Source organism: Cervus elaphus, chromosome 15 (assembly GCF_910594005.1).
Source record: "Cervus elaphus chromosome 15, mCerEla1.1, whole genome shotgun sequence".
NCBI lineage: Eukaryota > Metazoa > Chordata > Mammalia > Artiodactyla > Cervidae > Cervus > Cervus elaphus.
Genome location: NC_057829.1, coordinates 87,053,310 through 87,125,398, shown reverse-complemented (window position 1 = coordinate 87,125,398; position 72,089 = coordinate 87,053,310). Strand labels below are relative to the sequence as shown.

General features: G+C 44.9%; 1 long non-coding RNA gene and 1 pseudogene across 1 annotated transcript; one reads left to right on the top strand and one right to left on the bottom strand.

The window, feature by feature from the left end:
* Nucleotides 1-8,775, bottom strand: part of LOC122708564 — an 11,173-nt pseudogene extending 2,398 nt beyond the window's left edge.
* Nucleotides 8,776-18,899: 10,124 nt separating this feature from the next.
* On the top strand, nt 18,900-57,636 carry LOC122709551. The gene is made up of 3 exons (XR_006345570.1): nt 18,900-19,047; nt 51,831-51,949; nt 57,527-57,636. It is a non-coding gene; the product is annotated as an uncharacterized LOC122709551 (long non-coding RNA).
* The last annotated feature ends 14,453 nt before the right edge of the window (nt 57,637-72,089 follow it).

Genomic DNA, 72,089 nt, shown 5'->3' with positions numbered 1-72,089 from the left:
TGTTTACAACTACAAAACTATCTGCTAAGGGCAGAGGACTGGAAATGTGCAATTGTAATCAGACATTTGTGAGGGGGGCAGGGTTCGGGGAGATTTTTCTTTTCTGTTTTCTACGTTTTCTGCTGCTACTTCGGTTTTACGACAACAGAAAAAAATTAGATATCGATCAGTAAAACAATTAGTTAATTGTCTAGCAGCTCCTAGTCCCCAGAACAAAGAGCATCACAGGAGGCTTCCCACGTTAAGCAAATCCATTAAAAACCAAGAAATTCAGCTAAGTGTCAGAGGACCGAGGGTCTCACTTTCATCTGGAGGACTGTTGATTTTTATGGATGTCCCAAGGAGCTCCATTAGTAAAAAATAATCCCTCATCAGGTCTCTCCACTTAGTGAAATCTTTCAAGTCATTAATAATACTTAGGAAACTTTTTCTCCATCAGTATGATATGAAAAATGTGGCAAGGAACCGAGTGTATGATTCCTTTCTCTAGGCATTTCCCATTGTTTTGAATGCAGCTTGAGCGATAGGAGCCGGATTGCTCACAGTGACTGTTTACAGGGAGCAGACTGCAGGAGGGGACAGAACCAGTTCTGACTTGTTGCAGCCCACACGGTCTGGGTGAGCAGGCCAGCGCTGGCTTTCCAACCAGGGACTGTGTCCAAGGGACTCATCGCCGCTGCTCTGTCTGCTGACATGGAAGAACTGGGCGATGCATTTGCTGACTGGATCTCTTTCGTCCTCTCTTCTGCTCCTCGCCAGCACCTTCCCTGGCTTCCCTTTTTTCCCCAACTAATTTCTCCACTGGTGGTCCTCAGAGCCCTGCTCTTCGCCCTCTACCTTCCCCTCCCTCCTCCTTGCATGCATTTTGTTGCTCAGTTACTTACCCAGACAACCACTGATGTAGCAAAACTGGCTGCACCCTCTCCAGGGACACAGGAGATTCAAGATAAAGGAGTGTGTCTTCCCTCTCAGTTCAGTCACTCAGTTGTGTCCGACTCTTTGTGACCCCATGGACAGCAGCACGCCAGGCCTCCCTGTCCATCACCAACTCCCAAAGCTTGCTCAAACTCATGTCCATTGAGCCATCCAGCCATCTCATCCTCTGTCATCCCCTTCTCCTCCTGCCTTCAATCTTTCCCTCTGGGAGGTTACATTCTTGTGGGGAAGAGACATGCAGACAGGCAAAAGTGATTTAACTTTAATGAGATGAATATTCCCCAAGGCAGGCCCAGGTTTGGGCTGTATCCTTATATGTCCCATAAACATGAAAACTCAGCAATTCCACATGTGAGCTCAAGCACTCCTCCCCCTGTAGCCCACATTTTGGTTAAAGACCTCGTTGTCTATATAGTCAGCAAAGCTTGAAGCTAGATGCCTTCCACCCTCCTTCTCACTCTCAGCATCCTGCCATTCCACCTTAGGATCATCTCTTTAATAATTCCCTTCTTTCCATTCCCACCACTGCCCAGTTAATCCTTCCCGTGTAGTCCTCTATTGTCATATGCCTTTGCTCCTCCATGGTCACCTTGCTCAGAGTGAGGAGCCGAAAACACACCCAACTGCCTGGCGCCCTTGCTTAAAAAACACTGGAGGTTCCCATCAGTGAATCGAGTTCACCTCCCTGCCATGGCCTTTAGCATCAACTTCCACATGCAGCTTTAACCACCCGCTTCCTTGGTCATCTTTGGGCGTTGAGCGCCCATCACTTCCCAAGCATATGGTGCTCGTTGACACCACGTTGGGTCATGCTGCTCTCCCCATCTCGAATGCTTTCCCACATCCTATCAGAAAGAGAAGTCCTGGGGAAAATCCTGTTGGTCTGTTGTTCGTGGCCCAAGTCCAGTGGCATCTTCTTGGGATCCCCACACTCCCCAGACTTGCCCCTGGGGCCGCTCCTTTCTAAAAAATAAAAGAAAGCAGAGTGTTTGAGATCAGGAGTGAAATCTCCATCTCACAGTTGTGGTGTGTTCAGTCGCTCAGTTGTGTTCTATTTTTTTGTGGCCCCAGGCTCCTCTGCCCATGGAATTTTCCAGGCAAGGATCCTGGAGTGGATTGCCATTTCCTCCTCCAGGGGATCTTCCTAACCCAGGGATCGAGCCCGTGTCTCTTGTGTATCCTGAATTGTCAGACGGATTCTTTACCACTAGTGCCCCCTGGGAAGCCCTGGTATTTCTAAATACAGACAATTTTTTTTAAGATGAAAAATACTCGTATTCTTAAAAATTAAAAAAAAAAAAACTGAATTAAGACTCGAAATATACTCAGAAAATTATAGACAACAGTAAAATTTCAGATTAAATGAGGTTGCACCCATTGAGAAAGCATGCTGACCACACCTTTCCTGCCTGAAAAAGTCCTTCTGGGGTATCTCATTGTTGCTTCAATGTCTATTTCCGGGGTTACTAATGAAATTGAGGTGTGTGTTTTCATCTGTATTAGTCATTTGCATTTCCCCCAGAGACCTTGATGAAATCCTCTTAAAGTGCAGGTGGAGGTGAGGGTAGAGAGTTGGGACAGGGGTGAGAGCCCCTCCCCTGCCCTCCCTATTTTCCTTCCAGAACTAAATTCTCTATGATTTCACTTCTTCCCTGGGATGACTTACTCTGGTTGGGACTTCTCCCTCGGTCCTTCTCCTAGAGGAACAGGGGCCTTCAGTCTTAAATGCTGACCCACAGCTAGCTGGAGAGCACGCTAGGACCATGGGCAGCAGATGAAGGCAGTCATATCCCACATACCGCTAAAATACAATGCTGGTTCGTTGTTGAAATATATGCAGTCAGTCTTCAAGATAGTCCCCAAAGATCCATGCATCACTATTTTCATGCCCATTCAGGGGACAATATGCTGTCCCTTCTCATATTGAATCAGGGCTGGCTCCTGGTGACAGATAGAATGAGAGGACGTGGCTACACCTGACCTCTGAAGCTAGGTCATAAGAATGAGCTTCTGCTGACATTCTCTCTCTGCCTCCCTCAGGACACTCTCTGATGCTCTGCGATTGTTACTGCTCACTCGCTCAGTCGTGTCTGACTCTTTGTGACCCCATGGACTACAGCACGCCAGGCCTCCCTGTCCATCACCAACTCCCGGAGTTCACTCAAACTACGTCCATTGTGTCAGTGATGCCATCCAACCGTCTCATCCTCTGTCGTCCCCTTCTCCTTCTGCCTTCAATCTTTCCTAACATCAAGTTCTTTTCCAATGAGTCAGCTCTTTGCATCTGATAGCCAAAGTACTGGAGCTCCAGCTTCAGCATCAGTCCTTCCAATAAATGAACATTGGATTGATTTCTATGCTCTGAAGAAGCCCAAACTGGACCTCGTGAAGAGCCCAGTGTGGAAGAACCTGAGACTCCAGCCTACAGCCAGCCTCCACCCCCAGATCCGAGTGGAGACACCTTCAGATGGTCCCAGCTCTAAGTCTTTGTCTCCTACACGAGGCCCTAGAGAAACCATCCCCCCAGATCCGAGTGGAGACACCTTCAGATGGTCCCAGCTCTAAGTCTTTGTCTCCTACACGAGGCCCTAGAGAAACCATCCCCTTCCTGAATTCCTGACTCACTGAATGGCTTGTTTATATTTTGGGGTAAATTTTTATGCAGTCTTAGCAGCTGGACCAAGGAGCAAAAATGCCAGTTAATTAGAATTTTTCCTAAGTATTATGTTCACCAAATGTGAGCATGCCCTGCAGTCTCTAAGGTCGGGCAGATAAACGCCTGTGGGAAAGAATAACTATTCCAGGATGAGGCTCTGTAGTTAGGTGTGTTGATAGACAGCTATGTAGGATATTGGTTAAAATAATCCATGTTCAAAGTCTTCAAAATGCATGGTAGGCGACCATACAGATGAATGCCACAAGAGGGCAGGTGTACATATGGAAATAGGGCTTTCGTGGACTTAACCTTAGTCTTTCTATTGACTTTTTTTTTTTTCATTTCACTGATGATTTTGTTAGATATTGATCACTGCCTACAGATGGGCTTCATTTTGAAGACGTGAGTCTACATTTCAAAATGCGACCATCTAGGAAAGGTCCCCTAACAGTTCATTTAATAAAGCCATATTTGTATTTCTTATAAAATATATTTTTGTAATGAAAACACCTACAGTTTCATTACTGAGAAAAATGGAGCCGATACTTTCAAGTGTCAGTGGGACAAACATTTCCTGACTTTCTATCACGGCATGAATGCAGATGTGTTGTTTACTCAATCTCATTTATTTCTTAATGGGATTAAATAATGCTTCATTATTTCATAATGAACAAAGTAATATGTGATTTTGAAAAAAAGAAGCAATTACACTTATTTTTCTTTCACCTCAGACCCCCCCTCCCCCTAATACATTCTGACATTAAAATGAACTAATTTGTTGGGTAATTTAAAGCTGCCTCAATCTCTCCAAGAAAGATGAAGAAATAGGCTTCTCAGACCCTGGGGTTTTACTGCTTACAGATTGTTTTACTCAAAATGTTTTTCGCAAACTTCAGGCAGTCTTGTTCCTGGAGTGCCTCTTACATACCACACATTCAGTATTTTTCAGCGGCTGGTCAGTGCCCATGGTTTAATTGCACTTACGGGTGTGACATGTCCGGGAGATGGTGATGGACAGGGAAGCCTGGCGTGCTGCAGTCCATGGGGTCGCAAAGAGTCGGACATGGCTGAGAGACTGAACAACATCTGTGGGTCTGACAGCACTGGGACTTCCGAGGCTTTAGTGGGCAGCTCCCTTGCAGTTTGCGGCTTCCCCGGTGGCGCAGTGGTAAAGAATCCAAGTGCCCACGCAGGAGACACAGGAGACAGGGCTCGATTCCTGGGTGGGGAAGATCCCCTGGAGAAGGAAATGACAAGCCACGCCAGTATTCTTGCCTAGGAAATCCTATGAACAGAGGAGCCTGGCAGACTACAGTCCATGGGGTCGCACAGTCAGAAACGACCGAGCTACCGAGCACACACTTGCAGTTTGCTAGGACTTCCCAGGTGGCGCTAGTGGTAGAAAACCTGCTGGCCAATGCAGGAGATCCAAGAGACGGGGGTTCTTCCCTGGGTCAGGGAGATCCCTTAGAGCAGGAAGTGGCAATCCACTCCAGGATTCTTGCCTGGAAAATTCCATGGACAGAGGAACCTAGCGGGCTACAGTCCAAGGGGTCGCAAAGAGCTGGACACGACTGAGCCACTGAGCATGTGGCATGGCCCAGAGCTGCCAAGCAGAGGCTATGGAGCTCGGCAGTAGAGAACTGGCCTGTAGAAGTCATCCTGAACAACTCAGGAGCCTCTCTGAACCTCAGCTTTCACATCTGTAAAATGGAGCTCGTATTTGTGTTTTTCTCAAAAGGATGTTGTAAGGATCGGCTGAAATAACAGATGTAAAGCACCTGAGCTTGTGCCTGGCATATAGCGGGCTATTCTACCCACCTCCCAGCAGCTATGCCTCTCCTGTGACCAAACGTGTAGGTTGGCTACTACATTACCTGGGACACAGGAGCACTCGGCAGACACCAGCTAGGATTACTGCCCTGCCTTTAGTCCTATAAACATCTTAGAAAATGATTTTAAAAACAAAGATGCTAAGTAACTATTGCATCTCCATTACCAGCTGCGTACACATGCACGCTCTCAACGTTCTCTCCTAGAAGATGCTTCCAGAATGGGTGTTTCTTTCCACACTTCCATGCTGCATCTGAAGATCCAACATTACCACTGGGAAAAACTCCAGATCACTGAAGGCTTGCAGCTCATTTTCCTGGTCAGCAGTGGTGAGGACGGACACAATGACCTATTACAAACGGCAGTGATTTCCAAAGCCACCACTGCTGTTTCTCCCTCTGAAGGTTTGCTGCAATGGAATTCTAGGAAGATTTCGCACAACTGCCCCAAACCCACATCAGAGGCCACGATAACAAATTAGCTGTATAGAGACGCTGGCTGTGTTTCCATGTCCAAGGTGCCAAGGTGGAAATCATTTACGACAGAACATGCACTCTTTGCATTAAGCAGACCCAGTTTATGCGTGACTCCAAATGGACTTCTTTGAAACTTCACTTCCTCCCAGCCCAGTTCACAGAGTCAGAAGTTTTTATAGGGGAGAATTCTACAACAGCTGCATTTTTTCCCCCTTCAACATGCCAAATGTTTCTTATCATTACATGGTCTCAAATATATTTTACTATGAAGTTTTTTTTAAAGCACCAATAACTCGCATAACCTTTAACCCGCGAGTGTAAACACGCTACATTTGGACAGGCAGTAAATTGTGACTCTACTTTTAAAGCTCCTTGGGTTAGCCTGGATAAATCTTTTAACTTCTCAGCTAGAGAGTCTTTAGAGAGACTTTTGTGGCTTTAACATTCCTGGAGTCACTCTTGGCACTTCCCAGATCCCACGGTGGGCGGGGTTGGTGCCCTCTCTGGGGTCCAGGGTGCCCTGGGCTCATTTCTTTCCGGTCCTGTTCCTCAGTACCCTGAGGTTCCCCTCCCCAGATGGTCTCACACTCCACTTCATGTTCCTTGAGCACGGGGACTGTGACTTATCACTGTGGCATCCATCGTAGTTCAGGAAGCTGTAACAAGTGTACTGGACTGGTGTGTTTTAAACAGCAAACACTTATTTCTCAGAGTTTCGGAGGCTGGGACATCAGCACAGTTGGGTTCTAGGGAAAGCTCTCCTCCAGGTTTGCAGACAGCTGTCTTCCTGCCGTATCCTCATGTAGCACAGAGAGAGGGAGAGAAAGAGGGACAGAGAGCACTCTGGTCTCTTAGCCTCATTATAAGGGCACTAACTCCATCAAGTGCGGTTTAGACACGGGTTTCCCTGCTGGCTCAGATGGTAAAGAATCTGCCTACAATGTGTGAGGCCCAGGTTCGATCCCTGGGTCAGGAAGATCCCCTGGAGAAGGAACTGGCTATGCACTCCAGTATGCTTGCCTGGAGAATCACAAGGACAGAGGAGCCTGGCAGGCCAGAGTCCATGGGGTCACAAAGAGTCGGACACAACTGAGCTACTAACAGACACAACCCCATCATGTGGGTTCTACCTCATGACCTTCCAAGGGCCTCACCTCCAAATACCATAACACGGGGAGTTAAGGTTTCACACATGAATTTCGGGGTCACAAACATCCACAACAGTATCCCAAGAGCCTCTCACAGTCCTGGACCATTTCCCGAGATCCAAAAGATGAATGGTGCCCCCTGGAGGTGTACAATGTGGTGGTCCATAGTGTGTGTGTGTGTACGCACGCGCATGCACACGCACGCTCTATTAGCACTTGAGCACTTGTTGAATAAAACATTTAATAAATTATAACATATTTCTGCTTAAAATTTTTAAAAAATATCTTTATTCAAATTAAGTTTGGTGTTGTTTTATAATAATGTAAAATGTAATGCTTAAATAGAAAATGACATTTTAAATTAAAGACATCCCTTCAAAGAACTTAATAGATTTTTTTTTTTTTCCGGAATGACTCTAAGCATGACTTAAATATTCTAACAGGCCAATGGTTTATTGATCAGAAAAACTTAAGTATTAAATTACTGGCTGAATACTGCCCTAGGAATCCCATTTGTCTTTAGATTATAAGGTGATTAATTTGATAAATAGCCAAGATGTATTTTCATCTCTGCAACATCTAAAAGCATAATCTGACATTCATTGTCCTTCTTTACAGAGATGTTCTAAAGAAGTGTCATAGCCCTCAATCAAAATTGAAATATCCCCAAGCATCAATATGCCCCAAATTCAGATTAGGGAAAACATCTCACTTACAGGCACTTTAAAAATCTTGTTCCCTCAAGATTGTTCCCCTACTGGGGAGTCAACAAATCCTGTTGACTCTGGAAAGTAGCAAAGACGGATTTAAGTGAATCCGGTGCTTGAAGTGGGACCCAGGGCAGCTTGCCAAGATCATGTTATTCTTTTGCTTGGAATCCTACACCCCATGCCGCCCCCCACCACTGCCGGAAGCTCCCTCCTTCCTTCTCCTCTTCCTCTCTCCTTTCGTCCCATCCAGCTGCCCGGGGCCCCAACCAGCTGTGCCGAGCGGGGAGAAGGAGACCCTTGGGAGGCCGCACGGGGGGAAGGGAGAGACCTCTGGGCTCACGGACTCGGCCATCCTGGGTGAAGCCGGAGGAGACCGCAGGGTGGCCCGTTCTGCGCGCAGCTCCTGACTGACCGCCCACCCTGACTGTGCGTCTTGGTGTTGGGTTTGGTCTCGGTGACGCCGCCCGGCAGCGTCTGGTCCCTGCCCTTCTGCCCTCATCATGGCCTCTCCTAGCGCCCCTCCAGAGCGGGGAGAGCTCTTGGTTAGGGGATCAGCCTTCTGCTCTAGGCTGTGGACTCTTGGCATGAGGGAAGGGTCGCTTTCTTCTTCACATCTTGACTCCTGGTGCCAGAGCCGGCACTGCCCTGGCTGGAGAAGTGAACGAATGAATGAGCAGCGGCCAAACGGGACAGTGTGCGTGCAAGTGCTTGGTAAACAGCGCGGTGTGACGCACATGCGCACCGGCCATTATTGTCTCCACACCTGCCGGGCCGGGGGCCTTGCCCGGGACAGAGCAGGAGCTCCGCCGCGCCTTTGGAAACAGAGGCTGGAAGGCAGACGGGAGCCCGCGGTGGCGGCCTGGGCCCCCAGGAAGGCAGACGGGAGCCCGCGGTGGCGGCCTGGGCCCCCAGGAAGGCAGACGGGAGCCCGCGGTGGCGGCCTGGGCCCCCAGGAAGGCAGACGGGAGCCCGCGGTGGCGGCCTGGGCCCCCAGGAAGCAGAGGCTCAGGTGGCATTCGTGTGAGATGTTCACTCGGGAGCGCCCGTGCGAACAGACCCTGGGGCGGGCGGGGCAGGAAGTGGGACCAGCCAAGAGGGAAGGGGGACTGTGATGCTGGTGGCCCCGTGACAGCCTTGGCTGTCCCCCAGGGAGCCCCGAGCTAGGATGGCCCTTTGGTGTTGTCCTGACTGGGGCCAGGATGGCCTGACTTTTGTCCCCTGCACTGATCAGACATTGGATGTGGATCACTGAGGAAGGGACGTGAGCTTGGGCCAGGCAGACCTTCAGTCTCTAAAGGTGTGTGCTGGGCAGGCCTGAGGGTGCCCGGCAGCCCACCAGAGTCCACCACAACAGCTTCTCACAGAACCCAGGACCCGGGAGCACGCTGGGAGCTGAAGAAGCTGGGCGTGGGGAATCCTCCACCCCCAGGGGAGGCAGCCTTTGGAAACACACAGCCCTGTGTATACATGGGACGGGCGGTGGTCTTTGCTGCCACAGTGGCTGTGTACTCGGCCAGGGGCCAAGACCCTCCAAAGTCCAAGGCTGGGCCTCTGCAGTGCTGGAACATTCTATCTCTTGCTCTGGGTGTGGGGTCACATGGAGCCATGCACGTACATTATCGACTTTCCTATATGCATCATGCAACCCGCATCACAGTGATGCTCTTCAAATTATTTAAAAAGTCTATCGTGTTCAACCTTCCAGTCTGCCTCCTGTTTCTCCTTTTAAAAGAGAAAAACATAACTGGGGTTTTACGACACACAATCCTGCCAACCCCTAGATAGAAACAAACACTTTAAATTATGAACTGAGCCAGGACATCAAACTAATCTTTGGATCAAACCTGAATTTCACTTTGTCTTTGGACACCTCTCCATTCTCTACTCAGACCCTTTAATTGCCTCCCATTTCGCTCAAAAGAAACTTTAAAAACTTTTTTTTTTTTTGGAGAGGGCTGGGATTGCAACTATTTTTATTTTTATTTTTTTCCTCTCAAACTTTCATTGTAACTCTCCTCTGTGCCAGCCACTGCTCTGTCTTTGGGCTTGGAGAGAGCGGAGCATGAGGCCTGATGCCTGCCCATGAGGGGCCCACGGTCAGATGGAAATGTCCCTGCACACAGGCCAGCTACGTGTTAGCCGAGCTGAGTGCGCGGAGCTGGAGTTGAGGGCAGGGGGACAAGAATCCGCATAGACTTTCTGGGATAAGTGCTCTCTTGCCAGTTTGGAGAGATTGCGATCTAAATGGTCTGGCTTGTCTCCTGGAAACCTCATCTTGCTGTGTTTGTTCTCCAAACTCCAGGTCGCCCTGGCCTCCCCACAGCGATGGCGCCTACGTAGCCTTTGTGCGTCTGTACTCTTCCTTTGTATGCCCGCCCTTTCTTATCTTTTCTGTGCAAAAAGTTGGCTTGCTCTCAGATCCCCGTGCTTGCTGTTGGAGGGTCAGTGGCTTCCTTTGCACCCAGCCTCCTCTCACAAAACCCTCTCTGCAGTGTCCCCGGGTTCCCTGGTGACCGCTCCATTAAATGCATATGGAGTCAGCTACTGCTCTCTGGCCTCTTTTTTTTTTTTTTTATAACTGCAGAACTGTACCTCTCACCTTGCAGAACGTTCCTTCCCCATCTCACTCCTCTTAAACTTCTACTTAAGATTAGCTCACAAGGGACTTCTCTGGTGGGCCCGTGGCTAAGACTCCACATCCCCAATGCAGAGGGCCCGGGTTCAATCCCTGGTCAGGGAACTAGAGCCCATATGCTGCAAGTGAAGATCATGTGTACTGCAACTAAGACCCAGTGCAGTCAAAAAATGTATATATATATAAATACTAAAAACAGATCAGCCCACAATACCAAGGTGGGAAGGGGAGCCTGGGGGACCTCAGGGCCTGAGGGACACCCTCAGACTGAGCCTGACCAGCAGAGACCCACCAACCTCTTCCTTCAGGGTTGCACTCAGCCACTTAGTCATGTTTCTTTGCAACTCTATGGACTGTAGACTGCCAGGCTCCTCTGTCCATGGAATTACCCTGGCAAGAATACTGGAGTGGGTAGCCATTCCCTCCTTCAGAAGATCATCCCAACCCAGGGATTGAACCTAAGTCTCCTGCGCCTCCTGCATTGGCAGGTGGATTCTTTACCAGCCACTGATGCTATTTCTCAGGGCAGTTTTAAGAACCAGATCTTTTGGTTGGGTTCAGACCACAGGCAACCTCCAGACCGCAGGACACACACACTTGGCAAACTGCTTTAAGGCTGCTTAAAGCTGCTTTGTTTGGTCGCTGCCGGCTCCTGTCTTGCCCCCAGCACTGCCCCCAGCTCCAGGGGAAGGAGCATCCTGCCAGTAGTCTCTCTGGGCATCAGGCATTGTCCTGTATCCTTTCCTTATGATTTGGGAAGTTCTCCGACTCCCACTGTGCCACAGGGCATCTTGCGAGATGAGGGGATTTAGCAGCCAGAGTGTGTTTTGTTTCCATAAATCCTGGAATTAATTGGCTCTTCTTGAGCCTGCCACAGTTAACGGCTGGGAGAGGAGATGTAGGACTATGGTGTCTGTCCACCTTAGAATAAAAAAGTCACTGCAGATAATTCTGAAATCTGAGAACTGAGGATTGATGATACCAAGAGGGAAAATAATCATTGCCTTAGAAAGCCTTCCAGCCTGTCCACATAGGTTCGCTCCAGCCGATTCTCACGTATGTATCCACTCTGAGGCGTGGATGAGACATTTGGTATTAATGTGTCTCTGCACCCCATCTCCAGAGCCAAAGCAAAGAGGGACTATTATTTGTAAATTCAAACTGTGTGGACTGCCATTCAAAGTAATTGACCTCCAATCTTCTCTTTAATGTGTCATTAAATCTCTGGGTACATATTTGCTGACGTAACATTCATCGTGAGTCTGTGAAGAGCTGGAATGTACTTAAAATGCTTTTCTCACACCTACAGAGTCACTTCATACCTACATACCAGCTCTCAGAGCCTCACACCTTGAGGTTTCAGAGCCTGTGGAGGAACTGAAACAAGCTTTCTTTCTCATTTTGAAATTGGCCAATCATAGAGGCGATTTCAAGTCAGCGTCATGTTAAAGACATTACCAAAATAGAAGGAGCTAACACAAAAAGACAATTCCTCCCAACATCTCTGGTTATGCTTCATATAATGATGGCAAATGTGATGCCAAAAATCACCTGTTGTGAAGATATCATAAGCACCAACAAGCACCAAAAAAGGCATTCAACATCTCTAATCACCCAGGGAAATGCAAATCAAAACCGCCACATCACCTCGTATCCATCAAGATGACTACTATAAAAAAAAATGGAAAATGTGTTGGTGAGGATGTGGAGAAATAGAAAGGCTTGTGCACTGTTAAGGGGAATGCAAAATGGTGCATTGCAAAATAGTGTGGGGATTCCTCAAAGTGTTAAAAATAGAATAACCTTATGAGCCAGCAATCTCACTTCTGGATACACATCCTGAAGAACTGAAGACAGAATCTTGAAGAGACATTTGTACACTTAAGTTCATAGCAGTCCTATTCACAATAGTCAAAAGGTGGAAGCAACCAAAGTGTCCATCAATGGATGAATGAACAAAGAAAATATGAAATATGTATATATACATTGTATGTTTTGTATATACAGTGGATTATTAATCAGCCTTAAGAAGGATGAAAATCTTACCACATGCTACATCGTTGCTGTTGTTGTTCAGTCACTAAGTCGTGTCCGACTCTTTGAGACCCATGGACTGCCACATGCCAGGCTCCCCTGTGCTCCACTATCTCCCAGTACTTGCTCAAACTCATGTCCATTGAGTTGATGATGCCATCTGTCACCCCCTTCTCCTGTCCTCAATCTTTCCCAGCATCAGGGTCTTTTCCAACTGGTCATCTCCTTGCATCAGGTGGCCAAAGTATTGGAGCTTCAGCTTCAGCATCAGTCCTTCCAAAGAATGTTCAGGGTTGATTTCCTTTCAGACTGACAGCCTTGATGTCCTGTATACTGCATACTACATCATGCATGAGCCTTAAGGACATGACACTAAGTGAAATAAGCCAGTTTCAAAAGAACAAATATTGTAGAGTCCACTCATATGAGGTCCCTAGAGGAGTCAGAATCCTAGAGACAGAGAGCAGAAGTGTTGTCATCAGAGACTGGGAAGATGAGGAGTTGTTGGTTAATGGGGACAGAGTATCAGTTTTGCAAGATGAAAGTTGTATAGACTGGTTGCACAACAGTGTGGATGCACTTAGCATCTTAACTGCGCACTTAAAATGGTTAAGATGGTGTATATTGCATCCTGTGTATTTTACCATAATTTTAAAAAGTTACACAAGGTTGCCTCCTCACAGTAAGTGACTGTCCAGTAAGGTCCTGAAGGAGTGTGTGTCACCCAGGTGTGTTGAGTCCTTGGCTGTATCTTGCTCCCCCATGTCCACCATGGTCTCTGGACAGGGTCCGGCAAATACAAGCTCAGCACAGTTTTACTGAACGTATGAGGAAAAGAAGTCGAGAGGGAAAGAGTAAGGGAAAAAAGAGTGAATAGAAAACCCACAAAAGATAAATTACAAATGGACAGTAACCAAATGAGAAAATTTTCAGCTTCACTAGTAATCAAAGAAAAGCCCATTAAAGCAACAATGAGTTTCCATTTCTCAGTATAAAGTGAGCAAAGATTTTTATTATTATAATTTAAATACCTAAAGCTGGCAAGGATTTGTTGAGATGGATAACTTCAGACAGAATTGGTACATTTCTGTAAGAAACATAGTGGTATATATGAACAGCTCTAATAAAAATTCATATCTTTTGACCTAATAATCCTCTATCTAAGAACACATCCTCAGGAATCAATAAGACACTTAGACAAAGATTTAGGGGAAAAGATGCTTATTACAGAGTCATTTATAGCAGTTCAAAGACCAGAGCTAAACATCTGGCAAATGGAAAGATGCTTAGGTATGAGATGAAAAATTATGTAGCTACTAAAAATCGTATCTTAGAAAAATAATAATGTAAGAAATTTTTACAATTATATGTACATATAGATTACGCATGTAATAAGATTAGTTTTATTTAAAAAATTGAAAACAGAGAGGAAATAGAGACGTAGACACAGAGAAGAGACGCATGGACACAGTGGGGATGGAGGAGGGACAGGTTCAAGCAGTGACACTGGAACGTATACCTTACTGCCGGTAAAACAGATCACCAGGGAGAATTTTCTATATGACACAGGGAGCTCAAACCTGGTGCTCTGTGACAGCCTAGAGGGTGGGGACTGGGAGGGAGTTTCAAGAAGGAGGGGACGTATATCCATGGCTGATTCATGCTGATGTATGGCAGAAACCAACACAATATTCAAAAGCAATTATCTTCCAATTGAAAATGTTGAAAATGTAGTGTTTAATTTCTGGATGAGATGACTGATCGATTTTCCTATACCTTTCTCTAGCTCCTGAAAGTGAAAGTCACTCAGTCATGTCCAACTCTCTGCGACCCCATGAACTATACAGTCCATGGAATTCTCCAGGCCAGAATACTGGAGTGGGTCGCATTTACCTTCTCCAGGGGATCTTCCCAACCCAGGGATCGAACCCAGGTCTCCTGCATTGCAGGTGGATTCTTTACCAGCTGAGCCACCAGGGAAGCCCAAGAATACTGGAGTGGGTAGCCTAGCCCTTCTCCAGGGGATCTTCCTGACCCAGGAATCGAACTGGGGTCTCCTGCATTGCAGGCGGGTTCTTTACCAACTGAGCTACCAGGGAAGCCCTCATATTCTAAAATAAGCATTTGATGATATTTTTCTAATTAAAAAAATATGATTTGAAAAAAGGAAAATATCGTGTCACCATCTGAATATCTGAAAGGACTCAGTGAAGGCAAAAGTGGCAAGGCTGTTCCCTGTCCTCAAGCAGTGGTGATGCGGTTGGGAGAGCTCTGCCATGGTGCTAGGAGTCTTGGCGTGCGGGTGACTAGCCAGGATTGGGAAGACTCTGCAGAGGGGCGGTGCTTCGGTAGCGGTGAAGGATTTGAACCTTTGTCTCTGTTTCCACTGGACTTGGTAGTGCTTCCTCTGCCTCTCCTTCCCTGATATCACTCGTCTTGGGCACACTGCCCCTACGGTGGGTTGACAGTGCTTTAGGGTTTATTCTGTGATCTGCGTAGGCTCAACTCAACCAACACAGGATATTCTCCAAGGTTTATCTCCTTAATACCCTTGCTGCAGCAGGCTTTCAAGTCAGTGCTTATTTAAGGCATCACTTGGCTTGCATTTGCACTGGCAAGGATCACGTTGCTCAGAGATCGGGGCTAGAAGGTGGCAAGACCCACACTCTTTGATGGGCCATTCCAACACAAGCCTGGAGTCCCAGGCTGCAGAGCTAGGAGGTGGATGCCTTGACTCGAAGGTGGGGAAATGAGACCCGTAGAGGGGCAGTGGCTTGTCCCAGACAGGATGCCATCTCAGGGCCAGAGCTGGGATTGGGCCCTAGCTCTCCTGGCACCTGGGCGGTGTGCCTGTCCACTGCCCCCTGCTGCTGGAGGAGTGGCGTGACCCTCTCTTCCCACCAGAACACTGCCCTCACTGCAGTGGTGCAAAAGGAGACTGGGGCGGGCTGCTGGGGATGCGGGGGTGGATGGAGGCTACTTTTAGTATGAGAATATGAGAGTGATGAAAATTATCTTTGTGTGCACATCAGGAGACCATCTGGATATCTTTTGAAATTTATAATTGAAAGAAATTGCAATCTAAATACAATATAACCATCTTCTATTTTGGTTTTGTACAGTTTCTTACTTGTTTATTAAAGAACTACATGTTCTGGAAGTTTTAGCCAATGTAATAAACAAATAAAAATGTGAATTATGACTAGTAGACATAAGACTAACTAAATTATTTTTAGATATTGTGTTTGCTTGCTTATAAAGCCCAGGGGCCCTACCTAGAGAACTATCGCTGAGAAGAGAACAGTTCAGTTTAGTTGCTCAATTGTGTCCAACTCTTTGTGACCCCATGGACTGCAGCACACCAGGCTTCCCTGTCCTTCACCAACTCTTCAAACTCATGTCCATTGAGTTGGTGATGCCATCCAACCATCTCATCCTCTGTCGTCCCCTTCTCCTGCCACCTTCAATCTTTCCCAGCACGAGGATCTTTTCAAATGAGTCAGTTCTTCGCATCAGGTGGCCAAAGAATTGGAGTTTCAGCTTCAGTATCAGTGTTTCCAATGAATATTCAGGACTGATTTCCTTTAGGATTGACTGGTTTGATCTCCTTGCAGTCCAAGGGACTCTCAGAAGTCTTCTCCAACACCACAGTTCAAAAGCATCAGTTCTTTGGTGCTCAGCTTTCTTTATAGTCCAACTCTCACATCCATACATGACTACTGAAAAAACCATAGCTTTGACTATATGGACCTTTGTTGACAAGGTAATGTCTCTGCTTTTAAATGTGCTATCTAGGTTGGTCATAGCTTTTCTTCCAAGGAGCAAGCGTCTTTTAATTTCATGGCTGCAGTCACCATCTGCAGTGATTTTGGAGCCCAAGAAAATAAAGTCTCTCACTGTTTCCATTGTTTCCCCATCTATTTGCCATAAAGTGATTGGACTGGATGCCATGATCTTAGTTTTCTGAATGGTGAGTTTTAAGCTGAGGAGAGAATTACACAGTCAAATGAGCCAAGGCAGATCCTCAACTAGCTGCAGACTCATAAAAAGGCTGGAGAGGATACAACTCTATAAGTATAACACTATATACACACATATGTACATTAGTTAAGCTGAATAGATATAAGGGCTGATAGGAATAAGTGGAAATTATCATATGGCCTAAACAAAGCTAGAGGGATAGCACATGAGTGGAAGCAGGAGCCTGACATTCTGATGATGCTGGGGACACAAAGGTGGAGGAGAGACAGGGATGCTGCCCGCACCAGGCTTGCTGCTACAGTAGGAGATGGCATTCATGGAAGAATAACATACCATGAAACATCACCATCATGAAACTGGTAGGAGGGAAGGTACCTAGGGCTCAGTGGGTAAAGAATCCACCTGCAATGCAGGAGATTCAGGAGACACGGGTTTGATCCCTGGGTCAGGAAGATCCCCGAGAAGGAAATGGCAACCCGCTCCAGTATTCTTGCCTGGAGAATCCCATGGACAGAGGAGCCTGGCGGGCTGCAGTCCGTGGGGTCGCAAAAAGTCAGCCACGACCGAGAGACTAAGCACAGCACAGCACACAGGGAGGCTTCCCCAGGCTAAAGACGGCAGGAAAGACACAGTTGCCACATGCAGACTGAACGTAACTAGCAAGTGAATGAAACAATCAAATGTGAAAAACGAAATCTAAAAAAACCGGAAGAATACATCAAGGAATGGTTTGGGATAGAATGTTTCTTTTTCCTCTCAGTATAATATTAAAGGAAAACATTGCTAGACTTGATCACGTTAACATTTAAAGCTTCTGCACATTAGGAAACTACCACAAGCAAAAGTAAAGTGTAAATTACAAAGGAATTTGCAATCTACATAAGCACGAGTTGTCATTTTTCATATATAAAGAGCTTTATCCGTAAATAAGAAAAAGACACATGCACTTACACATAGATAGGCTCAGAACAGGATGGTTTCACACATATATGTTAAAATAAACAAATACAAAGGCCAATAAACATAAAAATGTTCATCATCAATCTGTCATAAAGGCACATGAATTACAGTGGTATGTCTTCATTTTTTCCCAAGAAATTGGCAGAGATTTAAATGCTGATGAATTAAAATGTTAGGAAGGTGGCAGGAAACAGGTGGAAATATAAATAGGTAAATTTTTCTGGAGGGCAACTTGGCAAAATCTATCCAGTGCTTTAAAAGTATGCCTACTTGCTAATTCCACTCAAAGAATTTACCTTAAATCAATATGTGTTTGATCAAAGATGGTGTGAAGGATATTCACTCCAGCGTTATTTACAACAGAGCAAACTGAAAAAAATCTCACAGCCTAATGAAATGAAGGATGGCAGACTATTCGACAGTTACTGAAAAACCTCATTATGGGGAAAAAATATGTTGCAATATATGGTTACCTAAGAAAACAACAGGTTATACAACAGAAGAATTTGAGTAGGGAGACCAGAGGCATGAACCCCACATGTATGGAAACTTGATATGTGACCTATGGTTGGGTAGCATTACAATCCAGTACGGACTAGATGGATGAGTCAGTGAATGGCTCTGGGATAATTATTATCCATATGAAAAAATAAAAGGAGAGCCTAACGGCACACCACAGACCAACAAATTTCAGGCGGAAGGACAACATGTGAAAAGAAACTTTAAAACTTCTAGAAGAAAATATAGCATAATGTCTGTGTAATCTCAGAGAATTTCTTAAAAGACAAAGAGGTCATACAAGCCATAAACTAAAATTTTGGTAAATACTACAATGTGAAACATCAAAAAAAAAAAAAGTATATGAGAGGATAGAGCCAAAAAATGGAAAGATAGCAGCAGACTGGAAGAAAATGAATCCAATGCATATAAAAAATGGAAGAATTACTGCAGAGGTTTCCCAGGTGGCTCAGTAGTGAAGAATTCACCTGATAATGCAGGATATGTGGGTTCAATTCTTGGTTAGGGATGATCCCCTGGAGAAGGAAATGGAAACCCACTCTAGTATTCTTGCCTGGAAAATCTCATGGACAGAGGAACCTGGTGTGCTACACTCTACGGGGTCACAAAGAGTTGGACATGACTTAGCAACCACACAACAACAGTTACTGCAGAATATGTGAAGTAGTGCTGCTTAGCTTGTTACCAACACTCTGGGTCAATCCCCAGCTAAGGTCCTTCTGCTCTGTATCATCTGAGCCAATAGACTGAGAGTGAGTTTGCCTCAGAAACAAAGGAAAGCCTCATTCTTTGATCACAGGATGGGGAGAAGTGAGCACATGTTCTTCACGTGCTCTTCAGCCACGCCCACACCAGCCAGTGGGCGTGGCTGCTGTGCAGGGATCTAATTGGGGGAAGAGGAGGGGGCGGGGTTATCAAGGGGGCAGGGCAAATGCACTGCTCATGCTCCAGATCCCGCGCCAGGCTCAGCCTCTCTGCACACGGCCTGCTGCCGCCATCTTGAATCTTGAGTGTAGTCTTCTGGTATAGCCCACAGGCTGAGGTGTCTGTGCGGCCATTTTGCACCAGGAACTGTGGTCTGACCTGGTGAGTGAGGCGTCTGCCTACGACCCCCTGTGAACAAGTAACAGCAGACTGAGCACAAAGGAAAAAAACAAAGGTTAGATTTATTATCCACATTCTGTTTTTACTTCCCGGGAATTGTTAATGGGGCTTTGCTGGTGACGAAGGTTGACTGTGCACGGGAATCACCGGATCTTTTGAAAAGGCGGCTTGTTTGAGCAGGTGCAGGGGGGGCTGGAGAGCCCGCATTTTTAACAAGGTCCCAGGTGAAGCATATGGTGCTGGTCCACAGACCACCCTTTGAGTAGCAAGGCTATTAAGGACTCCTACAGATAAATAAACGGGCTTCCCTGGTGGCTCAGAGGTTAAAGCGTCTGCCTCCAATGAGGCAGACCTGGGTTCGATCCCTCTGTCGGGAAGATCCCCTGGAGAAGGAAATGGTAACCCACTCCAGTATTCTTGCCTGGAGAATCCCATGGACGGAGGAGCCTGGTAGGCTACAGTCCACGGGGTCACAAAGAGTCGGACACGACTGAGCGACTTCACTTTCACTTTCTTTCACTACAGATAAATAAGAAAGGAGAAATAAGCCCACCCTAAGTCTGGCAGACGGTCCGAAAAGCCGATGCTCAGAAGACAAACCCTAGGAGCATTTAAGCGTCTTAGTTGGGATGGGCTTGTGCTGTCACGCCGAGGCCCCACGACAGAGGTTTCTTTCTTGCTCTTGTCAATGAGGCGCATTTACGTAGGTGGGGGCAGGGTGGGGCGCTCTCCTCAACAGCAGCTTGGAGCCCAGTTGCTGGAAGCCCTGCCGTTTTCACGGTGGAACTGGCAAAGCTGACCTTGGAACTGGGCTGCTGGAAGAAGAAAAGAGGTTTTTATGGGTCGGTCTTGGAAATGGTGAGGACAGTTGTTTATTCGCTCAGTCTTGTCTGCCTCTTTGTGACCTCGAGGACTGTAGCCCCGCCAGGCTCCTTTGTCCATGGGAATTCTCAGGCAAGAATACTGGAGAGGCTTGCTGTTTCTTCCTCCAGGGGATCTTCCTGACCCAGGGATGGAACCCGTGTCTCCTGCTTGGCAGGCGACCACTGAGCCACCTGGTGAGGACACTACTGCTCCCCTTTGGTTGGAACTCTGAGGTTGCAGCCAGCTGCGTGGGAGGCTGGGAAGTATAATCCAAGTGGACCCAGGAAAAGAGGAGCTGCGTTTGGTGACCAGCTAGCAGTCTGCCACACATCTGGAGATGCTCAGTGCTCTAGTAAGCAGGGAAATGCAAATAAAGCTGCAAGTTGGTATCATTGTACAGCACTGTTAGAGCAAGATATCAGGACTGGAGGAGGTGCTTTCACACCGGATAGTCTCTTCTCCATCTCTTCATTCCATGCACATATTAGCTCCAACATACCATCAGTTTACTTTATAATGTTCATTATTTACGGTTTGCCTTCCATCTGTCAGCTCCAAAAGGAGGAAGATATTTGTCTATTATGTTAACTGCTATATTCTTAGTGTCCACAGCATTGCCTGAATGGAGGTGCTTCAGGTGACATTCCTCCAGTCACCCCAGCACAGAGCCCAGCCACCTGACACGCGAGAGCAGGGGCTCCTGGTGCTCAGCCCTCAACTGTTTGGACACATCCACCCTATGGCTCTCCCCAGCCAAGGCCCCAGGATAAGCACTCCTGCTATGCCAGCTCAGATTCCCAGTCCAAAGTATCCAAGAGGATAACCAATGACTGTTTTTTTCAGCCTCCAAAGTTGCATTAGTTTTTAAAGTTAGTTATTCAGGTATAACTTACATTATTACAAAAAACTGTGGAAAATTCTTAAAGAGGTGGGAATACCAGACCACCTTACCTGCCTTTTGAGAAACATATATGCAGATCAAGAAGCAACACTTAGAACCAGACATGGAACAATGGATTGGTTCAAATTTGTGGAAGGAGTATATCAAGGCTGTATATTGTCACCCTGCTTCCTTAACTTATATGCAGAATACATCATGAGAAATGCTGGGATGGATGAATCACCAGCTAGAATCAAGATTGCTGGGAGAAATATCAACAACCTCAGATATGCAGATGATATCACTGTATTGGCAGAAAGAAAAGAGGAACTAAAGAGTCTCTTGGTAAAAGTGAAAGAGGAGAGTAAAAAGACTGGCTTGAAACTCAACATTCAAAAAACTGAGATCATGGCATCCAGTCCCATCATTTCATGGCAAATAGATGGGGGAAAAAATGGAAACAGTGGAAGATTTTATTTTCTTGAACTCCAAAATCACCATGAACAGTGACTGCACCCATGAAATTAAAAGACACTTGCTCCTTGGAAGAAGAGCTATGACAAACATAGACAGTGTATTAAAAGAAGAGACATCATTTTGCTGGCAAAGGTCCGTATAGTCAAAACTGTGGTTTTTCCAGGAGTCATGTATGGATGTGAGAGCTGGACCAATAAAGGAGGCTGAGCGCTGAAGAACTGGTGCTTTCGAACTGTGGTACTGGAGAAGACTCTTGAAAGTCCCTTGGGCTGCAAGGAGATCAAACCAGTCAATCCTAAGGAAATCAATCCTGAATATTCATTGGGAGGACCAGTGCTGAAGCGGAAGCTCCAAATATTTTGGCCACCTGATGCAAAGAGCCGACTCACTGGAAAAGACCCTGATGCTGAGAAAGATTGAAGGCAGGAGGAGAAGGGGATGACAGAGGATGGGATTGTTGGATGGCGTCACTGACTCAATGGACATGAGTTTGAGCTAACTCTAGGAGATAGTGGAGGATGGGGAAGCCTGGCGTGCTGCAGCCCGTGGGGTCTCAAAGAGTCGGACACGACTTAGTGACTGAACAACAGCAACAACTTACATTAAGTAAAATTCACTCCTTTTAAGTGTACACTTTGGTGATGTGTACTTAGAGTCATGAAAATGTATAGTCATGAAACCAGCATCACAACCGAGAAATAAAGCATTTCAGTTGTCCCTCAAAGTCACCTCCTAGGCTGCCAAGCTCCGGCTACACCGTCACACAGCAGGAGTAGGAGGCAGCACATTCTGTTGGCTTTACTGTGTACTCATTGGCTGTATTTTTCCTACTCTGGGAATCTCCTTTCTTGGGAGCTCTGGCTAAGGTCTGTTTTCCCATTAGACCAGAAGCTCTGTGTGACTTGTTCCTAGCGTAGTTCCTACCATGTAGTAGGTGCTTATTAAATCACTGTTTAATAAATGGAATGTGATGGAGCATAATGGTCTGGAGACTCTGGCTTCAGACACGTGAGAAAGTCACATGACTTCTCAGCCTCATTCCATTTGAATAGTCATACTACCCGTCGGAAGGTAAAAGGCATATAGCTGATCCAGATTAATGCCCTCAGTTATGTCTTAATTTCTAATAAATATTTATCAAGCCCCTACTGTGTGCCAGGCACTGTCCTAGGTGTTGAGGATGTGAAGGGGAGCATATGTAGATACGATCTGTATGCCCATGGGGTTTACCATCTCCTGGGGGGTGGTGAGATGGTAAATGTGATGATCACACACATATGTGCCCTGGTAAATCATGGCACATGTCCTAGAACCCACCCCCCGCCTCATCCCATCAATGGTCCTACCGTGTTCTCTGGAACAGTGTTCTCTGGGGCATGAAATGCCAGCTTCTCAGAATCATTGCTCAAGAGGGGAATTGCTCTTCTATCATGGTTATTTGCTATCAAGGTTAGAGATGTTCTGAGAATCATTCTGTTTATAGTAATAGTGGATTCTTCTGAAATAAACGCTCAGAAGGTAGAAATGGGCAAAACCACCAGGCGGTCGGCTCTCTCTAATAATCTCTGGCTTTAAAACAACAAAATAGACCTTTTAGATAAACTGAGCAGCCTCACAAAAGTTGTCCGGAGAATTCAACCTGGGGACACTTGCCTGAGAATGCCAGAAATTTCCACTGCTTCCCCCTTAACCTTCAATGACTTTATGGTTGGGAAAGAAGCTTACTGGCTTATAAATATTTCTCATTATGGAACTTTCTGGTAAGCTCCTCAAGTAATTTTAGATCTCAGCTAGTTTTGTTCTCCCTGCTGCCCAATACAATATCTTCCAGGGCTGCCGTGCTGAAGCGATCTAGAGAAAAGAGAAATTAAGACAATTTCCTTGCGTTCTGTAAGCGTTTGCTTGTGAATGCAGGCTGTCCTGCTGTTTGATAAATCAGATATGTAAGAAAACCACGAGAATCAAAGTTCACATCCAGTTGGGCGCTTTAGATGTACATTGCGAAGGTTGCTACAAAATGTGATAATATCCTTCCAAGGATATGACTAATGAGACTACGTATAGCACATTGGAGACAGCTCAAATGTGTAATTATTGTGAGAATTTCACAGACACATAAATATAATGATCTTCAGCTAAGTAAATTGCTAGCTACCAATGAAATAAATAGGGTCCCTTCAGAATTTGAAATAATTTGGAGTGGTAGGTGGTGGGAAATGATTCACCTTAGCTGCTGTCTCTGGAACAGTAATACAGAAATATATCTGCCAGCTCTGGTGCATTTGCATTGTTCTTCATATCCTGTGGAGTTTGTCAGAAGAGCTCTGGGCCCTGCTGCCTTCCGCCCCCTTATTCTGATAGGCCTCTGCGCAGCATGGCTTGGTGCTGGGTAGGAGCAGCTAATATTGTTTACCTCGGTCGGCATCCCAGCCATAATATTTTTCCAAGAAACACTGATGTGTTTAAAGGTCAGGTTGATACTGATTTGACGGAATAACATAAATTCATCTTTCGAGGAGTAAAATGGTGTACATGACTTGGTTTAAAGGTTAAACTGTTTTTTGTGCACTGGGTAGGTCAGAGATAGAAGACTTTAATACACAAAGTATAATTACCTGTTTAGATAGACACGGAGATGTGGCCCAGGGTTTGGATTTTCGGAGAGATGTCTGAAAACAGGAATCTATTGACGTCTTGTCATTCTTGAATATATTTCATTATAATGGGGAAAAATTCTACAAAGGTGCTCAGTTAGAAGGACTGTCTTTTTCCTACTCCTAGTTAGGTGTCTGTTGGGATTCTAGGAGTTGAGTTTCAGAGCACCAGGAGAGTCTAAGAATGTCCTCAGACACAAAGCCCCCTCAGGGCCAATAAACTCCCAAATACAGATCTCATACAGTAGGCGATTCATTGGTAGATGAATGAATTGGTGGCGGTTTAGTCTCTAAGTTGTGTCCGAATCTTATGACCTCCTCTGTCCATGGGATTTCATAGCAAGAATACTGGAGTAGGTTGTCATTTCCTTCTCCAGGGCATCTTCCTAACTCAGTTTTTGAACCTGGGTCTCCTGTATAGGCGGTCTCCTGCCTTGCAGGTGGATTTTTTACTGACCGGGCCACCAGCAAAGCCAGATAAATGAATTAAATCCATCTTTTTATTTTTTAACCCACACAATGTGTGTGTGTGTGTGCGTGCGCGCTTGGTCACTCAGTCGTGTCTGACTCTTTGTGACCCCATGGACTGTCCATGGGATTCTGCAGGCGGAATACTGGAGTGGGTTGCCATGCCCTCCTACAGAGGATCTTCTCAACCCAGGGACTGAACCGCTGTCTCTCATGACTCCTGCATTGGCAGGAGGGTTCTTTTCCACCAGAGCAAATTGGAAAGCCCAGGGAATGGTGGTACTTTTATTTAAATTATTTTACTGCCTTACCCCAGGCAGCATTCACATGTGAGAAGTTATCCCAACCTCTTTCTGTCCCCTTTCTGCTCAAGGGAACCCTTCGTACCTTTCTCTTGCATTGGAGCGCCAGTTGAGAGCATGGGCCCAGGAAACACAGATGCAGAGAGAAGGAATCCTCCACGTGCCCTTTAACAATCACACTTCACTCGAAAGTCTCATTCATACCACATTCGTGTGGTGTATTTTGATAGGAATTCCGTGCAAAGAGCAACAGCATTAGTTTCTTTTAAAAGGAATAAAATTCTCTACATCGATAACTTAGAAATATAAGTAAGAATATAAACTGGAAGGAGAGAGTTTGGGGATACGGGTAGCTTTTTCAGTTATGTTTTCACCTGTGCCCTCTACCCACCTTAGATGCCATATGTCTTCTCTGGTCCTCCATTGAGCATCTCGTGGGCAAAGAGTCAGCCCTCCGGGTGTGTCTGATGAATGACTGAGTGGGTCACACATCAATACAAGTCAGAGTAATGCAGTGCCCTGTGGGGAGTACACAGGAGGGTGCACGGATTCTAGAGAGGCTTCCAGAGGCGGGGGCTTCACAAGGGTTTCAGGCTGACTCCTCAAGGGCAGAATGAGAAAGGGCAGGGAAGTGCCAGGCGGTGTCTGGGGAGTAAGGAAATCTGTCCAGAGCAGCACACAGAGTGGGGAGGGAGGTATTGGTAGTTGAGACTTTTTTTTTTTTTTGAGTAGTTGCAAAGTGGTTTCTCTCCTATATTTTAAAGCACAAGAATGATAATTTTCACTACAGATTGCAAACAGGAATACTGGAGTGTGTTGCCGTTTCTCCTCCAGGGGATCTTCCCGACCCAGGAATTGAACCCGCGTCTCCTGCATTGCAGGCAGATTCTTTACCTGCTGAGCAGTCGGGGGAGTCTGATGAGAGTGAAGCCTTTGTATATCCCCAGAAGTGAGATGGGAATATTGGTGGAGGTTCTGTCAGGAGGTGGGCCCTGGGTTTCCCCTGGATCCCTTCCCGAGAGTAAGTGTCTCTGAGTCACAGCTGAACCCTCCCCTCCTCCCTGAGGCCACTGGCGCCCCTTTGGACAGATGAAGAAGCTGAAGCACGGAAGACGGGCAGTGACTGGCCCAGCAGGAGGGGCAGCACGTGGGCAGGTCTTTTCCTGCTGGATATCACTAGGAATCTGTCCAGTTCCCTCTTGGGAGTGGAGTGGCCAGGCAGTCCCTGCATGCGTGGCCTGGGCATCCCATAGAGCATCCAGAGTGGGGACAAAGAAGGCTCCCAGAGGCCAGTTCCTGCCCTGGGCCCCTGTCCAGAGCAAAGGCGCGGGGACTCCGAGGACCCTCAGGATGCATTCTGTCGAGGGTTGCTGAGCATCTGCTGTTGCCCCAAGGAGGCACAGTCAGGATTTCCCAGAAGGTGTCTGAATAGTTGCCTGTGATACATCAACCTCCCTAAAAAATGTGTCAGGGCTGCAACTCACCCTACAGATGTAGGACTGAAGCCAGGGATCACCCACTAACAGTGCAGGATGGGGAGGGGGATCCCTGGATTTCTCGTTGAGTCATCGGCAGTGGGGAGCAGCTGGAAGCAGCGAGGACCGTCTTTTTCCAGTATTTTCTAAATCAAGCGGGCAAGCTGGTGAGCGCCATTGTGCATAGGTAATAACTCAGCCGGAAACAAGTGTCATGATTCACATGTCATGGCTAATGTCTCGCTAATATCCCCCAGCAGGGATGAGCAATTACAAATTCCTGAATTATCTTCCCTGTCTGTACCTCAAACAAACAAGCAATCATCTGTTTCCTTAGCTAACCTCCCCTGGGGTGAGATGGCTGCAAGGTTGAGAGAGCCTGGGCCTCCGAGGTGCAGGCCTGGCGTCGCCACTTCCTGGCTGTGCGTCCTGGGCAAGCTCCTGCAAGGTCCCCATGTAATAATTATTCTCATATCTGTAATAATATACTTATCCCAGAGGGTTACTGTGAAGATTAAAGATGATTATTTGCTAAAAGTTCCTTGCATGTATAAGCACATAATAAACGTTAGCTGTTATTTTTAACTGAAAATTAAATTTTAAAAATTAGGATATGGATATTAATATATAAAAGTATGCTTAGATTTCACAAATATGTTTAATTTTTCCAAGTTTTATGTTTTAACAAGAGAGCCAAATTGAATCAACAGTTACACATGCCAACTCCTCTGGCCAAGCAAGAAAGCTAAAACAAAATTGCTTTTGGATTTGGCGAATATATTGTGTTCTTCAGCAGTTGTTCCCAGGGGCTCAGGTCATCAGCTAGGCTTTTGTTATTTGCACATTTCAAGAAAGACCCAAATAGAAATGGCCAGGGGTGGGAGGATATTCAGCATCTCACATTTATAAAATCAAGCCTTTTTACTTTTTCATAGACAATGCTTCATGTAACCCTTCCTTGAAATGCTAATGAGATGCCAAGAGATTTCCAGGTTTTTCCATGGGGTTGTATTTAGAAACAGACTGATTTGTGTTTAAAGATGGAAGTGTGTGTCTTGTCCTCTGGAGCTCTTCAAATCAAAGGCCATCACCGTGAGGATTGTAACTGGGATCCTGGGGTGTCTCTGGGCAGCCTGGGTTCAAGTTCTTGATTATTTGTGATTCTTGGTTTTCACAGATGTTGAAAGTGGTGGTTTAGAAGTGAGTGGTTCCTTTTCTTGATTATAAATAATTCAAATAGGAATTGGACTCATCCTCAGTAGCCTTAGTAAAGGAAATTCTGTTGGAGTGCAGCATGGAATGCTGAGAAATCTGGGTTTCCAGGTAGCGTGGTTCTCCCCAGAGTGAGGACAGTGGTGGGACAGTCATGTGGCCTTTCCCAAGACACCCCTCCATCTCTTTTTGCTTCTACCCAGATCGTCTCTCCCCTCCCCTGGGTTCCCAGTCTCCACTCCATCACCAGCCACACATGACCCATCACAACTTCCCCAGCCCCCTCTACACAAGCTCATGATTAATGTCCACAGCCAACTGCCCCCATCTCTTAGTTTTCTCATGCTGACTTTTTGAGAAAGGAATTGCTTTTGCCCATCTCATCTTATCAAATGAAGGATACAGCTCCTGAGTTACTGACCAGCCTGTAGAGGGGCTCCCCTGAGATCAGTGGCCTGCCTGGGTTTGGGGAAGAGGTGGACAGGGGGAAGAGAGAGGAGAATGCATTTCTCTCCATGAACCTTTGGGTGGGCGAGCAGCGTGAAACCACCCAGAAAATGCCCAGAGGCCAGTCCTGCATCCAGACCCTTCCTACCTCTTTCCCACAAGCTGAGAAGGTTGTTGATGCTTAAGAAAGCCTCTGGAGCCTTCTCTCTACTTGGGCCAGCTCCATCAGTGCCTTCTCTATACAGGCTTTTCTGACTGTTTCTTTGTTTAGTTAGTCTTGCCCTGGTCTGATGGAGTGAAGGACTTGGGCAGGGTGATGAGACTTGGCCTGTGCGTCTGAAGAGACGTTCCCTTCTCTGCTCCTTGCCTTCCTCATCCAGTGCCCTCATCTCTGAGCCCAGGTTTCCTCATCTACTACAGGATGTATTGAAAGCTTCTATCTTCCTGGGATACTGGCGAGGATTAGGTGAGATATAGCCTTTGGAATTGGTGGAGAGCTTTTCAAATGTGAGATTATTGTGAACAATGCAGGGGAAAGTGGGAGGGAGGCTCTTCCTTTTGAAGGACCCCCCTCCCCCCCCCCCCCCCCCCCCACAAGCTGGAGTTCTGCAGTGAGGGTCTCACTTTTCCAGTGAGGAGGGCTGTGGCTGCGGCTGGACCAGGCTGTCTTATCTGCCAGTCTGAAGTTGGCTGCAGTTTCCTTTGCAGAAGGGCCCATTGGCTGACACTCGGTAGCAGACAATGTTCCCCACATCCTCCCAGCTCCTCTCTTTGGGAACACAGGCCTGAGCCTGTCCCCTCACTGCCTTCTCATGATGGGAGGGAGGGGTGCTGGTAGCAGGCAGTCAGAGATCCATTCCAGAAGCTTCTGCATCAGAGGACATCCCCCCACTGCCTCCCATGAATGACTCACTTCTTGGGTTTTCCTGCTGACCTCTGCCCACTCCCTTTGGTCACGCTGGTGATGGCTCAGGCCTGGCAGCTAGAGATTCGTTGACTCAGAAGCAGGCCTGGGGAGTGGAGACCAGAGACAGGACATCAGGGATTCCATGGACCAACAGGTCAGGGACTGTGGTCAGCGCGTGCCACTGAGAACGAAAAGGGACTTGCCTCAGAGCCCCTCATTCTGCCTCAGATGGAAAGTGTGGCCAAAAGATATGGTCTGATGCTCCCTTAGGGATGGGAGCAACAGAGCCATCACCCCTTCCAGCAGCATCTCTGGCTATCTGTGCAAACTCAGAGCTCCTTGGGCCTTCGCAAGCACCCAACTGCGTGCAATATCTGTGGAGCCCACTGGTAGCTGAGTGAGTCCTGCAGCCCCTTCCATACTCGTGGTGACAGGTGCCCAGAGCCCAAGTCCTGCACGATCTCTATGGCCAGACTTAGAGCACGTTGGGGGAGAGCCAGGGAAGTGTGAAAATGGGGGCGGCTGTGTCTAGAAACACTTGGAGGGGCAGGAAGACCGAGTGTGCTATTGGCCGGTCATGGCTGCCTGCCTGCTTTCCTCCCGTCCCTCCTTCTAACTTCCCCCTTTCTTCCCTTTCCTCCCATCCACACACATTTACCAAGACTATCATGTGCCAGCTACTGTATCTGCTGGTGAAGACGCTATGGCTTTTCTGATCCCCTCAAGGCCTTCAAACTAATTCCAACACATAAGTGTTCAGTCACAAAGGAGCAGTGGTTCTCAAACATTGGTGAGCATCAGACCCACTGGAGAACTAGTTGAAACACTGATCGCTGGGTCCCGCCCAGAGTTTCTTTTTCAGGAAGTCGGAGGCAGGGGGACTCTTGGGAACTGGCATTTCTAACATCCTCCCAGGTGCTGCTCCCCTGCTGCTGGTGGTCCAGGGACCATAGGAGGCAGTACGCGCAAGGCCGGGGAAGCACTTGTCACACCTGCTGGGGGTGGGTGAGGGCTTCCCAGGTGGTGCTGGTGGTGAAGAACCCACCTGCCAATGCAGGAGATGCGAGTTCCTTCCCTGGGTCGGGAAGGTCCCCTGGAGGAGGGCATGGCAACCCATCCTAGTATTCTTGCCTGGAGAATCCCATGGACAGAAGAGCCTGGTGGACCACAGTCCGTGGGGTTGCCAAGAGTCAATAGACACAACTCAAGTGACTTAGCATGCACGCACAGGAGGTGGGCAGAGGGAGGCAAGGCAAATGACGAGCCGGTCCCCCAAAGGTGGGAGGAAGCCAGGTGAAGACAGGTAGGAAGGGCAGCAGGTGTAAAGGCCCTGAGGTGAGAGAGAGTCTGGAGGAGGACGTGAGAGCTGGTCAGGGTGGCCAGAGCCCATTAAAGGGTATGGAGTCAACAAGGTAAGAGGTGACCCTGGATGACTCATTAGAAGTTAGGTCACCGAGGAACTTCTGCGCCTTTGGAGGGCAAACCACTGAAGAGTTTCACATGGAGCTTTTGCAGAGTGAGTCAGATTTATGTCTTAGGACAATTGCTTTGGCTGGAGGGTAGAGAATGCCAGAGGAAAGAAAAATAGGAAGCCATTGTATTAATCCAGGCAAGAAGTGCTGGCGGCCAGAAGCAGGGTGCTGGCATGCACTGGGATGGAGAGGAGACAGAGCTGACATAGACTTGGGAGATGAAGTAGACCGGACTTGGATGCAGGGGTGTAGGGAGGGGAGGGAGCAGTCTAGAGTGATGCCTGGAACATGGAGGGGACCGTCTTGGCATTTGGGGTGGAAAGCAGCAGAGAAAGCATCTTTCACACCAGCTAGTCTGCCTGGGTTCCAGGGGACAGGTTATACCTAAAACATGCTGCCTGAGACCCTTCACTGAAGAGGTATTAATTATAAGGATACCAGGGCATCCTAGGGCACTGACGCCAGGAATGGGACAATTCTCAGGAGAGGTCTCCATCAGGACAGGGAAGAAAGTGGATGCCTCTTAGCTCCTTCAGCTTCCTTGCCTCTCTTTGCAGACCTAATCCTCTCTTTACTTCCTACCTGGTGGGGTCTAACTGCCCCCCTCTCAGCCCAAGATATCATGTTATAGTCTTGCTGAACCCTAGGTTCAGAATCCTGCCAGAGACAATTTGATTGGTTTAGCTTGGGTGCAGTGGCCAGATTTAGCCAATAAAGATAAAGGATACCTAAATATTGCATGTGTGCGTGGGTGCTAACTTGCCTCAGTCATGTCCGACTCTTGTGACCCCGTGACCGTGGCCCACCAGGCTCCTCTGTCCATGGGATTCTCCAGGCAAGAATACTGGAGTGGGTTGCCATGCCCTCCCCCAGGGGATCTTCCCCAGGGATCGAACCCAAGTCTCTTATATCTCCTGCATTGACAGATGAGCTCTTTACCACTAGCACCACCTGGGAAGCCCAAATAATGCATGGCAGCATACTTATACAAGAAATGACTCATTGTTTATCTGAAATTCAAATTAGCTGGGCATCCAGTGTTTTTCTGGCAATCCTAACCTAGGACACATGTTGCCCCTTAGGCTGCTCAGTTATGGCCAGAGGGGCAGGCTATGGCAGCTGTTGGGAGCAGTGCTCCTGTGGTGGAAGGAACAGTTCAGAAAGAGAGGGTCCAAGCAGATGCCTCGTGGTGGGGGATGCTCCCAGGCTGTGGGGTGCTCGGGAGGCCTAGTCTTGAGTGCTGGGGTCTCAGCAGGAGAGAGCAGCTCAGACTCAGGGAGGCTGGGAGGAGTGAGTTCCTGGAAATCTTGGCCTCAGGCTCCCAGACCCAGGCTCAGGGCAGAAGTCTGTCTCAAAGGAAATAGGGCACCGTCAAAGGTGGGAGTGAAGTGTAGGTTGGCTACTAGGAGGTCACAGGTGCAGGCCGGGTCCAGGGAAGCAGGCAGATCCGCTCGTGGGCTAGGCACAGGGCCCAGGTAAGAGGCAGGCATGAGGACGGTGCGGTCCTGTCTGCCTCCCCCGGCTGCTCTGGGGAGGACGAGGACCACTGCTCGGCACATCCTGATACTGCCCAGCTCTGAGCAGAAGCTCATCTGGGATCACTGCCTAAGTAGATCGGACCCAGCCCCGTTTCCTAAAGTGGGGTAGGGATGTCAGGACTGGGCACGCGGCAGATCCCAGAATGAGGCACTGAAGCTTCATTGTTCTTGGGGGAGCACAGGTCCTGGGGTCCAAGGCGGGGCCCAGCTGGGGTGGGTGTCTCTGTCACAGCCCCCACGAGACGACTGCAGTGGCTGGGAGCTCCCTGGGGTCCTTAGAGACTTCTCACACACTTACAGATGGGGACACCGAGGCTCACATTTACACGTGGCTCTGAGCAGTGAGTCACCTGTGAAAGATCGCAGTCAGGGTTCTGATTCACGTTTGAGGGCCTCTGACCAGTGCTCACCCTGAAATATTGGGCTACAATGCTGTATTTGCACAAACTCAGGGGAGGTTTCATTGCAGGATTTTTCAGCAAGTTATTCAAAGCACTGAGACTTTTCAGGGAGGCGTGTGATCCCTGTGGGTGAACCCTGTGCACATGTGGGCCAGCTTCCCTCAAGGAGAGGGGCAGTTTCCACTTGCTCTTTAGTCTTTTTCTCCTGCATATGTGGAATCTGAGAGCTTGTTTAATGACAGATACATCTCTTAAAGAACTTTGCCCGGAAGGAAGCACAGAAGAACAAGACCAAAAAATGAAAAATGAATAGCAGGAAGCATCAACAGCGAGAAAGAAGAGAGGAGGAAAAACACACACACACGTGCACACCCCAGATAGGAAGCCTTCCCTGCTTGGAAGTGGTGTGGCCTGTCACCACGCGGGTGGCCCTCAGCTGAACATCTGCAGAGACTGCCGTATGGACGTTCACAGTAACCGTTACCTGGTTCAGATTATGGGTGTTTTTTGTTTTCTTTTTCCCATTTTCCAGATTTTCTCTACTGTGGTTACCTTTTATAATGAAACAGTGTTTTTTTCCCTGTGTTTTTTTTTTTTAAAGAAGAAAAATCCAAGATGAGTACATTCTCGCACCCATAAAGTGAGTGACTTTCCAGATGACAGAGAGTACGTGGGAAAGGGGAGCAAGGTGATGGTTTAGAGAGTCAAGACTCCACAGGAGTTTCCACTTTCGGAAGCACGTGGTTGACACGGTCAGCTTCACCTTTAGCACCACATTACTGATAATGGGCTGGTCATTGGGACCAAAGAAATAATTTGGATTAAAGGTTCCAACAATGGTAGGTAAATTTCAAGACTACTTGGTATTAGTCTCTCTCTCTCTCTCCTTTTTTTTCTTTTCTACAGAAAAAGTACAAATTAATTCAGGTAAAATCAGTTATTGTTGAAACAATTATAAGCCTGGCCAGTGATGAAACAGGGCTCGGCTCCTCTGAGTGGATTTGATTTCCTATAATCAATCTTCTGGGTTTCTAAAAACCTCCAAGTGAAAAATCAGTATAAATCGACTGATTAGTGAAGAGTAGAGTTAAAAGAGGTGTTGAGAATGGCAGGAAGGCACTTTCTGGGTTTATTTTTCTGAGCACAAAAATTAGGCCCATTGAAGAGTGGATATTCATCAGCTGGGCCCTGGGCATTTGGGGGCAGTTGGCCTTGTCAGGAGGCCCCAAGTATAGACTTTCCTAAGGTCCCACGTGTTGCTGGTCAAAGTGAACTTGCTGCTGAGCTGTGCAAACCCAGACCAAGGTGGAGTGGGGGGCTGGGGGAGGGGGGCGGGCAGTGAATGCAGAAAGAGCTCTGGCCTGGGGGTCACCCAGGTGACCCGGGGGCTGACTCAGCCCATGTGATCTGGTTTCCTCCACTGCGGCTCCACTGCAGGGTTGCCATGAGCTAATGAATAACAGATGGGCAGGGCCTGCCCTGGGCTGTGACCCCAACCCGTGCATGTTATTATTGCTGTTGTTAGATTGTTTTTGGCATTAGGCTCTTCAAAGGCAGGCTGGAGAATGTGGAAACAGTCATACAGGGGAGAGGTGGGGAAAGCCATGTGTCTTGCTGATGCTGGACAAGAGGCTGGAATCACATTTGCAGGTGATTCATTCATTCATTCATTCTCAGTGCTTTAAACAACTTGCTGGAAAATCCTACAATGAAGCCTGAGGAGGTGGTTGGGTTCTGGAGGGACCTCATCCAGTGGACAGAGAACTGACTTCACACGCAGAGGGAGGTAGGTTCAGCCCAAACCTGAGGTCCAGACCCCTCCCGCCCTGGATGAAACAGGAAGCTGGGCAGTGTGGCCTTTGGTGGTTCTGGGCGATGGACGGTGAAGCCAACAGTGTGATGTGGTCGCTGCCCTAAACCCTCAGGGCACCATTCCAGGACACGCAGTCCGCAGGAGCTAAGCTGCTCTGAGCACTTACTGAGTACAGGCTCCCTTCCAGGAGTGCTGCTCGGGCCACCTCATGTAACCCCAGGCTGTCTTTTGATGTAGATTTATTCTTTACACGTGAGAAAAGTGATGCAGGAAATGGTGTCTCTTGTCCAAATTTACACACTGCATCGTGAGCCAAGATTCCCGCCCGGAAATGTCGGAATCAAGAGTCCCTGGCTGCCCGTTGCACTCAGTTGCACAGGGAACTGGGCTCCGTAACAAATGGCCGTGCTAGTGGTCTTGCCACTAGCGCCTAAGGCCAGTCCTGCCCACATCATAGGCAGGTGTGGATTGCACGCTCAGAATCTATGGAGATGGTTTTCTTCGTTTTAATTTGCTAATGTAAGTTATTATATTTGGTCCCTATTGTTCAGACTAATTACTACAAGTTTAGTAGCTTAAAACAACACGTTTTTAATCTTACAATTCTGAAGGTCAAAGCCTTAAAATTCAGGTATCAGCCCAGCTCCATTCCTTCTGGGGGCTCCACAGGAGAAGCCGTTTTCTTTCCTTTTCCATCTTCTACTGGCTGCATGCATTCCTTGGCTCGTGGCCCCTTCCTCCACCTCCAAAGCCAACAGTTTAGCATCTTCAAACCTCAACCCCTCTCCCCACTCTTCCTCTTTCTCTCATCTTTGTTTCTGTTCTCATATCTCCTACTTTGACCGTCCTGTTTTTTCTCATAAGGATCCTTGTGATTCTATCAGCCTCCCCACCCCACCCCCCCGCCCCCCCAGCGCAAGATTCCAAGCTCCACATTTTAACTTAATCACACCCGCAACGTTTCTTTTGACACACATAGTAACAGGGTCCAGGGGTGAAGACAGGGACATACGTGGTGGTGATGGTGGGCGTTACTCCGCCCACCGCACTTACATCAGCAGATTTTCTCAGGCTGAATTACTCTTACATTCCTGAGATAAACCCTATCTGGTCAAGATGCTCTTATGATCTCTAAGGTCCTTCTTATAAGGGGCACTAATGCCTTCAATGGGGGGCCTATCCTTATGACTTCATCTGAATCTCATCACCTTCCAAAGGTATTTGTGATGCCAAATACCACTCAGGGGAGTTAGGGCTTCAGTATGAATTTGTGAGGGGAATGGGAGGAGACACAGTTCAGTGTCCACAGCACTCAGCATGCTGTTGACGCTGTAGAAAGTCACCTGGGTGAGGGAGGTGGGAGTGACTGCCATCTTAGACGAAGTGGTCAGAGGACATTGGAGCAGAGGCTGAATGAAGGTGGAGGGGGAGCTGTGTGAATGTGGGGAGAAGAGTGGTCCTGGCAGAAGGACTTCCAGTGCAAAGGCCCTGGAGCAGGAGCACCCTTAGCAAGGCAGAGGACAGGGCCGAGAGGGGACCGTAGACCAGAGTGCACAGGTGATATACTTTAGATCTTGCTGGGCTGCAAGTGGAATACACTCCAAGGGGACAAGAATAGCAGGAGTTTTATGCTGGAAACTTCTGGGTAAAACTGACCAATACTCTCCCTTTTCTGAATGTTCTTGTCTGGGTTTTGATATTAACATGATGCTTGCTTCATAAAATGAGTTAGGGGAACTTTTCCTTTATTTACTGTTGGGAAGTATGTGTTAATCACTCAGTCGTGTCCGACTCTTTGTGACCCCATGGACTGTAGCCCTCCAGGCTCCTTTGTCTATGGGATTTTCCAGGCAAGAGTACTGGAGTGGGTTGCCACCTCTTCCTCCAGTTACTGTTGGGAGAACAGTTTATATAAATGAGAGATAATCTACTCACTATTTGAAGATTTGGTAAAACTCTTGTCAACATGCTGGATCAGAGGCCTTTTGTGTGAGAAGAGTTTGGCCTCTGATTGAGTCTATTTGATAAATCTCTTCTGATTTCTATCTTTTCTTAATTTACTATTTGTTATGTATTTACAGAATCACTCATTTTTCCTTAAGTTTTCAAACTGTGGTATAAAGAATATTATATTACATCACAGTATTCTTCTGATTTTTAAAATCTTAATTGTGACTGTAATTATATTCCTCTCTTCATGCCTGTCTGTATTGCTGTTGTTCAGTCATGCCTTGTCCAACTCTTTGCTACCCCACGTACTGCAGCTTGCCAGCGTTCCCTGTCCGCCACTGTCTCCTGGAGTTTGCTTAAGCTCATGTCCATTGAGTCGGTGATGCTATCCAACCTTCTCGTCCTCTGTCATCCTTTTCTCCTGTTTGTATTGTACCTTCTCTTTACCTTCTTCTATCTCTTCTTCATCCAAACTTGCCATATATTTGTCTATTTAAATTAACCTATTAAAAAACAGGTATTGTGTTTTGTGGACTCTGTTATTTTATTCTGTGTATTGCTCGGTGGCTTTATAATTTCCTTCTGCTTTCTTTGTGATTATGCTGATGTTTTGTTCTCACTTGTTCAGCCAGTTTATCCATTTTTAATCTTTTTTCTAGTGTATATACTTAAAATTCTAACTGTCCCTCTATGTAAAACATTAGCAAAGCACACAGATTTTGATGTGCAATACTGACCTGTGTTGTTAAATTTCTAGAATGTGGGTTTGTGTGTTCTTTTGGGGGGAAAACTTTCAGTTTACATGATCAATTTCTGAGGGAAGTGTGTTAAACTACAAGGCAGGCTTATCAATCTCTTCTGATCTTTCTAAGTGCTTCACAGATTTGGAAACTATGTTGTGTATAAAAGCTCAGGCTTAAACTTTTCATCAATATAAAATATCCCTGTTGCCTCCTTTAATGATTTTCAATTTTGTCTGGAATTAATTTATTGCATCTGCTTTCTTTTTGTGCTCACTTAGCAGGGACATCATTTTTTCATACCTTTGCATTCAGCCTTTTCTTGTTTAAATGTGTATCCAGCAAATAGTCTATTGCTCTAGTTATTTGAGAAGACAGTTGGCTACTACATTCTGGAAACCAGAAGCTTAACATGTAAGTTCTTGTGGGCTAAAGTGAGGTGAGCCCCTCTCCCTGAAGCAGAACCCAGATGGCAGCTGGGCCTTCTGCTTCTTGAAAGTCTGGTTGTGGGGGACCCTCAGCTCTTGGTTCAGCCCCGCTTGCCTGTCCCCTGTGCTCCTCTGCCAATACCTCCTTCTGCACCTGCTCTGCTGGGCAAATCATGTCTTTTGTAAAAAAAAAAAAAAAAATTCCAGTGAAATTCAAATAACATGAAATTAATCATTTTAAAGCAAACAATTCAGTGGCATTTAATAACATTCACAGCATTGTGCAACAACCACCTCTTTCTAGTTACAAAATATTTTCATCACCCCAAATAAAACCCATACCATTAACCAGTCACTCCCTCTCTCCCCTCCTGGTGGTAGTGGTTGGTGGCTTAGTCATTAAGTCGTGTCTGACTCTTGTAATCCCGTGGACTGTAGCCCTCCAGGCTCCTCTGTCCATGGAATTTCCCAGGCAAGAATACTGGAACAGGTTGCCATTTCCTTCTCCAGGGGATCTTCCTGACCCGGGGATCAAACTTGGATCTTCTGCACTGCAGGCAGATTCTGCAAGAAGCCCAATGAACATGAGTAGTACTGGTTAAAAGGCAAAAAAAATAAATGTCTTCTGAGGATGATTTGGCTTCTTATAGACTTTGACCACAGAAAGAGAACGTGCCAAACATGGATACAACCATTTCTGATTACATGTAAGTTAAATTCCTTGTTGTAAATAATCCTGTTTACAGATGTCTCCTCAGCCATCTGTTTGTTTACTTACATTGTAGGATAATACATGTAACATAAAAATTAACATTTTTAAATGTCATTCAGTGACATTAAATACATTCACAATGTTGTGTAAAAACCACCACCATCCATTTCGGAACTTTTTCATCATCCCAAACAGAAACTCTGTCCCCATTAAACTATAATTCTCCATCCCCCTGCCCCCACCCAGGTAGCCTGTGTTCCACGTCTGCTCTGTGCATTGGCCTATCCCAGGCACCTCATACAAGTGGGATCACACAATACTTGTCCTCTGTGCATCTGCTCATTTTCTCAATTTTATGTTTCATCATCAAAGCATTCCATAGGAGCTAACCTCACATGAGGTCATTAGAAAATACCTTATATTTGTATGATACTTTGCACCTTTTAAGAGTTTTCTACTGTATTAGCCTGTTTGAGTCACATAGCAACCGTTTAAGGCAAGCACAGGAGACCTTCTTGCTTTAATGAGCCCGAAGTCCAGAGAAGCCAATTGTGTTGTCTAAAGTCACACAGTAAGTGACCGAATCAGGATGAGAAGACTGCATCTTCAGATGTTATTATCTTATTTAGCATTTGGCAACTTCTCAGAAGTTGGGGATGATTTATTTCCTTTGGAATCTAAATATAAATTTCAAATAACTCCATTTCGTACAAGCAAAGGAGGAGTCATGCTGAATTTATGAGCGTGTGGTCAGGGGCGCTCATTGTGTGGGTCAGAACCCTCTGGTGGAGGGCCCGACGTGGGCTGGAGTGCCGCGTGCATGTCTGTCCTCGTGGCGATGGTGTCCCTCAGGCCCACCGTCTTTACCAGGGTTTTCTCCTGGGGCAAAGGCTTAGGACACATGGGAGGTGCTCTTCCAAAAGAGCTGGGCATTTCTCCAGGTGCCAGAAAAAGCAGCCAGTGCACAAACAGGCTGGAAGACAATTTTGTTTTTCCAAACTCTGAACTAATCAAGATCTCACTGGGTACATGTTTGCAAACAAGAAGGAACAATAAACGTATTCATCATCTCGAGTTTTATTTGTAGTTCCATTGTGTAAGATGGTCATTTGTTAGGACTTGATTATAGCTGTCACTCTGTGAAAACCCTGCTCAGAAATGAAAGCTAGCTGACGTGTGAAATGCAAAGGTCCGTCTTTCCTCATCAAGCACTAAAGATTCTCATGAAGGTGGGGGAGGTCGGATTAAACAAAGAAAAGTTGACAACAGCAGAGTAATCAAGGCCACCGTGAATGCATCTGCTGGTCCATCCTCTGAATTTGAAGGGTTTATCGCTTTCAGGTGGCAGTTCCTTGTACATGCACTTTCTTTCTTTTTTGTTTTTCTTTTTGGCTGCACTGGTCTTCATTGCCGTGCACAGGCTTTCTCTAGTTGTGGTGAGTGGGGACTAGTCTTCATTGCGGTGCGCAGGCTTCTCATTGTGGTGACTTCTCTTGTTGCAGAGCACAGGCTCTAGGCATGCAGACGTCAGCAGTTGTGAAGCATGGGGGCTTAGTTGCCTCGTGGAATGTGGTATCTTCCCAGACCAGGGATTGAACCCATGTCCCCTGCATTGGCAGGCGGGTTCTTCACCACTGGACCACTAGGGAAGTCCTACATACTCTGTCAATGCAACAACTAAGATTTGCTTTGGTTCGGGGATCTAATATATGGTCTTAAGTCAGAGTGCAGGGAGAACTGTGGGGACATGGGTTCTGTCTGTGAGGTTCCCAGCGTGCTCCTGCGCAGAGTGAAGGCACTCAGCCAGCCAACAACTGCCCCTTTGGGAGGGATCTCACCACTAAACCCATGTAGCCTGGCATCCCTCACCTCTCACCTGGGCCCTGCCACCTCCCATTTACTCCAGGTAGAACTCAATGACCAGCTTGTTGGGGATTTGGGGATTTAAGATCCCTGATGGAAACCAGTTATATACAGTTTCCCAAATGTCCACCACCCACCCCCAAACCCCTATATCTTTCTTCCTGTTGATAATTGAACGTGGGGTGCAGTGATGGGAAGAATATGGGTGACACCAGACTCTCACGGAGCACATCCCATTGGCCAGGAACTATTACAAACTCATTACCTTCAGTAAAGTGTTCGGTTCTCACAGTTCCAAACGAGGCGACTTCTAGCGTCATCATTCCCAGTTTACAGATAGACATAAGACTCAGCCGCACACCCAACCTCAGCCCTAGAACCTGAGCTCCTAATCGCTGGGCTGCACTGTCTTTCGAGTGCAGTGAGGCTGAGGCCAGTTCTGTTGTTGAGGCTCCTTACCTCCGGGTCATGTTTAGGGGAAAAACATATTCCATTAAGGTTGTTAATGGGACAAAGCTGCAGAGACACGCTGAGAGTGTGCAGTGGGACAACTTTGGCACTTTTGTACTACCTGATTGCTTAATATTCATATATATTAATCTCTAAGTGGTGTCACAGTGTGTTCCTGTAAATCACAGGATTCAAAAGATCAGCATAATGTGGATCGTACTTCTTCACCAGACAATATCGCTGATAGTAGCTAACATCAGTCCTGAATATCCATTGGACGGACTGATGCTGAAGCTGAAACTCCAATACTTTGGCCACCTGATGTGAAGAAGTGACTCATTTGAAAAGACCCTGATGCTGGGAAAGATTGAAGGCGGGAGGAGAAGGGGATGACAGAGGATGAGATGGTTGGATGGCATCACTGACTTGACGGACACGAGTTTGAGTAAACTCCGGGAGTTGGTGATGGACAGGGAGGCCTGGCGTGCTGCAGTCCATAGAGTTGGACAGGAAGGAACAACTGAACTGAGCTGAACGCCAGTACAGAGCGTTCGTTTCTGATGTGCTCTCATAACCCTCTTACATGAGCATTCAGACGGCACTGGCATGCATGCATGCTCAGTCACTTCAGTCGTGTCCCACTCCTTGTGACCCCATGGACTGCAGACTGACAGGCTCCTCTGTCCTTGGGATTCTCCAGGCCAGAATACTGGAGTGGGTTGCCATTTGCCTCTCCAGGGGATCTTCCCAACCCAGGGATCACACCAGCATCTCCTGCTTGGCAGTCGGATTCTTTTACCACTGAGCCATCAGGGAAGTCCTGTAAACCCATATGAAGACCATAACAATGGCTAACACTTTCGTATTGACCATTCTGTACCAGACTCAAGATTCTGTTTGGACTTGAGAGAAGAAATTTTTTTAAAGTATTAAATAAGTCCTGTGGTGAATATTTTTCACCAAAATAGATTGGCTGTTCCTCTCCATCAGTTTGAATTAGTGAGATTTACAGCATATGTATCAGGGAAAGAAAACTTCTTTAATTTAGTTCCTGGCTGCCAGACAGATTGTCAGATTTGTGCTAGTGACTAGAAAAATGAATTTCTCACAGTTCTGCAATTAAAACCCTACCCGCTTTCCATTCCCGATGATGTGATGGGATAGGCACCATCTCCCAGTAGCTTAATATTATTAGATTAGCAAGAAGATGTCTGACATGACTCAGTGTTGTTCTTGAGAAATAATTAGCTACCTAAGTGGGTAGACCTCCACGGAATACAAGTATATCTCTTTTTATAACATTTAAATTTGGAGGCTTAATTATCCAGTGAAAAATAGTCACTTTAGCACTTTAGTCCATTTGGCTATATATTGACATTATTAAAATGCTTTCCTGGTCTTTATGCAAATTGCTTTTTTAAAAACCAATTTATCTCCTAGCAACCCAAAGTGAAATAAGCACTGAAAAATGACATCTCGAGAAGACTTGGGGCTCTTAATCCAAGTAAATTCCTTAGGGTTTATTTGTGGATGGTTTGAATGAACAAATGGTAGACTTGTGCCTGTAGGTGTATTTGCAGCTGAGTCATGCTCTCAATTTTTAAGCAGCTAATTAAATAATCAAGTTCACACAAATAAACAGTAAAATGTAGTACATTTGGTCACCAGTTCCAGTCTGTAACTACGCACTCAGCAGCATGGGGAAACCAGCCAGGAGGTTACTCGTCTGCACTTCAAGGACTTGCTAAAGCTCTAGTCCTTCTCTTTTCTCTTTTTAGGGAAGCACCTGGCCATGGGGTGCTGGCAGCCACCTCACCTCCCAGAGCCTTGGCGCCCTCCCATGTGAAATGTGCCTGAGGTCTCTGTTCTAGACTCTAGGTTGAGAAGAGAGAGTGATAATGGGGGTGAAAGTGCTTTATTGCTAGACATCCCAGAGGTGAAAGCCATGGCTCCTCCTATGGATGCCTAGCATGTAGGATGGAAGCTGCAGACCCAGCGGTGACCTGGCAGGTACCACTCTTTATAACCTCATGGACTGCAGCACGCCAGACTTCCCTCTCCTTCACTATCTCCCAGAGTTTGCCCAAACTCTTGTCTGTTGGGTCTGTGATGCCATCCCACCGTTTCATCCTCTGTTGCCCACTTCTCCTGCCTTCAATCTTTCCCAGGATCAGGGTCTTTTCCAATGAGTCAGCTCTTTGCATCAGGTGACCAGAGTATTGGAGTTTCAGCTTCAGCATCAGTCCTTCCAATGAATATTCAGGGCTGATTTCCTTTAGGGTTGACTGGTTTGATCTCCTTGCTGTCCAAGGAACTCTCAAGAGTCTTTCTCCAGCACCAGAATTGTGAGGATGTAGGGGAAAGTAAAACAAGGAAGCAAGAATAGCCATCAAGACACATGTGAGTGATAACTTATTCCCTTGGGCAACTGGGCTCTTGGCAGGGACCCTGGAGAAGGCAGAATCTCTCAGTGCAGGCTAGGGAGGCCGAGCACTTATCCACCAACTCTCTTCCCTTGCTAACTGAGGGCTGCCCCTGGGAACCTGAACTTTCCTGTACTTTAGGGTTGTGCCTGCTGGAGAAAGCCCTGGTAGAGAAGAAGAAAGCTGCAGGATTCGAGGTGGGAAGCTGGTCCCAGGCTGCTGCTGCTGAAGAGTCCGAGTGGGCCAGGGCTTTCAAGTGGGCACAACTCCTGCTGTGGGCCCAGATGCCTGAGGGACTCTCTGTGTCTTGTCTGTCTGTCTGCCTCTGATTGTTGTGCTCCTTCTGACAGCAAAGGGGCTTTCTTCAGGGAACTTTATCTCAATCCTCTCTGGGCTGATAATCCATCAGGGAGGACTCTTCCCTTCCAGCTCCAGCAAAGTCCCAGGGAAGGACTCTGATGGATCTCGTAGAATCATGTGACCATCCCTTGGCAGTCCAGGTGATGGGGGTTTATAATTGATCCAGGATGGGTCATTTACCATCAGAGGGGTGGAGTCTGTTCCCAGAAGTGGAATTGTGAGGCCAGAAGCAGCTTTGGGGCACTTTCCCCATTGCATGTTGGCCATTACCAGGCAGCCCATCTGGCAGGCTTCAGGCACTCTGAACTCTGATTTTGGGTGCTTCCCAGCTGGTGCAGTGGTAAAGAATCTGCCTGCAATGCAGGAGACGCAGGCTTGATCCCTGGGTTGGGAAGATCCCTTGGAGGAGGAAATGACAACCCACTCTAGTATTCTTGCTTAGAGAATCCCATGTACGAGGAGCTTGGCGGGCTACAGTCCATGGGGTCACAGAGTCAGACACAACTGAGCGACTGAGAATGCACAAGGAGAGTTTGGGGCCTTGATCCCTCCCCTTTCAGAAGGTTTCTGGACACGAAATTAGCCCTTTTCTCCCTCTGCTCCACTTTTACTTCCAACTGGCCAAGGACTGCAAATTAGGAAGGTGCTTAAAACTCATAAACCCCATCTACCTGGGTCTGTTTTATGGTTTCTGGAGAAAATCTCTCCTTCCATTTATCAAGGATGAACAAAATTCAGAGAAAAGGTTTTCACAAAGAATATTACCACAAAAGAGTGAATGGAGAATTTTAAAATATTTTTCACACCTTAGGGCAATTGACATTTTAGTAAGATTCATGCTTTTGCTCTCCCTTACTGGAAATAATACTCACTTGCCTGACCTTAGTGAATGTTAAGGGGATCCTTTCATAGCTTAAAGACAAGTGCAATATGCAGAAAACTACTGGTAAAACCAAGGGACATTGGCTAGTGTGAAACTGAAACCGATTCTCCAAAATATCATTTTCCATGTCTGACCAGAAGAAATGTCTTCTCAGAATTGGATGTTCATTCATTCTCTCCTTCAACTAATATTTAGTGAGTATCCAGTAGGTTCTTAATAAATTGTGTTGGCAGAGACTAACAGCATTCCTGCTTTCAAGGAGCTAACTTTGAGTGGGGAGACAGAAGATAAGCATGGATGAATGAAAAAATAAGAATGAATGTACTAGAAATACAATAAAATAGACAGTGTCAAGGAAGTCTGACTAAGGATGAGACCTGGACCTTGAGTCAAGAGTTAAATAGTCTGAGTCCTTGGTATGATGAGTTGGGGGAGAAGCATTTCAGGCACGGCTTGAGCAAGTGCCATGGCCAGAAGAAGGAACTAGTTTGGATTGTTCAGAAATGAAAAAGGAAGCATGAGTGTCTGGAGTGCAGCGTGTGGGGGGAGGGAGGCGAGAGGGGGCTCAGAAAGGGATTCCATCGGCAGGCCAGGACCGTGGTAAAGAGTGGGGATTTTGATCTCAGTGCAACAGGAAGCCTTTGGAGGGCTGTGAGCTGGGGAACAGTGCATGGGGTCTTGGGTTTTGAAAGGTCATTCTTGCTCTCATGAGGCCAACCTGCAGAAGTGCAGGCAGAATGAGCTTCAAGCGGTAGCAGAGGAGAAACTAGAGGTGGAACCGGCAGATCCTGTGGATGAGTGGGATGAACAGGGTGAGGAGTGGGGAGGTCGGAGGATGGGCACCCCACCTTCCCTTGGCTCTGTTCTTTAAGGAAAGCAGAGACCACTGGATACCGGGTCAGCTCACATCCACAGCTGGATGCACATACAAACTGTCTTCTCTGTCACTGGCAGTACCTGGGTCCTGTCTGTGTTATCTTGGGAGAAAAGGAAATCCAAGTCAGAGAATGACAGAAAACTTCGCTTTGTTCAAGGAAGACAATCTAATGCCAGTTGAAATGTTGTTTCTGTGCCAGCAAACAAGTTCTACTCAATCACGATCCTTGTGTGACCCAAGGATTTATTTTCATCATTCACAGTAGTCAAGTTGAGCTACGCCAGAGTTAGGTTTTGATGTGAATTTCTGTTAAACAGCTTCAAAGCCTCTGGGTTTGGATGCCCGTGCTATCGGCAGCTCTCAGAATAGCATCCTCTCCTCACCTGAAGCTGCAAGTGATTTGGGGAAACCCCATCACCACCCCCTTCCCCCCAGCCTCTGCCATATCAAGTCCATGGATTTTTCTGGGAAGTCTTTCCTTTCCCTGCAGGACCCTATGGTGGATGGGCAGAACTTTCCGTTTGCACTTCAAGGCTCTGTGATGGACGCAATTATTTTTTAAATTAAGTAATTAATTTTAGTCTTCGTTGCTGTGCAGGCTTTCTCTCGTGGCGAGTGGGGACTACTCTTCATTGCAGTGCTTGGGCTTCTCACTGTGGTGTCTGCTCTTCTTGTAGAGCATAGGCTCTTGGGCAGGCGGGCCTCAGTACTTGTGGCTCATGAGCTCAGTAGTTTCGGCTCCTAGACTCTAGAGCACTGGCTCAGTAGTTGGGGCGCACAGGCTTTGTCTCTCTGTGGCATGTACAATCTTTCTGGACCAGGGATTGAACCCATGTCTCCTGCATTGGCAGGCAAATTCTTTACCACTGAGCCACCATAGAAGCCCCACAATTATTTTTCAAATGGAGAAAAGAGTATTTGGTGATTAATGACTATAACTCTGACAAATAAGCCATTTCCAAGGCACTCTCACATATAATATGTCACTTGTTCATCTTAGCAGCGCTGTGAGGTCACAGAGCCTTGTCCTTTTAATCCCTCTTTCTCCTCTCTTAGCTCAAATTCCCCCAGATCAAAAAAACCCCTACTCCTTCCCGTTATTTGTGCAGTCTACAAATTGTGCTGCCAAAGAGCTGAGTGGGAAAGGAAGTGATTGTGCAGGGCACAGAGTCAAAGGAAATAACATGAGAAAATCCTTCTGTTATAATTTCAAGTAAAAAGAGCAGGATGCAAAATTGCCTATACAATCTGGTAAGACTATATTCAACATGCCCATGTGCCTGGGGGAAAAAAAAAAAGACTTGCAGGAAATATTGCATAATGTTAACCACAGTTGTTTGGGGACGACAGGATTATTTTTGCTTTGAATTCTTAATATTTTCCCATGACTTTAAGTAATGAATATTTGTAGTAGATACGTCTTGTTTTGTTAAATCAGAAAGAGCATTTGAGACCTTTCAGAAAACGTCTTCCCTGTTTCAATCCTGTGCTCCCACTGAGGGCTGCCCATTACTACATCCCACCTCTCTGTTTGGAGGAATGGACACATATATGACTCAAATTGAGCAGTAATGCCACCCCATTCCCTAACCCCAGTTTGGGGACTTGCATAGGAATCAAGCCAGGCCACACCAAATCCTTCCTCTGGTCCTAGTTAGTAGAAGAGGAGGGCGGGAAAGAGGGTCAGATGATGCAGGGTAAGAAAGATGCCGTTTTTGGCTTTCAAGATGGAAGGGGTCACAGAACAAGGAGTGCTGGAAGCTTCCAAAAGCCCAAAAAGGCGAAAGAATGGGCTCAGCCTCAAGCCTCTAGAAGAAGCCCTGTCGATACCTTGACTTCAGCCTCGTGAGAACCGTTGTAGACTCCTGACTTCCAAATAAATTTTTATCAGTTCAGTTCAGTTCATAAATTTATGTGGGTTTTTTTAAAAATTCTATTTTTAATTGGAGGGTAATTACTTTACAATATTAATGAATGTAATGATTTCTGCCACACATCAAGATGAATTGGTTGTATGTATATATATGTCCCCTCTGTCTGGAGCCTCCCTCCCACCTCCCACCCCACCCCACATCTCTAGGTTGTCATAGAGCGCTGGATTGGGTTCCCTGTGTCATGCACCAAATTCCCGCTGGCTCCCTATTTTATTAACACATATGGTAAAGTATGTGCTTCAGTGTTACTCTCTCAGCTGTTCCTCCCTCGTCCTCCCCTCCTGTGGCCCAAAGTCTGTCCTTTATGTCTGTGTCTGCTTTGCTGCCCTGCAAATAGAATCATCAGTACCATCTTTCTAGATTCCATATATACATGTTAATATATGATATTTATTATCATATATTAATATGATTTTTTTTCTCTTTCGGACTTACTTCACTCTGTATAATAATCCAACAGTCCCATTACTGGGCATATACCCTGAGGAAACCATAATTGAAAAGGACACATGTACCCCGGTGTTCATTGCAGCACTATTTACAATAGCTAGAACATGGACGCAACCTAGATGTCCACCAACAGATGAATGGATAAAGAAGATGTGGTACATATACAATGGAATATTACTCAGCTATGAAAAGGAACATATTTGAGTCAGTTCTAATGAGGTGGACGAATCTAGAGCCTATTATACAGAGTGCATAGGTTTTTAAAAAGCATTTTACTTATGAAATAAATAAGCCAAATTTATTTATTTGAGTCGAGTCTTGGTTGTGTCATGCTGAACCTTCTTTGTGGCACACCTGCTTCTCTCTAGTTGCGGTGTGGGCTTAGCTGCCCTGTGACCTGTGGGGTCCTAGTTCCCTGACTAGGGATTGAACCTGCATTCCATGCATTGTAAGGCAAGGGATATTCTTAACCACAGGACCACCAGGGAAGTCCCTAAATTTGCATGGTGTTAAGCCAGTAAGTTTGTGGTCGCCTGTTGCAGCAGCATCAGGAAACTCATCCACAGAAGGGAGAGCATGGCTCTGGATGTGGGAATCTGGTTTTGGTCAGGAACCAAGGCACAGCCAGCTGGCTGCAGACCCCACTTGGGGGAACCCCTCCTTCCCCGCTGCAGCCATGATATTCAGGGGCAGCTGTCAGTGATGGAGCTCCAAGCTTTAGTTCTAGGGGTACATGCTGGGCCCTAGGATTAATGAGAGAGGGTCAGTCACTCTGCAACACCACAAGCAGGCCATCTTCCCCACCATGTCCTACAGAAATAGGGCACTTGGGGTGGAGAGGCCCTGCTGTATGGGAGCGGTCAGCAGACAGGTCAGCTGAAGGGTCCAGGGGTGGGTGCTGAGTACTCTGTCTGGGCACCTTGAGTCCCAGGGGTTGGCGGACAGGACACTATTGGGTGCTCCCCCAACCTCCACTTCCACCTCACAGACACTGAGTTAAAAACCAGTCAAGGAGAGGAGAAAGGAAAGGGTTGTCAGAGTTCCAGGAACGTCACTGAATGAACAGGGGGTAAATGTCTCTGTCATTACATCAGAGAAGGTCTATTTCTGGAACAAGAGCTCAAGTGGAAGCCCTCACACCACACTGTCGGTGATGATGGTTGAAAATACCATCAAACAAGCTATTAAGCAGAACATGTCCCATCTTGCTCACTTGAGAGCTGCACCTTCATAAGAACAATTTAAATATTTGCTAAAATTTTAGATGTATGTTAAACATAAACACATTAAAATAAATATCATATGTTAAAATTTGTTTGATTGTACTTATTACATGACAGGAAGTTGGCAAAACATCGGAGATGACCAAATGTTATTCTTGTGTATATGTACACATGCAGCTGATGGGTCATTCATGGGTGCTAAGTAACAGAGCAGAGATGCGTAATTCATAAATTATACACTGATGGCATGAAGTTTACATTTCTTGTTTTTATTTTAGCAAAATTATTAATTCTATTGTCATAGTAAATATTTTCACCTAACTTACATATTATATCGAATAATGCCACATCAGTCCTCTCTTGAGTAATCATAGTTCTTAGTTTTTTATTATTTTCAAATTGGAGAAACTTTGTGATCTATTTAATAGTAACTCCTGGAGTCGTCAATAAACTTCAAGCAATAGTTTGAGTCCAAAATGAACTGTGAATTGTACATATCACGTTCACATATGATGATGGAATCAAATATGATAAAAAGGTGGTTCAGTGGTAAAAGAATCTGTCCGCCAATGCAGGAGATGCAGGAGACACTGGCCTGATCCCTGGGTCCAGAAGATCCCCTGGAGGAGGAAATGACAACCCACTCCAGTATTCTTGTCTGGAGAATTCCATGGGCAGAGAAGCCTGGAGGGCTATGGTCCATGGGGTCGCAAAGAATCGAACACTACTGAACGACTAAGCACAGTTAGCGATTTTAGTTATCTCTTAAAGCAATGTCTAGATTTATTTAATATTTCTTAATTCCCTTTTTCAACTTTTTCAGTGTGGGATAGTCTAAAGAAAACTGAAATATCACTAAATGACTCAACCTTTTCAGATCGCTACTCAACTGAGACTATTTCTTATTCCATAATGACCAGAAAATATTCTCTACAGAAAATAACTTGGGAATTATTTTTATGTAGATATTCATAGTTATCCCATTATTTTTTTGGTACTAATTTTGTTATAATTAATGGAATGCCACATATTTCACAAGTATTTTTTTTAATTAATAATTAAAAAATTAAGTAGCTACACACACTATTCTTTTTTTTTACACACACTATTATTTTTGAAACTTTCGATAATATTATTGAGAGCAAGCAATAATATATACCAAGCAACAGTGGATAATGCAAATTCAAGATTATTTCATTTTCCACCCATTTGCTGCTTTTGGTAGAGCTTCTGTTGTTTTGCTTAACTCTTCTCATATTTTGTTTAAATTAAATCTAGTTGCTCGAACAGCAATTAGTTGGCATTCCTGTTGTATGTATGAGGGACCTTATAAAGTCAAATTTGGTATATGTTTGATGAAACTGTTTCCATTTTGGGAAGATCCAGAAAATACTTTTTATACTTGCTTAGTTATTCTGAAGGACACATCACTAGGGACCAACTTGAGATCATGTGTCCTAGTAACAAATCCCTACTGTGAGTTACATGTGGAATGCTTCTGAATTTTTTACAAAATTCTGGCCCACACACCCTTTTCGTTACCAACTATGTTTGTGCCAATTTCATAGACTTACTCTCAACAGTCTTTCAAATCAATGCCTAAGATTGAAAGTTCTTTTTCTAGTTTCTTAAATTAAAAAAAACTGTACTTCTAGGTATGAAAACAATGCAATATGTTCTTGTTTTCTTCTTCAACAGCACACATAGCAAAAGTTTGTTGATCAATATGACTTTTGTCAGTGGTTACACTGACAGCTAGTTGCATTGAGTAATGTTTACTTATGTTTTTATGGTACATATGAATGATTCTCTCACTTTGTTTTCTGATACATTAATAATTTAATTTAAAATTATCCATCCTAGATAGTGATTGCTTGTTTTATTACTTTTAACTGTCTTCCATTTTTGGCCATTCTAACATAGAAATTGGAATTATTTCTTTTAAACCTAGAAAAATTGTATTGTGTTCTGTAAATATTGCACTATTATTGCTGTAAAAAGTACCATAACTCTTGGACCCAAAAGAATATTCTTCTCAGAACATCGCAACAGACTTCTAAACTGGCGGTTACTTGTCATTGTTGACCATGATTGGTCATTTGCTATTTTTTCAGCCCACTTTTAAAGTTTTGGTGCTTGCATGTGTACTTTTTCTCATACGTGTATGAGTGACATTTTATATGGTTTTTAAAAGTCCAAATGCTTTTGGTCACAAATAACTTCTTTGGCCAAAGGTGATCTTGAAAATCGGTTGTAAATTATGTAACACTTTATGTAACAGCACACTTTGTCTTTCTCCTTGGACTATGAAAAGCTGCTTTTAGAGGTTCTTTTTCCGTTGGAAAGAACGTTGGTATAAAATTAAACACTGAATTTGCTGCCATACTCATCCAATGAAAAATTGGATTAGCTGATTTGAATTGGATTGTGTTTTGCTAGAAATATTCCTTTGTAGTCAAAGAGGGTTTGATGCCAATTTTAGGATCATCCTACAATAAATAAGTGATACTCCAGAGAGTTCATCTTTCTCATCCAATTTGCTGATGTCATGAATGGATTTTTCTGCATCCTGCAATGGACAGACCAGAGTTGCACCTGCTGCTTCTGAGTTGTGAATTCATTATGAACAATCCTCTTTTTCATTCTTATTGCTTTGATCAGTGATTGAGTCTTCATGTAGTAAAGAAATGAGGTTTCAGGGATTTCATCTAAGCTCTTGAAGTTGTGAATTTTATTTGAATAATTCTCTGGCTCATTTTCATTGTTTGATCAGTAATTAAAACTTTATTAGATGTAGAATTTATAATATCTAACTAGTAAATTTTGGATGGGTTATACCTGTCACAGGCTTCCCTGGTAGCTCAGCTGATAAAGAATCTGCCTGCTATATAGGAGACCCTGGTTTGACTCCTGGGTTGGGAAGATCCCCTGGAGAAGGGATAGGCTACCCACTCCAGTATCCTTGCTTGGAGAATCCCCATGGACAGAGGAGCCTGATGAACTACAGTCCATGGGATCGCAAAGAGTTGGACACAACGGAGTGACTAAGCAGGCACATGGACTTCTCATTTTATTATTATTATTTTTAGGTTAAAAAATTTAGGTGGACCATTTATTCAAAGGTATTTTATTTATTTTTTCTTTTCAGTTTTTTTCTGAGCTCTACTTTCCTTTTTTTTTGTTCCTATCATGATCTTGCCTTATATTTATTCTCAATGTTTCAAAGATTAAAAATAAAATGTAGTTGTACTTAAAGTAAAAGCAATTTACATATATTTATATCAAAACAGAAATGAAAGCAAATGTGACAAAAATCAACATTTTCCACGTTACTAAGTTACTTTCTTTTAAAATAGTAAAAATCTCTATTAAAATCCAAGGGAGAAATGGAAAATATCATTAATGACTATAAAAAGTGAAACTATTTCTAAAGTTGAACTTTTATTTAACTTTGCAAATTTAGCTAATCATATTAGATAGTTTACAAATACAGGATTGCTTTCAATTCTAGCGTTCACTATCCAGTCACAAGCACAGGAGTTGATACCATGCTTCATTCTTGTTATATCTAGATCCATATATATGCAAATTTAAGAGTACTATGAATTATTTCACTATTGCAAAATGTTTTTCAGTACATCTGGTTCACAAATTGGAAGAGAAACAGGAAAATGGACTCTCAGCCTCACAAAGAATGCTTCATTATTCCAGAACCTCTTGTGTTTGTCCTGTCCAGGAGAAAGCATTTGACAAGGTAATTAATTAGTTGTTTATCTTACCTAAGCATTTCTGCTGCTCAGATCCTCCCCTCTTCTGAAGCTGTGTCTATTTCTGACATCTACAGGTAGAACCCCAAACCTCATGGCATCTGAGATCTGGTACTTTTTGTTTCACGGACATAGAGCAAGAAATGTATAGATGTGTTTCTCTAGGGCCTGAGCTGTGTTATTCACTTAAGTGGATGCTTTGAGTTGCTGCCGGCACTATTCCAGCATCAACTGTCGAAGCTCCAGTGACAGAGGCACTGCGTGTTCTTTACAACGTGTGTGTGTGTGTGATGCACTCAGCTCTCAGAATCGTGGCTTTCCTGATAGCTCAGAAGGTGAAGAATCTGTCTGCAATGTGGGAGACCTGGGTTCGATCCCTGGGTTGGGAAGATCCCCTGGAGAAGGGAATGGCAATCCACGTCAGCATTCTTGCTTGGAGAAGTCCATGGATAGAGGAGCCTGGAATGTTACAGTCTGTGGAGTCACAAAGAGTTGGACACAACTGAGTGACTTAACATTTTCACTTTCAGAATTTCAGAGGCCCCAGAACAGAGGCCACTCTGGCCTGAACGTAAGGGTGGCGCTGACCCTTAAATACTTTCATGGATGGAGAGATGTGGGAAACAAGGTTTTTAGTCTCTCCATAATCAATCCATCCATCTTTTCTTCCATTCGTTTACTCAAAACAAAAACCAAAACCACAGAAACTGCTCTTTGAAACCTCCTGTGTACCAGGTGCAGGGTGCTTGTGGTAAAGAATCTGCCTGCCAGTGCAGGAGACAAAAGAGACGCAGGTTTGATCCCTGGGTGGGGAGGATCTCCTGGAGGAGGGCACAGCAACCCACTCCGGTCTTCTTGCCTGGAGAATCCCATGGACAGAGGAGCCTGGAGGGCTATGGTCCATAGGCTGTGAAGAGTCAGGTATTGTGCTGGGTGCTGGAGTCTCAGACTGGGGGCACTGAGAACCCTTTTGGGGGAAGAAAATGGGGAAGGCTGAGTGGATGGGTAACTTGGAGATGTTCTTGAGAGTGGGAGATCTCCAGGGAGAGAAGAGGGAGAAAAAAATACCTGTTCAGAGTTACCAGTCTGTGCAGATGTACAGATTCATGAAAGTGCTCTGATGTCTCAGTTTCAGCATGGCTTGGTGGCGGGGCTCCAGGAAGCCAGGAACACACAGTACATCTGGAGAGGTGTACAGCTGGAGGCTTTTTTGAGTGGCCTTGTTGCCAGGTGAAGACGTCTGTACTTTATCCTGTCGACATCAGCAATACATCGTCATGGTGTTGGGGAGGAAAGGCTTTTCCTCTACCCTCTTATGTTAAGAATCCCATTTGCCTGGATCCTGCAAGTGAAAGTCACAAAATCCAGATTAGCAAAAGAAAAAACAGATTTAACTAGATACATACAGGAGAGTTCACAAAGAAATGTGACTCATGGGGGTGGTTAGATTTCGTGGCTTATACACCATCTTACTCAGTTTCCCAGTGGTGCTAGTGGTAAAGAACCCGCCTGCCAATGCAGGAAATGTGACATGGGTTTGATTGCTGGGTTGGGAAGATCCCCCGGAGGAGTATTCTTGCCTGGAGAACCCCATGGACAGAGGAGCCTGGTGGGCTATGGTCTATAGGAACACAAAGAGTCAGACACGACTGAGGCAAGTTAGTTCTCAGCCCACAGGGGATGGGATGGGGCGGGGAGCCCTTCTGGGAGAACAAATGACTTCTTAGAAGTGGTGGGAAGGGCATTTTCAGAAAAGCAAACGACTCTTTGGAAAGATACATGGGCCCTTAGGAGAATAGATGGGAGACGTGATAGTCTTGTGACAGTGTCTGTTTGGGTCAGAGAAAGGAAGATTAGAGCTGCGGTAGGAGAGGGGATTTATGACCACTGAGTTCTTTGGGGAGGCTCTGCTTTTAGGCAGATAAGGGATTTCAGGAACTCAGATGCCTCAGCTCAAAATAAATTGATAGTAGTTTATTGTGAACCCCTTCATCAGTATGGAGACTGCCTTGAAATGGCAGAGAACAGAGAAACCTAGAAGACCCCCGCAGAGACTGCGATGCATTCAGGAAACAGATTTTGAGGCCTCGATCAGTGATTCTTAAAGTGCAACGTGCACATGACACATCTGGTGATCTTGTAACGCAGGTCCCGATTCAGAAGGTCTGGGGTGGGGCCTGAGGGTCTGTCTGCATTTCTGTCGTGCTCCCAGTTGTTGCTGATGCCAGTGGTCCGCAGACTACTCTACACAGAAGGGCTTTCATCAGAGCAGGAGGTGGGGATGGGAACAGAAAAGATTCTTGCCTTCAGCCACACAATAGACTCATCTGGCCAGTATCCCAAGCAGTCACAGCCAAACCTTTATGTGTGGGGCTAGGTATCAGTGTCTTATAAAGCTCCCCAGGTGGTTAAAACTGCAGGCAAGGTTGAATGGCCTTGTCTCTAAGCCAGAATCAGCAGATTACCCTTCCATAAGCCACACCATTCCCATCCCTGTACATTAAACTCTCTGGCTCTTAATGTCAGAGCTGACTCCTGGCAGCATGCTTGGAATGGCTTTGGGGAACTGAAAGACGAGTTGAAGACAAACTGCAACAGGATAGAAATTATGACTATTTTATCCCCATCTTTTTGTTGTTTGTGATTTCACTGTCTCACGGAGTGAGAAAGCAGAAGCAAACATCTTCTGTTGTTGACCACGATTGGGTAAACATCCCTGAACCCTGAGCTGCTACTGCTGTCCACAGAAGACTGAGCTAGACAAAAAGCAAGCATGGAAAAAAACAAATTGTTTTCCTTTGTGTTAAAGAATGTCAGTTGCTTTTCTGATTACAAAAATTATACAGGCTGATGGTAAAAACTTTCAGACATGATGGACAGGTAAAACCCAGAAAGGGGCAGTCCCCAGTATCAAGCTGTTTTATTTTAATTTCCGTTTAAATAAAAGAACTCAACCCAAAAGGAAGGCGCTGAAGCTCCAACACAATTGGAACTGAAAACAGCATTCTTGTCAAGCTTCCACGGCATCAGCCCATTAGCTGTTCATCCTCCAAACTTTCTTGAACGTGAAACAACTCTCATCATCTCACCTGGAGCGATCACTACTTAATGGTAGTGATTAACTCTCCAGCTCAGAAGGCAACTGGTTATTAAATAACAACCTCCTGCCACATTATCTTTCTCCAAAACAATGCACTCGCAAACCCCTGTGTTCTCTTCGCTCAAGCAGTGCCATGGCTCCAGGGCAGGTGCACAAATGGATTCATCCCCAGGCGGGTGCCTCCAGCCAGCAACTCTCACTAGAGGTTCAGGAATATGTTGCAACAATTTCTAATTGGGGAGTGATTAAACTTCCTTTCTGTGGTTAAAAACTCACAAGTTTCTGCTATTGATGAAAGGTTAAATCATAAATCTGTTAATGGAATTAAAGAAATAAAATGTAGATTATTTTTAAAGCATTGATTGGCACAACTGTGGGACATCTGGGGGAAGCTATTAATATTAAAATTCTGCAAATTCCTGAGTATGCCAGAGGAAGACTGGAAGGAGTGGCAAGTAGACTGTAGAACAAGGCAGCAGACTCCATTAATCCAAGATGGAAACAGAACCTTGGGACTGAGGTTCATTCTGGGTTAGGACAAGCACACCTAGGAAGCCTGTTCATTTCATTAGAACTAAAGGGACACGGATCATTTTGGAAGTATCTGTCTCAAAACAACTGGGACCTGAGGTGCAATGAATGAATGAAAGGGGGTGGGATGAGAGCTAGTGATCTGGCTCATATGATAATTGAACAATAAGACAATAATTTATTGGGTGATGGGGAGTATTATCATGGAGGTCCATAGAAGAAGTTGCTCAGTTGTGTCTGACTCTTTGTGACCCCAAGGACTGTAGCCCACCAGGCTCCTCCGTCCATGGGATTTTCCAGGTATGAATACTGGAGTGGGTTGCCATTTCCTTCTCCAGGGGATCTTCCCAACCCAGGGATTGAACCCAGGCCTCACGCATTGTAGGCAGACGCTATACCATCCAAGCTACCAGGGAAGCCCAATAGATGGAATATTTTAACCAAAAATGAAGCTTTCAAGTTTCTTATTTTATTTCCCCATGTAAGGTCAAGAGGCAAGTTTCATCAGTTGAAATCTATCAAATCTCATCCCTTTTCATATTCAGTCGCCCTTCTCTGCACCCCATTGTTTCTTTTGATGCAATTAATCCCACTCACCTTCCTGGTTCGTCCTGAGCTCTCCAGCTATACTCATCAGAAACTTTCCCCAGGAACAGCCCACCAGCAGTGAAGTGAATTTTCAAGTTCAGTTCTGTTTCCCACAGTGCCTATCACTCTTGTGAGGGGATTTCTTTCCCTTTTGATTAATGATGCCATTTTGCTTGGAGGAGCTGATCTACTGATTCAGGATCAGGAATTCAGGAGCTCACATTGTAGTGAACGGTTTTCACCTTTCGGGTGCTCTTTATTTACTCTTCAGAGTCCTGTTGGTGTTTGAGAATACAAAATGCTCCCCGTTCGCCCATTTCTCATCTTTCTGAGCTATTGCTTCACTTTGGAAGCATTTGTGAAGCCATTCAAGCCACAGAGATGCTGATTTTATAAATAAATTGGGATCAAAATATGAAGGAGCATGTCCCTATAGGGAAAGGGGAAAAGGGCCATGTATTTTTAGATCCACTCTAATCAACCACAACTACCTGGTTAATTCAGGTAGAAATGGGGTCTCTTTCCAACTAAATGATCCAGGTAATTTAGGCTGTGAACTTTGGTGTGCTGTGATAGACACTGATTATAAATGACTCATACATTACTAAATGACCAATTAATAGATGACTCATCCAGTGATAACTAAATACTTTGAAAAAAATTATTCCTACCAGAAGTCTTGATTTCTTACTATTTATGATGATGATCAAAAACTCATCATGAAAGCACCCAAAGTATATTGCTAAGTGAAAGATGCAAGTTGCAGAACAATGTACATAATATGCTACCTTTTATGATAAAAGTAGGAGGAAAATAATATATGTTTGCACTGGATTGTAAATGCTTTAAAACCTGTGCAAAGAAAAAGAAACAGAAACAGGGACTTCCTGGTGGTCCAGCAGTTAAGACTCTCTGCTCCCAGTGTAGGGGGCCCGGGTTCGGTCCCTGGTCAGGAGAACTAGATCCTGCATGCCAACTCAGAGTTCTCGTGCTGCAACTAAAGATCCCACATGCTACAACTAAGACCTGGTGCAGCCAAGTGAAGTAATTAGTTAATTAAAAGAAACAAAAGTAGATCGCAAATCTAATAATGCTTATCCTTTTTTGGGAGCAATGAGGAACTGGCATCTTTTAGGAATTTTTTTCCTTAACATTTGAAGTATATGAATGAATAATTTGGCAAAAAACAAATAATTTTTTAATTTAAAGACCTTCATACAAAGTAATTGGTGACTAGTGACTAAACCAAGGAGTGTCATCTTTAGGTACTCTAGTACTTGTCCTTTGCCCAAAGGGAACAATGAAGGCAGAAACAAGGGTTAATGCATTTGCCTTTTCTCCCAAGTAACTCAAGAAGAAAACCTGACCATCAAGCCCGAGGTAGCAGGAAGAACTCCAATCACACAGAATGTTGCTAGCCAGCCTATGGACTGCATACCCCCAAATCTGGTGTCGTGACGTCCACTCAAAATGGCTTAAATGAAAACTTTTTTGTTGTATATATAATAATCTCAAATTTTAATATACAGAAACCCATTTAATTGTATCCTTTAAATTATATGGTTATGGGAAGTGTATCTCAGTAAAGCTGTTTAAAAAAAATCAGAAACACCTGCTTTTCTTCTCAATTGTAAGCTCTTTGAACACACTTGTGCACCAGTGCATTTAGGACAGTTGACTTAGCAGTGTACATGTTTGGTGACTGAATGATGATTCACATTCAGTTCAGTTCAGTTCAGTCACTCAGTCGTGTCCAACTCTTTGCGACCCCATAGACTGCAGCACGTCAGGCTTCCCTGTCCATCACCATCTCCCGGAGCTTGCTCAAACTCATGTCCATTGAGTTGGTGATGCCATCCAACCATCTCACCCTCTGTCGTCCCCTTCTCCTCCTGCCTTCAATCTTTCCCAGCATCAGCGTCTTTTCCAATGAGTTAGTTCTTCGCATCAGGTGCCAAAGTATTGGAGTTACAGCTTCAGCATCAGTCCTTCCAATGAATATTCAGGACTGATTTCCTTTAGGATTGACTGGTTTGGTCTCCTTGCAGTCTAAGGAACTCTCAAGAGTCTTCTGCAACACCACAGTTCAAAAAAAGCATCAATTCTAAAGTACTCAGCTTTCTTTATGGTCCCACTCTCATGTCCATACATGACTACTAGAAAAACCATAGCTTTGACCAGACGGACGTTTGTCTGTCTAGTCACATTAATGATTCACATTAGCCATGTGGATAGTTCAAATTCAACTACTAATTGTCTCTGGCTTATATTGGAAACCACCTCTGTATGATTATCTGGATCTTCATTTCAGGAATCTCGTTTTTTTTCCTCTTACAATTTTTTTGGTTAAAAACAAAATAGAAACCATTTTATGTCTCTACTTATGAAGAAATCATAACTTAACAGTAAAAAAAAATCAAGTAACCTAACTTAAAAATGGACAAAGGGCTTTACTAGACATTTTTCCGAAGACGATATACAAATGATTAATAAGCATATAAAAAGATGCTCAACATCACTAATCATCAGGAAAATGCAAATCAAATCCACAATGAGATATCACCTCTCATCCATCATGATGGTTACTATCAAAAACTCAGAAAATAACAAGTATTGGCAAGGATGTAAAGATACTAGAACCCTTGTACTCTATTGGTGTGATTGTAAAATAGTGCAACCACTATGGAAAATAGTATGGCGGCTCCTCAAAAAAAAAAAAAAAAAAAACTACCAAATGATCTAGCAATCTCACTTCTGGGTATATTTACCCAAAAGAATTGAAAGCAGAGTCTGAAGAGATATTTTGGTACCCATGTTCAGAGCAGCACTATTCACAGTAGTGAAAAGATGAAAGCAGCCCAAGTGTCCATTTACAGATGAATGGATAAACAAAATGGGATGTATTCATACAATGGAATATTATTCAACCTTGAAAAGGAGGGAAAACCTATCACATACTACAGTGTGGAATAATCCTTGAGGACATTCTGCCAGGTGAAATAAGCTGGTCATGAAAAGACAAATGCTGTATGATTCCATTTATATGAGATATCTAAAATGCATGATTCCCTTTATATGAGATATCTAAACTGGTAAAATTCATAGAAACAGAAAGCAGAATGGTGGTTTCCAAGGACTAGGACAGGAGAAAAGGGAAGTTGTTTACTGGATATAGAGATTCATTAGATGAAAACATTCTGGAGGTCTCTTTTACAGCAATGTGAAAATACTTAACACTACTGAGCTGTACACTTTATTTTATTTTATTTTTTTAAAAATTTTTTATTAGTTGGAGGCTAATTACTTCACAACATTTCAGTGGGTTTCGTCATACATTGATATGAATCAGCCATAGATTTACACGTATTCCCCATCCCGATTCCCCCTCCCACCTCCCTCTCCACCCGATTCCTCTGTGTCTTCCCAGTGCACCAGGCCCGAGCACTTGTCTCATGCATCCCACCTGGGCTGGGGATCTGTTTCACCATAGATAGTATACATGCTGTTCTTTTGAAATATCCCACCCTCACATTCTCCCACAGAGTTCAATAGTCTGTTCTGTATTTCTGTGTCTCTTTTTCTGTTTTGCATATAGGGTTATCGTTACCATCTTTCTAAATTCCATATATATGCGTTAGTATGCTGTAATGTTCTTTATCTTTCTGGCTTACTTCACTCTGTATAAGGGGCTCCAGTTTCATCCATCTCATTAGGACTGGTTCAAATGAATTCTTTTTAACGGCTGAGTAATATTCCATGGTGTATATGTACCACAGCTTCCTTATCCATTCATCTGCTGATGGGCATCTAGGTTGCTTCCATGTCCTGGCTATTATAAACAGTGCTGCGATGAACATTGGGGTGCACGTGTCTCTTTCAGATCTGGTTTCCTCAGTGTGTATGCCCAGAAGTGGGATTGCTGGGTCATATGGCAGTTCTATTTCCAGTTTTTTAAGAAATCTCCACACTGTTTTCCATAGCGGCTGTACTAGCTTGCATTCCCACCAACAGTGTAAGAGGGTTCCCTTTTCTCCACACCCTCTCCAGCATTTATTGCTTGTAGACTTTTGGATAGCAGCCATCCTGACTGGCGTGTAATGGTACCTCATTGTGGTTTTGATTTGCATTTCTCTAATAATGAGTGATGTTGAGCATCTTTTCATGTGTTTGTTAGCCATCTGTATGTCTTCTTTAGAGAAATGTCTGTTTAGTTCTTTGGCCCATTTTTGAATTGGGTCATTTATTTTTCTGGAATTGAGCTTCAGGAGTTGCTTGTATATTTTTGAGATTAATCCTTTGTCTGTTTCTTCATTTGCTATTATTTTCTCCCAATCTGAGGGCTGTCTTTTCACCTTCCTTATAGTTTCCTTTGTAGTGCAAAAGCTTTTAAGTTTCATTAGGTCCCATTTGTTTAGTTTTGCTTTTATTTCCAATATTCTGGGAGGTGGGTCATAGAGGATCTTGCTGTGATTTATGTCGGAGAGTGTTTTGCCTATGTTCTCCTCTAGGAGTTTTATAGTTTCTGGTCTTACATTTAGATCTTTAATCCATTTTGAGTTTATTTTTGTGTATGGTGTTAGAAAGTGTTCTAGTTTCATTCTTTTACAAGTGGTTGACCAGCTTTCCCAGCACCACTTGTTAAAGAGGTTGTCTTTTTTCCATTGTATATCCTTGCCTCCTTTGTCAAAGATAAGGTGTCCATAGGTTCGTGGATTTATCTCTGGGCTTTCTATTCTGTTCCATTGATCTATATTTCTGTCTTTGTGCCAGTACCATACTGTCTTGATGACTATGGCTTTGTAGTAGAGTCTGAAGTCAGGCAGGTTGATTCCTCCAGTTCCATTCTTCTTTCTCAAGATTACTTTGGCTATTCGAGGTTTTTTGTATTTCCATACAAATTGTGACATTCTTTGGTCTAGTTCTGTGAAAAATACCGTTGGTAGCTTGATAGGGATTGCATTGAATCTATAGATTGCTTTGGGTAGAATAGCCATTTTGACAATATTGATTCTTCCAATCCATGAACACGGTATGTTTCTCCATCTGTTTGTGTCCTCTTTGATTTCTTTCATCAGTGTTTTATAGTTTTCTATGTATAGGTCTTTTGTTTCTTTAGGTAGATATACTCCTAAGTATTTTATTCTTTTTGTTGCAATGGTGAATGGTATTGTTTCCTTAATTTCTCTTTCTGTTTTTTCATTGTTAGTATATAGGAATGCAAGGGATTTCTGTGTGTTAATTTTATATCCTGCAACTTTACTATATTCATTGATTAGCTCTAGTAATTTTCTGGTAGAGTCTTTAGGGTTTTCTATGTAGAGGATCATGTCATCTGCAAACAGTGAGAGTTTCACTTCTTCTTTTCCTATCTGGATTCCTTTTACTTCTTTTTCTGCTCTGATTGCTGTGGCCAGAACTTCCAACACTATGTTGAATAGTAGTGGTGAGAGTGGGCACCCTTGTCTTGTTCCTGATTTCAGGGGAAATGCCTTCAATTTTTCACCATTGAGGGTGATGCTTGCTGTGGGTTTGTCATATATAGCTTTTATTATGTTGAGGTATGTTCCTTCTATTCCTGCTTTTTGGAGAGTTTTAATCATAAATGAGTGTTGAATTTTGTCAAAGGCTTTCTCTGCATCTATTGAGATAAGCATATGGTTTTTATCTTTCAATTTGTTAATGTGGTGTATTACATTGATTGATTTGCGGATATTAAAGAATCCTTGCATTCCTGGGATAAAGCCCACTTGGTCGTGGTGTATGATTTTTTTAATATGTTGTTGGATTCTGTTTGCTAGAATTTTGTTAAGGATTTTTGCATCTATGTTCATCAGTGATATTGGTCTGTAGTTTTCTTTTTTTGTGGCATCTTTGTCTGGTTTTGGAATAAGGGTGATGGTGGCCTCATAGAATGAGTTTGGAAGCTTACCTTCATCTGCAATTTTCTGGAAGAGTTTGAGTAAGATAGGTGTTAGCTCTTCTCTAAATTTTTGGTAGAATTCAGCTGTGAAGCCATCTGGTCCTGGGCTTTTGTTTGCTGGAAGATTTTTGATTACAGTTTCGATTTCCTTGCTTGTGATGGGTCTGTTAAGATCTTCTATTTCTTCCTGGTTCAGTTTTGGAAGGTTATACTTTTCTAAGAATTTGTCCATTTCATCCAAGTTGTCCATTTTATTGGCATAGAGCTGCTGGTAGTAGTCTCTTATGATCCTTTGTATTTCAGTGTTGTCTGTTGTGATCTCTCCATTTTCATTTCTAATTTTGTTAATTTGGTTCTTCTCTCTTTGCTTCTTAATGAGTCTTGCTAATGGTTTGTCAATTTTGTTTATTTTTTCAAAAAACCAGCTTTTAGCTTTGTTGATTTTTGCTATGGTCTCTTTAGTTTCTTTTGCATTTATTTCTGCCCTGATTTTTAAGATTTCTTTCCTTCTGCTAACTCTGGGATTCTTCATTTCTTCCTTCTCTAATTGCTTTAGGTGTAGAGTTAGGTTATTTATTTGGTTTTTTTCTTGTTTCTTGATATAAGCCTGTAATGCTATGAACCTTCCCCTAAGCACTGCTTTTACAGTGTCCCATAGGTTTGGGGTTGTTGTGTTTTCATTTTCATTCATTTCTATGCATATTTTGATTTCTTTTTTGATTTCTTCTATGATTTGTTGGTTATTCAGAAGCGTGTTATTTAGCCTCCATATGTTTGAATTTTTAACAATTTTTTTTCCTGTAATTGAGATCTAATCTTACTGCACTGTGGTCAGAAAAGATGACTGGAATGATTTCAATTTTTTTGAATTTTCCAAGACCAGATTTATGGCCCAGGATGTGATCTATTCTGGAGAAGGTTCCGTGTGCACTTGAGAAAAAGGTGAAGTTGATTGTTTTGGGGTGAAATGTCCTATAGATATCAATTAGGTCTAGCTGGTCCATTGTGTCATTTAAGGTTTGTGTTTCCTTGTTAATTTTCTGTTTAGTTGATCTATCCATAGTTGTGAGTGGGGTATTAAAGTCTCCCACTATTATTGTGTTACTATTAATTTCCTCTTTCATACTCGTTAGTGTTTGCCGTACATATTGCGGTGCTCCTATGTTGGGTGCATATATATTTATAATTGTTATATCTTCTTCTTGGATTGATCCTTTGATCATTATGTAGTGTCCTTCTTTGTCTCTTTTCACATCCTTTATTTGAAAGTCTATTTTATCTGATAAGAGTATTGCGACTCCTGCTTTCTTTTGGTCTCCGTTTGCATGAAATATTTTTTTCCAGCCCTTCACTTTCAGTCTGCCTGTGTCTCTTGTTTTGAGGTGGGTCTCTTGTAGACAGCATATATAGGGGTGTTGTTTTTGTATCCATTCAGCCAATCTTTGTCTTTTGGTTGGGGCATTCAACCCATTTACATTTAGGGTAATTATTGATAGGTGTGGTCCCATTGCCATTTACTTTGTTGTTTTGGGTTCACGGTTATACAACCTTTCTGCATTTCCTGTCTAGAGAAGATCCTTTAGCATTTGTTGAAGAGCTGGTTTGGTGGTGCTGAATTCTCTCAGCTTTTGCTTATCTGTAAAGCTTTTAAATTCTCCTTCATATCTGAATGAGATCCTTGCTGGATACAGTAATCTAGGTTGTAGGTTATTCTCTTTCATTACTTTCAGTACGTCCTGCCATTCCCTTCTGGCCTGGAGGGTTTCTATTGATAGATCAGCTGTTATCCTTATGGGAATCCCTTTGTGTGTTATTTGTTGTTTCTCCCTTGCTGCTTTTAATATTTGTTCTTTGTGTTTGATCTTTGTTAATTTGATTAATATGTGTCTTGGGGTGTTTCGCCTTGGGTTTATCCTGTTTGGGACTCTCTGGGTTTCTTGGACTTGGGTGGCTATTTCCTTCCCCATTTTAGGGAAGTTTTCAGCTATTATCTCCTCGAGTATTTTCTCATGGCCTTTCTTTTTGTCTTCTTCTTCTGGGACTCCTATGATTCGAATGTTGGGGCGTTTCACATTGTCCCAGAGGTCCCTGAGGTTGTCCTCATTTCTTTTGATCCTTTTTTCTTTTTTCCTCTCTGCTTCATTTATTTCCACCATTTTATCTTCTATCTCACTTATCCTATCTTCTGCCTCCGTTATTCTACTCTTGGTTCCCTCCAAAGTGTTTTTGATCTCATTCATTGCATTATTCATTTTTAATTGAGTCTTTTTTATTTCTTCTACGTCTTTATTAAACATTTCTTGTATCTTTTCAATTTTTGTTTCCAGGCTATTTATCTGTAACTCCATTTTGTTTTCAAGATTTTGGATCATTTTTATTATCATTATTCTAAATTCTTTTTCAGGTAGATTCCCTATCTCCTCCTCTTTTGTTTGACTTGGTGGGCATTTTTCATGTTCCTTTACCTGTTGGGTATTTCTCTGCCTTTTCATCTTGTTTAGATTGCTGTGTCTGGAGTGGACTTTCTGTATTCTGGAGGTCTGTGGTTCCTTTTTATTGTGGAAGATTTACCCAGTGGGTGGGGTTAGACGATTGGCTTGTCAAGGTTTCCTGGTTAGGGAAGCTTGCGTCAGTGTTCTGGTGCGTGGAACTTGATTTCTTCTCTTTGGAGAGCAATGGAGTGCCCAGTAATGAGTTTTGAGATGTGTCTATGTGTTAGGTGTGACCTTGGGCAGCCTGTATGTTGACGTTCAGGGCTATGTTCCTGCGTTGCTGGAGAATTTGCGTGGTATGTCTTGCTCTATAACTTATTGGCTCTTGGGTGGTGGTTGGTTTCAGTGTAGGTATGGAGGCTTTTGGACGGTCACTTATTACTTAAAGTTCCATGTAGTCAGGAGTTTTCTGGTGTTCTCAGGTTTTGGGCTTAAGTCTCCTGCCTCTGGATTTCAGTTTTATTCTTCTTGTAGTCTCAGGACTTCTCCAGCTATACAGCACTGATAAGAAAACTTCTAGGTTAATGGCGAAAAGATTCTCCCCTGTTAGGCATACCCAGAGAGGTTCACAGAGTTACATGAAGAAGAGGAGAGGGAGGAGGGAGATAGAGATGAGCAGGAGGAGAAAAAGGGGGACTCAAGAGGAGAGAGACAGATCTATGCAGCTGTCTGTTCCCAGAGTGTTCTCCGTAGCCCATTCACCTACAAAGATTCACAGAATTGGATTGGGAAGAGAAGGGGAAAGGAGGAAATAGAGGTGTTCTGAGGTAGAAAACAGAGAGTCAAGATTGGGAGAGAATAATCTTCAGTTTAAAAATAGGGCTTCTCTTTTTTTTTTTTTTTTTTTTGTAAGGTTATAGTGTGTTGAAAATGAAAATTAAGGAGTAGTAGAGGAGTACTAGAGGACTTTAAAAGAAATAAGAGGAAAAGAAAAATAGAAAATAGAAGAGAAAAAGGAAAGAAAAAGAAAAAAAAAGAAAAAAGAAAAAAAAAATTTTTTTTTTCCCCTAATTAAAAAAATCGTAAAAATCTATGAAAATGAAAGTTAAGGAGTAATGGGGGAGTAATAGGGGATTTTAAAGGAAGATAAAAGAGAAAAAATAAAAAATAAAAAAAAGAAAAAAAAAGAAAAAAAAAAGAGAAAAAAGTAAAATTATATCTAGGAGTTTCTCTAGAGCTGTTGCGGTCAGTGTGGGTTCGGCTCAGTTTCAGATAGCTCCTCGTTCCAGCTTACACTTCTCGGTATCTACAGGCCCCTTACGGTGTAGTCGGTGTTTTCTAGAGGGATTTTAATCTGTTGCACCAGTCCCTTCTGAAGCGGTTCCCTTTGTTTATTTGACTTCTGTTTGCCGGTCTCTTCAGAGCCTCATTTCCGCCCTGACACAGGCAGGCGGAGGTGGACTCTTATTCAGGTAGCTAGTTCCGTCGCTCTGCGGGGAGGGGCTGACGCTGCGGGGAGGGGCTGGCGCTGTGGGGAGGGGCTGGCACTGCCGGGGTGGGGCTGGCCCTGCGGGGATGGGCTGGCGCTGCCGGGAGGGGCTGGTGCCGCTTTCTCTGTCTGCGCTGCTCAGGCTCCCGGCTGCTCTATATGGAGCGCGGCCCACGCTGCACGAGGTTCCAGCCCTCGGGTGTTCCACAAAAGCGCGGAGCGAAAAGCTGCGCCTGCTCTCTGTGCCTTCCCCGTCAGAGCGGTCCAGGCAGCCAGGGACTTGGTGGGCGCACTCTACCCAGGTGTGGCGCGCCCACTCCCTTCCGCGGACCCAGTCTCAGTTTCCGCTGGCGCCAGTCGGGTGCGCGCGCGCCTTCTGCCCTCCCGTCCCCAGCCCCAGTCCCCGCCCGCGCCGGTCGGGTGCCTGCGCCCTGTGTCTCGCCGCGGCCTTCCCCTCCCCCCTGCCTCCTGCCTCCGGCGGGGCTGGGCCGGTCCGCAGCCTGCGAGCTCTTCTCTGGACTTTCTCGGTCTCTTTGTTCTGCGAACGGCCGGCAGTGTGTTCGGCCGGTTAATGTACTCTCTCTCTTTTGGTCTCCCACAGTTCAAGTTGGCACCTCACAGAAGCTCCCTCCGATTGTCCTCAGGGCACTCAGGCCCGGACCCTACCCCAAGCAATGCCGCCCAAGACTCCCTTCCCGGGACGAATCTCCGTCCTCAGCTCTTTTGTCTCACTTTTTATCTTTTATATTTTGTCCTACCTCCTTTCGAAGACAATGGGCTGCTTTTCTGGGCGCCTGATGACCTCAGCTAGCGATCAGAAGTTGTTCTGTGGAGTTTGCTCTGCGTTTAGTTATTCTTTCGATGAATTTGTAGGAGAGAAAGTGGTCTCCCCTTCCTACTCCTCCGCCATCTTGGCTCCTCCCCCCTGAGCTGTACACTTTAAAATGGTGAAGATGGTAAATTGTATGAGCTTTTTACCAAATAAAAGAAATCATCTCTAAGGTTGTAAAAGGTTGCTTATTGGTGAAGCTTAGTGATTAGGTACATGGAAGTTCAATATGCACTCTCTCAATTTTAGAGTGCTTGAATTCTCTGTAAAAAAAAAAAAAAAAGATAATTGAGAGATCTGGATTTCTGAAACACCCAAGAGGTTTGAGGATATGTGAGCCTGGACTGAAACACTGGTTTGCACATGGGTCACTTTCAGCCACACAGAGACAGAAGGGAGTTCAGCTCTGCCCATCAGACCCTGGACCAAACTGTTAGGAACCTAGTCAGCAACAACAGGCAGCTCGTTTTTACTTCTCAGGTTCCTCTAACACACAACAATAATCTGCACATCACCCTAACTCTGTGTAATTCTCTGTGAGAGAGATGTAAATATACTGATCCTAGGACATGTATTTCTGATCTATTTTATTTACATTCTCTATGTTACCTGCTACCTGATTAAATGTCTCTGCCTCCCTGCCTGGAACCAGCAATATCAACAGTCTTGATGTTTTATTAAGCTTTTCAAACATGCCATTGATCCCCCAGCCTGAATACGTTGCTTTGTTACCATGGCTTTAGTCCCAGTGCAGCTTCCGGGGATATTTGCCAGAATATTCTTGGATTCATTTGTAATCCATTTAGTAACTTACATTTGAAGGATAATTGTTTGTGTAATATATTAACCACGTTATTATGCCTGTTGATGCTACCTTGGTGAGCTGGTGAATTCTATAAGAAGAACAATAAATAACAATATAATGTTAACTAAATATGGAAGATTGAGAGGATAGGTGAGCTTTTATCTGGGGTATCTCTACATTATACCAAAGTTCCAGAAGAAAATGGAAGTGATTGCACAACTGGATTTTTTTTTTTTTTAACCTGCTGCCAAATGTCTACACATTTGGACAGATCACAGAGAGATGGATTATTTTGGGTGATGTGAACACAGATGTAACCATGGGCAATTGAAAGAAGACTTGACTCAGGAGATAATAAAGGTGATGTTGAAGAGAAAGTCACAGGGAAACAAGTTTAGGAAATAAGAATATATTATGAGAGGATAAAATGCCAGAAAGTAATAGTGAAGAGATTTTTGACATGTATAGGCTTTCCTGGTAGCTCAGTTGGTAAAGAATCTGCCTGTAATGCAGGAGACCCCAGTTCAATCCCTGGGTTGGGAAGATCTTCTGGAGAAGGGAACAGCTACCCACTCCAGGATTCTGGTCTGGAGAATTCCAGGGACTATATAGTCCATGTGGTCACAAAGAGTCGGACACAACTGAGTGACTTTCACTTTCATTTGACATGTACACACACAGTCACATAGTGTGAACTTAGAAAAAGCAGGATTCTGGGATGTGGAGGATTTAATTTGAATCCATATAATTTACATTGGTCTCTTATCAACTTCTTCACTGGGGCGAGGGTAGGATGAGAGGCATGGAAAGCATTTCTAAGTGCAATATTCCTCCCTGTTTCGATAGCTGACGGACCTCTCTTGACACTGGCTCATGAATTTCTAGCCCTTGAGTTATGAGTCTGAAATACAAATTGTCCCCCCAAATAATAATAAAAACAAAGGGTATGCCATTTGGTGTGGTATTTCATTTCTGAGGCCAGCCTTTGATCTCTGCAGCATATTGAGAAATCAAGTTATGGGGTATCTTTTTTTTCCCACTTCAGCCATTTGTCACATATGCCATAAAAATCTGAATTGTCCCTCTTGATCTTTATCACAGTCCACCATTTGCTTTGATCTCTGCCTCTGTGTATGACATTTGTGCATGGTTTCCCCGTTTAATTATCTGACTTTGGGTTGCTATTTTAGTTTAAAAGTTAAGAATTGTTTTGTATGGATGTGAGAGTTGGACTGTAAAGAAAGATGAGTGCCAAAGAATTGATGCTTTTGAACTGTGGTGTTGGAGAAGACTTGAGAGTCCCTTGGACTGCAAGGAGATCCAATCAGTCAATCCTACAGGAAATCAACCCTGACTATTCATCGGAAGGGCTGATGCTGAAGCTCCAATACTTTGGCCACCTGATGTGAAGAGCCGACTCACTGGAAAAGACCCTGACACTGGGAAAGATTGAAGGCAGGAGGAGAAGGGGACAACAGAGGATGAGATGATTGGATGGCATCACTGACTCAATGGACATGAGTTTGAGTGAACTCTGGGAGTTGGCGATGACCAGGGAGGCCTGGCGTGCTGCAGTCCATGGGGTCACAAAGAGTTGGACACAACTGAGCAACTGAACTGAACTGAATATCCTCAAGTCTATTGTCCAGGTAAATCACTGGATTTCCCTGGTCAGTCAGGCCTCCATGCAGTTTTTTCAGGTATGTGAATTTCTGAATTGAAAGGAGGTGCATCTCATGGAACGTTCATAAAGTGGTCTTGTGTCTCAGCTGCCAGTATCTGTATAGAAGACCCCAAGGCTGGTGTACCAAGCACCTCATTTCTCACCGCTGGTCCAGGGCACATCCCTCAGTTTACCTCCTCCCACGTGGTCACCCATGAGGAGGGAGGAATAGAAAGAGGTGTGAGGCATGCACATGCACCCCACCTACTCCAGCGATCTTTGTGCACATTTCCCAGCTAGTGGCGCCTTCAGAACCCACCGTTCCACCTCCTAAATTGGGGTCAGATTCTCAACTGGGAATTTGAAATTGCAAGTATCAGGGAAAGGAGGTCGACATTTCAGGGGCAAACAATGTGTGCAACGCTTTGTAAATATCTCTTGTTCTGTCATGTCCCCGCCATCACATATGGGAAGCTGGGACCTAAGATGCTTCCCTCTTTTGGGGCTTTTTAAGACTCTCACTTTTTTCCCTTAGTTCTGTAGTAGCAAGGCACCTGGGGCTCTCCCAGCTCAGATTTCACACTTGTGTCTTCAGGTTCATGGTCGAGCTTTGCTCCAGTGAAGGCAAATGGGAAATGCTGGGAGGCAATGGTTGGAGGGAGTGAGAAGGCTGGGGAACTGAGACGTGTTCACAGAGCACCTGAGAACACAGTTGAGTCCACAGAGCAGTTAGAGGAGGGTAGTGACAGGGGTGACCCCAAGGTGGTGGTTTTCCCCATTCCAGTCTCTGGCATCCTGAAGGTATGCAGAGAGGAGTGGAAAGTCATGTCCACCCTTGAGGATGGGCCCCCTTCTGTCCTCCGGAGCAGGAGGGTCTTAAAAGTAGAACAGGGTTTTCCAGGAGTAGCACCCATGGTGGTCCTGACCCAGTGGGCACCCCATGTGTGGGACCGAGGCAGACCCTTCGTCTGGGGCACGTGTCACCAAGTGATGAAGATGTGTTGGCAGATATCGGCTTGGTGTCTGTTGACCTGGCACATAGAAGGTGACTGATGAAAATTTGTTGAACAAATGAGTAGAAGACCATTTTTACTGGGGGAGCTGAGAAAGACCCTCAGTGTGGCCATGGAGGGAAGCAGAAGCCCCCGAGTGAGAGGTGAGGCTCGTCCGAGGCTTGAGGCAGATCCTCATGGAAGACCTGAATCAGTCACAAGTGGGTGGTTCAGTCGGAACAAGAGGACCAAGTCAACTGAGCCAGGGTTCAGGCTGGCAGGTAGAAGGAGCAGAGTCAGGGGCATGGGGGAGGCAGTGGGAAGGTGTAAAGAGCAGAGCTGGGCAGAATCAAACTCGGACTTGTGGGGACTTCCCTGGTAGCTTAGTGGTTAAGAGTCCATCTGCCAATGTGAGGACACGGGTTCAGTCCCTGGTTCGGGAAGATTCCACCTGCCATAGAGCACCTAAGCCCCTGTGCCACGTCTACTGAGCTGGTGGACCACCACGACCGAAGCCTGCACTCCCCAGAGTCACACATTGCAAGGACTGAGCCTGCCCACTGCAGTGAGAAGCCCACACACCACAAAGAAGAGTAACCCCTGCTCACCACAGTTAGAGGAAGCCTGTTCACAGCAATGAAGACGCAGCGCAACCAAAAAACTAATTAATTAAAAAAAGACCCTGAACTTCCTGGTATGAAGGCTTCAGGACAAGGAGGGTATGAAGAACGAGGAACAAAGAAAAAGAAAGAGAAATGAGAAGGAATGGGGAGGAAAGAGGAAGAGGAGGACACGGGAGAAGGGAAGGAATGAAGAGAGAAAGGAGAGAGGGAAGAAAGACGGGAGGGAGGAGAGAAAGAAGAGAAGGAAGAGACGGAGAGGAAAATTTCCTCCTCTCCTGTTCAGGCCAGGAGGACATGCCTATTTTATAAAACATCACAGAAGGTGAAGGAAAACAAATAGTGGAAGAAGGGGAGCGGCTGATCTGTGATCTGGCATGGGGGAAGAGCCGCCACGGATCCATAATGAAGGCGGGAGATTGACAGGGGAGAGATGGGCCAGGCAGAGGGGTATAAATAGGAGCTCCGGCTTATTTGTAACTTTCATTTTTAGGTAAGGATGATTGGCACATGGATGGCTTGGATGAAGGGAGCCCCCTGATCTTTAACTTGCAGGTCACATGGAGAAAACTTGGAGAAAGCGCTCCGACATGGAGATGTCAGCTTGAGTGACAGCCCCGTGCGAGGTGCTTGCACCGGCTGCCTCCTTTATATGCATCACTTCACAGAAATGATGACTGCCATTTGAACAGAAAGACATCTTTCCCGACCGGGGTCAGGAAACTGACAGGGCCCACCCATTAATAGAAATAACTGTCATTTAAAATAAAATGCTTGGTGGAAAACTTCAGAAATCTATTAGCTAACAGGGGGCCCATGATCAGGGCACCCATGAATCACGGGCACTCAGATATGGCGCATCGAGTGGGAGACAGTTACACCCGGAGCAGTCGATTCCGCCGGTCGGGTGGCTTCTTCATGCTGACGTGTCAGCTGCTTCTCCTAATTTATTGCCTGCCCGTGTCTTAGTTAGGAGCTTTCCCTGTGGGACGATGGATTCTGAAGGAAAAGATGAATGACAGCATAGTTTCTGATTTGACACGTTCTTACAGCAAAAACTCTTTGGTGGTGGAGGTTCTTTGGAGAAGATGCTTTCCTGATAAAAGAACAAGCTATGCTCACTGCTGAGAGAGGCTCAAAGCCCAAGACCTCCTCTGA